The sequence below is a fragment of the Homalodisca vitripennis genome, chromosome 5 (assembly GCF_021130785.1).
Source record: "Homalodisca vitripennis isolate AUS2020 chromosome 5, UT_GWSS_2.1, whole genome shotgun sequence".
In the NCBI taxonomy this organism is placed as follows: Eukaryota; Metazoa; Arthropoda; class Insecta; order Hemiptera; family Cicadellidae; genus Homalodisca; species Homalodisca vitripennis.
The window spans coordinates 181,585,374-181,657,462 of record NC_060211.1 but is presented as its reverse complement, the minus strand read 5'-3'; the positions used below and the strand labels follow the sequence as shown (position 1 = coordinate 181,657,462).

At 33.9% G+C, this 72,089-nt stretch overlaps 4 protein-coding genes across 6 annotated transcripts; all 4 read right to left on the bottom strand.

Annotated features, from left to right (window-relative positions):
- Positions 1 to 47: 47 nt before the first annotated feature.
- On the bottom strand, positions 48 to 13,438 carry LOC124363277 (E3 ubiquitin-protein ligase Siah2-like). The gene is made up of 2 exons (XM_046818487.1): positions 13,248 to 13,438; positions 48 to 1,146 (listed from the first exon to the last, which is right to left on the bottom strand). Exons 1-2 carry the CDS (start codon positions 13,248 to 13,250, stop codon positions 754 to 756), a joined length of 396 nt encoding a protein of 131 aa, XP_046674443.1. The 5' UTR covers positions 13,251 to 13,438; the 3' UTR covers positions 48 to 753.
- Positions 13,439 to 22,429: 8,991 nt separating this feature from the next.
- LOC124363268 (E3 ubiquitin-protein ligase Siah2-like) lies at positions 22,430 to 43,579 on the bottom strand. Of its 3 annotated transcripts, none has more exons than XM_046818478.1 (2): positions 43,257 to 43,575; positions 22,430 to 23,603 (listed from the first exon to the last, which is right to left on the bottom strand). In XM_046818478.1, the coding sequence occupies exons 1-2, from the start codon at positions 43,257 to 43,259 to the stop codon at positions 23,115 to 23,117; spliced, it is 492 nt and encodes a 163-aa protein (XP_046674434.1). In that variant the 5' UTR covers positions 43,260 to 43,575; the 3' UTR covers positions 22,430 to 23,114. The 3 variants fall into 3 exon arrangements, with proteins under 3 accessions (XP_046674434.1, XP_046674433.1, XP_046674432.1); XM_046818477.1 differs by lacking the exon at positions 43,257 to 43,575 and adding an exon at positions 34,786 to 34,867; XM_046818476.1 differs by lacking the exon at positions 22,430 to 23,603 and adding an exon at positions 39,085 to 40,022 and having other exon boundaries at positions 43,257 to 43,579.
- Positions 43,580 to 47,471: 3,892 nt separating this feature from the next.
- LOC124363267 (E3 ubiquitin-protein ligase Siah2-like) lies at positions 47,472 to 52,308 on the bottom strand. The gene is made up of 2 exons (XM_046818475.1): positions 52,287 to 52,308; positions 47,472 to 48,661 (listed from the first exon to the last, which is right to left on the bottom strand). The coding sequence occupies exon 2, from the start codon at positions 48,641 to 48,643 to the stop codon at positions 47,936 to 47,938; it is 708 nt and encodes a 235-aa protein (XP_046674431.1). The 5' UTR covers positions 48,644 to 48,661; positions 52,287 to 52,308; the 3' UTR covers positions 47,472 to 47,935.
- Positions 52,309 to 55,682: 3,374 nt separating this feature from the next.
- LOC124363266 (E3 ubiquitin-protein ligase Siah2-like) lies at positions 55,683 to 70,644 on the bottom strand. Its single transcript, XM_046818474.1, has 2 exons — positions 70,545 to 70,644; positions 55,683 to 56,808 (listed from the first exon to the last, which is right to left on the bottom strand). The coding sequence occupies exons 1-2, from the start codon at positions 70,545 to 70,547 to the stop codon at positions 56,362 to 56,364; spliced, it is 450 nt and encodes a 149-aa protein (XP_046674430.1). The 5' UTR covers positions 70,548 to 70,644; the 3' UTR covers positions 55,683 to 56,361.
- Between the last annotated feature and the right edge of the window lie 1,445 nt (positions 70,645 to 72,089).

Below are 72,089 nucleotides of genomic sequence, written 5' to 3'. Positions count from 1 at the left end.
CATGAAATCCATAAAAAGTATAATGGTTTTAAAATTATGTTTTCTGATTATACAATAATGATTATTGATACAGAAGATAGAAGTATAATTCGCATAAAAAACACTGTAATAAATGTAAAACGTTGGACTACGAGCGAAAATATTTGCACAGTGTACGTTTACAGCAAAACAATATTTGAAATAATTTCTACATAATAATTCTGTCAGTAGATTATTTTATTTCGCTAGGTCATAAACAAGCACTTTACATCAGAAACAGCTATCAATAAATATTTACTAAACCAGCACAGCACTGAAAGTACAGGAAAATTGCTCATGTTAAACAAGACAGAGATTATCTATTGCAGCATTGTAACATTATTCTAGTCCCTACACCGACTTAACAAACGTTAAATTACATTTTAACCTTTACTTTATTCTTTTGAGATTGTCATCTCGAATATATACTCATTTTTTGTGTCATTAAAAAAAGCTGGAAATGATATATCAAAAAAAGTGCCTACTTTAAAAGTATATTTGAATTCGGATTTAAAAAATTGCTTTTCGTAGTAGTGCGATACTTCAAAAAAATACTCCTCAGAGGGTTTGCCATTAGGTACCAAAATGAGCCTTAAACGGACCGTCGACGAAATTTTATTCACGTCAATCACATTGAACAGTGCCCAAAAAGAACTGACCAAAAGCTGATATAGGAAATATATCAAGTGATTGACCTTTTATTTTCACAACCTGATTTGCGTTCACTATGAACTGTCACTGAAAGGGTGGTCTTGTTGGACGTGTGAGAGAATGTCTCGCCTTGGACCAGTCCAGGGACAGATAGGGGCAATACACGTGGTCCGATTGAAAGCCACACCATTTCTCGTGTTCATCGTCGCCTGACACGTACACACCGCAGTTGGTATGTTTACAGAGTTTTGGAAGTGCATCCAAAACCTGGCTCATGAATCGGGCAGGTTTGGCACGGGAGAAAGGCCGCTTACAAGTGGGACATTCGTTGAGATGCTCGGAACAAGCTCCACACAAGATATGCTCCCCTTCACACTGTACTATCGCCGGCCTCGCGGTCTCCAGACAGACGGCGCAACGGGCGATGTCCAGGATTTTCTGGAAACTTCTGTTCACCATATCCTGTGGCACGTTGTCCTGCAACAATAATTTATTTTTGATTACAAGATAAGGCAAGATATTTTATTGAGTAAATGTATCATCTTTGTTGCCCCCTCTTTTTTTTTTTTTTTCCCAGACTGGAATGCAATATTCAGCAGATGTTAGAGCGATACTTGAAATATCAAGTTTAAGTACCACTTTATTACGTTCAAATTTGATAGATCGATATAAAACATTTCCATGTTAGGAACTAAAAAACTAAAAAGTCTTATGAATTATCACTAGAAAGTTTGGTAATATGTATTTAAAAAAGGGTCAAAAACGTCCAGATCGTCTAGAGAAGTGCTCGATAAATATATTGACCAATCAATTTTTATTGAGATTTTTCAGCAATCACAAAACCATTCTCAGTAGCTAAATCTTTTATTAAAAAACATTGATTGATGATTTGTACAGTCACTCTGGGTTTCTAAAACACTTTCCAGAATTCAAAAGAAAATATTATTTGATTTTGAGTGGAAGACGCGCCTTAAAAGATATTTTAAAGAATGTATTCACTCAAATTCAGATGAACATACATACATATATATATATAAAATAGGGACAAATATGGTTTAAAATGTGAATATTAGAGAGTATTAATTAAATGGTGAATAAAATCTAAAAATATTTTTAATTTGAATGATTTTATTTCGAGTTATTTTTATAACATAATTCTTCGCGAGGAAAGTAATCAATCTAATGCAGGATCTGGGTGACTGGGTGGTTTAATCAAACTAGTTCAATATTGAATAAACACAATTTATTCAATGATGATATATTTATTGTTGTTATTGTATAGTCAGCGGCCGAGCAGTACATATCGGAGAGCGCGTTATCTTATCTAGACGTAGCTGTAGAGCTTTACTTTAGCGTGAATTGTGCTGTTTGCTGTCATAAGTGTTTTTCTGTGGAGTGTTATTTTTGGTTTTGCCTAGTAAGGTATTGTAGATTTTAGCCGATTGTTGTCAATAGTTTTTTATTTATATAAAATGTCGTCGTGCGGTGTGTGCTCGAAGAAACTTGGTGCCAATCAAATAAAAATTAAGTGTGAAGATTGCTCACGTGTCTTTCACGGCCAGTGTGTAAAGATGAGCAAAGTGGACATAGACACTTTATTATCTGAGAACGTTACGTGGAGGTGTGAGCCGAGTCAGTCAACAAGACGGAAGAGTATGAGACTGGAGTCACAACAAGCGGCCGCGGGTGAGCTAAACATCGACGATGTAATAAAAGGTTCTGCGTGAGATGAAGAGAAGAACAAGCCAAGATCGTAGCTGATTTTAATAAATCGCCGCCGTGAATGCACAAACCTTGAGAATGGAGGAAGTACTGAAAAAATACGAAGAACTAGCAACTGAAAACAGAATGCTTAAAAAGAAGGTTTCTGGACTCGAAGTGAGGCTCGAAGAGGCGGAACAGTACTCCTGAAGAAACAGTATTGAAATTCAAGGCGTCCCCTGAGGAATTGAGGCGAGAAACACAAGAGCATACAATCGAGCTAATTAGAAAGGTTGGAGCAGGACTGGGCTACGCAATCGATAGTTCTATGATCGATGCCTGTCACAGACTTAAATATAAAACCGATTCCACTAAACCAGCTGGCATTGTGGTGAGGTTTTGTAGTTTCGTATAGACGAAGAAAGCCTTGATGCAGAAGAAGCGTGAAAAACCACGCTTCATATGAGGATGGCGATGGACAGGCCGGTCTTCATAAATGAATCCCTGACACCGCACCAGAAGAAATCCTTTTTGCCAAGGCAAGAGAACTTAAGAAGAACAAAGGATTCAAGTTTTTGTGGCAGCAAGGAGGGAAAACATTTTCTTGCGTTAGTGTGAAGAGGGACGACGCCATCGCAATCATCTGCCAAGCGGATCTTGACAAACTTCAGTGAGTACCAACAGCGCCCTTTTCTGTTTTGATTTCTTTTTTGTGTGTGTGTTTCATCTGTTTATTGAGAAAGGAGAATTAAATTTTATTAGATTTATACTCTGGTGAATTAATTATGTTATTCTGTTTAATATTAAGTTTTAAATTTACGATTTGGTATTTTACTGTTAGGCCTATTAGGAACAGCAGTAACGTATTATAAGTCAAAATAATTTTCTAAACAATTTTAATGTATATGAATATGTTTAATTCTTGCATTTTTTATGTTACGTTTATATTACTGATATTATAATTGAAAAACACCGCACCAAACAACGTTTGAAATGAAAAAGGTAACAATCTAATAATTGTCCATCAGAATATAAGAACGCATGAGGAAAACTTTCGACTTATTCATATTAGAAATATTTTTCATGCAAAACTTTACCAGACAAATTAACTTTAATTTTATCTGAAATTTGGATTTATGAAACATGAAAAAATATTTATACAGTTTACCTAATTTTACTATGATTGGCAATTTATAACGAACATTACAGGGCTGGTGGATTAATGATTTATATTAGAGTTGAAACTATTGAAGGTGTAAGTGTTTCTTACGGAAAAAATATTGTCTGCGGACATTCTAAAGTTTTCCTTTTTTGGCTTATAAACAACATTTTTTCTGTATTGGCAGTGTATAGATTACATGAATGGAGTGTAGTAAATTTTCTTCAATGAATTTTAACAATACCTTGACCGTTATTGTAATAAAAGAATAAATTCAAATTTTTTTATAATTGGAGACATTAATAGGATAATATTTTAAAGGATGATTTGAATACAGATAATTGATTATAAAATTTTATTGTCAAGTTATGGGTTTGAATCTGTTATAAATGAACCCACAAGTACAGTCCGTAGTGCGGATGACTTGCACGTCGTTTCAAGCACATGCTTAGATCACGTCTATACACGAATATTGGATAAGAGCAGATTGTGTGTCTTGGGGAGCATGGTGGAAGCGGGTATAATCGACCACAGCCTGTGTGGTGGTGCGCGTGCAGTGGCAGGCCGGACTTGTCGAGACCGCGTCCACTGCCATCGAAGCGGCCACGGCCGTGGCCCGTCGCATTTTCAAGCTGTTGCAAGGCCGCCTTGAAAATGCGGATTGGACAGCTGTTTACAACTGCATTGATGAGTCTCTTGTTTATGACACATTTGTAAACGTTTTTAAAAATGTATGTCGACCAATGTTATATTAAAACAACGAACATAAATTAATAAGGGAATTAAAAAGATTAAACCGTGGGTGACAGACAAACTAATTAAAAGGATCAAACTTAAAAAATATTTATTTAAAATAGCTAAACGGAATCCAAGCAATGAAAAATTAAGAAAAAATTCCACACGGTAACAGAAATATTCTGCAGTTTGATATAAATCAAACAAAACAAAGTTATTACAGAGAATTGTTCCAAAATTGCAAAGGTGACAGTAAAGCGACGTGGAAAGCTGTAAATGAAGTTACCGGGCAAGGGGCTAAAGGGAGAGAAACATATGCGCTGGAAATAAATAATGTTATTGAACGAGATCCTTTCGTTATAGCCAATGATTTTTAATTCATATTTTTGGGGGTTGTTAGAGATTTGATTTCTTTAGATGAAAACTATATTGATACCTTTCCTCAAAATATCTAAAAAATAGAGTTCTTTGAATCTGTTTTCAATGTATGAGCTGGAAGAGATTGTAAATTCATTGAAAAATAATAAATCTCCTGTAATTGATGATTTAAGTATTAACCTAATTAAACACGTATTTTCAAAAAATTTCAAACGTTCTTTTATTTTTAATAAATTTCAGTTTAACAAGTGGCATTTTTCCAAATCAATTGAAGGAAACAGTTGTGGTGCCTTTACATAAAAAAAGGCCCTAGTACCAAGTGCAGCAACCATAGGCCTGTGTCCCTTCTCTCGACCTTCTCCAAAATATTTCAAAAGGTAGTTAAGCAGAGACTGGTTAAATATCTTTCAAAAACTGAGTTTTTAAGTAAAAATCAATTTGGGTTCAGAAATAGATGTAGTACGGAATCTGCTTTGTTAGTTACATTTTATGAGCAAGGTAGAGCATGGGATGAATGACAATATAAAATTAAGTGGGATATTTTTGGATGAAAAGAAAGTATTCGATACGGTAAATCATGAAATATTATTAAATAAAATGTATAATTGTGGAATTAGAGGTGTCGTGTATGACTGGTTTTGCAGCTATTTAAAATCGAGAAAACAGAGGGTTAGAATAAATGGACTTTTGAGTGATTTGGGGGAAATTGAGCACGGAGTCTCACAGGGATCGGTTTTGGGCCCGATTTTGTTTTTTATTTACATAAATGAGCTTTGCAATGCTAAGTTCAAAGGATATGTTACATCATTTGCTGACGACACTGCCTTGTGTTATATTGAAAATAGTCGTGTTGATGTAGAGCAGCATATCAATTTCGATCTGATATTGTTGAGGTGGTGGTTCCAAGGTAATAAGATGGTGCTCAGTCCAGAGAAAACAAATTATAGTCTATACATTTTAGCCTAAGGGGAGAAAAAAAACAACTCAAAATCCTTTAGTGTACAGATGTTTAAAACTGCCTAGAGGTTCCAACGTTTTGTGATGATTTTTGTTTCAAAATTAGGGGGGTGGATACTATTAAGTATCTGGGAATCGTATTAGATAGGGAACTAAATTGGAAACCACATATAGCAATTTTGAAGGGAAAATTGATGAATCAACTTCGTATTTATAATTTTCTTAGACAATTATGCCCATCAGACGTACTTCGCACGGTTTACTTTAATTCACAAGTAGGCTTGATTACGCTCTTTCCTGCTGGGGCGAAACTTATATCACAAATTTAGGAACATTAATAACAATACAATAGATTTTTATAAGACTAATGGCCAAAGCTAATTTTAGGGAACATTCTTATCCCTTATTTGTAAGCATGAACATATTACCCCTTCGTTATATGTACATTTACAAAGTATTAACCTTGTTTTATATGAGAAGTGGTAATGCTCTGAAAAATTTAAATAAAGCAGAAATGAGATTAAGAAAATTCAATTAATTTTTGTGTACCAAAGCCTCAAAAAACACATTTTACAACAGTTTTTTTTTTCTTTTATAGCTCCGAGGACATATAATTTATTGCCAGAATTAGTCAAAAATAGTAAGAAAATAAATATATTTTCTAAAAAAATTAGAGTACGGTTGATCGGTCAAAATGATATTGAGTATATGTTTAAGATAATAAATGAATGTATGGTTAGTCTTGTCTGCTAAGTTATAATAATATTTAAATAGACACGGTAGAGCATTATAAAATAATTATTTATAGTATAATACTTAATGTTACATGTGTAAAACCTAACATTTTAATTATAAGTCATGCATAAATCTTTTTTATTTAATACAGCACAATAGTTATACTAAATTTAAACTTTGAAACATAATAAAATGAAATGAAAAATGTCTTTATTGGTGGCGAAGTTAGGACTATAAAGTCCTCTCTACCACTTAACCTCGTTAAAAATTAAACTAACATACATATACATGTACAACTAAACATAAATCTATTAATTAACCTTATACGTTACAAGAATCTTAGCTTTAAAATTTAAAAAATCTATAAATAATGTAACTTTATAAATATTTACAATACTATAATAAGACATACACGCATTCATTCAACTTGCATTCAGTTGCCCTAAGTACCACATTCCAAAGCCGCCAACCGCTATATACCCGAGCCCCCAGCATCAAGGCCCTGACCTCCGCCCCAAACCGAGCGCGCTTATCAATGGGTCTGATGTTTATAGGTAATGCATTCCACAATCGACAGGCAGAAACTGTAAACGACTTACTAAAGGTAGTTGTTCGATGAACTGGGATAGATAATAAGGATGTACCCATCTTTGTACTTCGTTCACTTATTTCAGACATAAAATTGAAAGTTGTCTGAAAGATAACTGGGGCAACTTGTATTTAAAAGAGCGTGCAACAGAATTAGTGAGTGATAGTCACGAAGATCTTGTAATTTTAAGATAGATAATTGTTTGAAGAAGGGCGTTACGTGGTCATAACGTCTGAGATTGAAAATGAACCTAATGCAAAAGTTCTGAGCACGCTGGTGTCTATTTGAAAGCTCCACAGTCATGTCATTAATGACTGTCACAGTAGTTGAAGTGAGGCAGTACAAGAGTCTTTATCAGCATTATTTTAACTTGGTGTGGTAGATATGAAGCCAGCCGCTTGAGGCTGTGAACACCGGCAAAGACCCGCTTGAGGCTGTGAACACCGGCAAAGACCCTATTACATATCAAAGAAGTCTGTTCAGTCCATCTTAAGTGTTTGTCAATAATAAGTCCTAGATTTTTTTACTTTCTCAGATTATTCTAGCCCTTGGTCATTTAGTTTTAATTTGGGACCTGTACTAAAGTCAATTTTACAAACAAGCTTTGAATGACCTATCATAATACACTGAGTTATGTCTACGTTTAATTTTAGTCTATGTTTCCAAGTCCAGTGAGTAACAGCGTCAATATCGGAATTCATGAGAGACATACAAGTTTGCATTTCTGTTAAGGAAAAGTGTATGTTTTGTAAGTCATCTGCATATAAGTGGAAATTGGAATGAGTAATTTGAGTAGTAATGTCATCGATGTACAGTGAAAATAAAAGTGGCCCCAGGACTGAACCCTGTGGAACTCCACGAGTGACTGGTCTCCATCTCGACTGCTTCTCACCCGACCTGACATACTGGCGTCGTCCCGAAAGATAAGACTCAACCCACTTGACACTACCATCAGAGAAACCATCCTTCCTAAGTTTGATGAGGAGAAGGAAATAATAAACACAGTCAAAAGCCTTTGAAAAGTCGAAAAGAGTTAAAATGGTTACCTGACTCTTATCAATTCCAAGGCCTATATCATCAACTATTTTTAGAAGTGCAGTAGTAGTGCTGTGGTTGGAGCGAAAACCAGATTGAAAATTTGATAAAATGTTATTACTTTCAAGATATATTGAAAATTGCTGATGAACGATCCGCTCCAAACACTTTGATAAAGCAGGGAGTATACTTATTGGCCTGAATTGTGAAGGATTTTGTGGAGAGGAACATTTCTGATGTGGGCGAACTAAAGCAGACTTCCATGTCAGTGGGAACATTGAAGTAGCCAGAGATTTATTGAAAATAGCAGTGATAGTTGGAAGAGTGACTGGAAGAGTATCTTTTATTAACCTTATACGAATGCCATCGGCCCCGACTGCGTTACTGGACATCCTTATAATAGCCTTTAACACATCTGTCTCTATTAACGGAGTGAAAGAGAAACTGAAACTCAGGTTTATCAAAAGTAGCATCTTCGAGCTCGGAGACATACTCCTGAGCCCCAGACTGATCAACAGGAATCTCAACAAAGAAGTTGTTGATATCATCGAGATTAAGGGAAACCGGGGAGTAAGTTTTAGGCTTGCGACTCCAATATCTTTTAGTTTTGACCATAAAATTTTGCTAGATTGTTTTTTATACAGGGAAGAGTAGTAAAACCTGATCTTGGCATTTCTAGTTTGTTGTTGCATATTGTTCCTTAATTTTTTATGTGCATCCCAGTCATCACGTAACTTGGATCGCTTAGCCTTAAGGAAAGCTCTCTTTGCTTCTGGAGGTGTCGAATAAATTCTGAGATCCATGGAGCAGGCTGTTTGGTTACTCTTTTTTGAAACAAATGGAGCGTGTTTATCAAGAAGACCATTCATTAATGAATTAAATTTTGATACCATAGTGTCCACATTATCAGCCGATGTGACCTCATGCCATGGAGTTATAGAAGCATCGATAAGCAGGGAATAAAGATTGATATTTTTTTAGTTTCTGTAAAACATAACTTTTGGTTCGATCTTGGGAGTTCTTAGTTTATAAGCAAGAAATATAAGGTCATGTTTGGAAAGGCCAGGAGCAGGAAGTTGTCCGTGGTGCGCAACCAGGGTTTGGTCACAGACAGCAATGACACAAGCCAGGTGTCGGCAGTCCTCAGTGTGGTGAGTGGCTAGTAGAGGAAGTATGGTCATGTTACACGAGTAAAACATATTAGTTAAAAAAGTTTGGTCATAAGTAATTGGTCCAAGTATTAAAAGTATTAAAATCTCCCATCACAATAACATGACTGTAGTGAGCCAAAAACCCAGAAGATCGTGTTCGAACTCAGCCATGTAGCCCAGGTGAGGAGCTCTGTAACAAACAGCAATTAAAACGTGTGCTCCATTAACACAGACGTCCAGAAACATGTATTCTGGCCGTCCATCTCTGGATGCATCGGATGATAGGAGGACAGAGATAAGGAAGTGTGACCTGACGTACACAGCTACCCCGCCACCACCTTTGTGCAGGCGATCATTTCTGTACAGGTTAAAACCTGGAAGCTCGACACTTCTGTCACTTAAGTGAGGTTTCAGCCAGGTTTCTGAAATTAGAATAATGACATCAGGAGATGGTTGAAAACTGGAATGAAATTCATCAATGTGGCCATAAAGAGATTGTGCATTGACATGAGCTGCCTTTAAGAAGTTTGAGAAAGGAGTAAGAGATTGGCAGAGAAGATCTGGGAGGGCTGACGGAAGCACGCGCTGGCTCGGGGCACCGCCCGTCAGATGCCAGCACCACAACACGCCGCGAGGCCCCGCGGGCAGCGACCGACAGACCGTGGCTGCGTCCACTGCAGGCAACCCTTTCATGCAACACACACACACACACACACATATCCAACTTCACCGTGTAGTTTTAATGTACAAAACTTAAAACTAACATTATTCGAAAAAAGGGCTAGGCTATACAGGGTGATTCATAAAAGGTGTTTCAAAATTTCAGGACTTGATACAGGTCATCAAAACAAGGGAAAAACTCCATTGCACATGGGTCTGGAAACGTACCGTTTACTGCATGTCTGTCTGTTTGTGTTTTTTGGGAAAAAAATTACTACTCAAAAACCACTTAAGATACAGAATTCAAACTTAACAGTTATGTTAACCTAGTGTTGGTCCTTTTCAGTGAAAAAAAATAAAACAAATATCTCATTGCATTTCAAAATGGCGGCCGTTCAAAATTTTCAAATTGTTTTTGTAAAAAAAAGTAAAGTTCTGAATGTTTTAAAGAATCACATTGTGTACCGAAATAAAAGTCATATTTATGAAATAAATGTATTATATAAGTACAATATTTTATTATTCTAGTAAAACAGAAAATAGTAAATAGTGGAAATCTATTGCAAAAAAATATTATTTTACTGTAAACTTGTATAGAATAATACAAATAACAATTTGTTATACGATTTTATGAAGTACGTGTTTATAAAAACGGAATATTTAAACTATTTCATTAGAATAAGTACTATTGATTAACAAAATAAAAATTGATATTAATAAAATAATATTGAACTAAACATACAATATAGGCTGATTAATTATTAATTGAAATGATAGTACATTATTTACTACATAAGCTACAATAACTCATTTATATAATTTCATTCTTGCTCGTTTCCGCTATTTTTATTTTTTACTCTTTTTGTATATAGTATCCCCAACACAGGCACAGCCTCATGGGGTACTTAAATTTCCCTTATTGTGTAAATTTATTGGCCTAATTATTAGTTTAAAAAAAGGAAGAAAAACCTAAAAGGATGTAACCTGCTTTTTATATTTTAGTACTCTAAGTACGGTACATAAATTAGAAATAAAATAAGTAAAAATATTTTTCTTGTATTTGTTATTTGCTGCTATTGTAAATACGTTATGCCATAGTATTATTTATTACTAAGCACTGGCAATAATATTTGTTTCTAATATCCAGTTTGTTATTTTGGGTAAATAAATGATTTATTATTATTAATTACCACGAGAAATACAACATAGGAAAGCATGCGTAAACTTAAAAAAAATGGGAATGATACATTCTCTGTTATTTACGTAATTGGTGTGCCGTAGAATGACCAAACGTTCATCCAGAAATAACAAAGTAGTGTCAAATATATTTAAGAGATGAGAATTTGAGTGTCTATCATCACTAAAAGATGTAAAAGCATTTGAAAAAAGAAGTTTGTGATTATTACTGCAGATGTCCGAAAATGTTTATGAATATATATAGTTGTGATGAAAAATTGAATAGGCTATCATTCCTATGCAAATATCAAACATTTATGAAGTAAAGTTAAATATTGATTTATTGTATGTTAAGCAAGAAGTAAAAATCTCATTATTTTTTATAACTGACTGAAAAAAACTAGTTCTTCTCAGCTATCAAAATTCAAAACCAAAATGTTGCTGGAGATGTAATATATCATTTAGAATGTTGATCTAATTGAAAAAAACTGGAAAATATATAAATTATTGAATAAATTCTGGTTATTGATATGAGTTTGAAGATAACATGCCTATAAAATGTATGATATTCTGTTTTGTTCATGTATTCAGAGTCATGGCACTTTTTATTACCAACTAGCCAAAAATAAAAAAAAAACGCAATTTTTAAACACACTAATAATTTTAGACAAAGTGTTAATAAATATATTGAAAAATATATTAAAAAGGCAACCTAATGATGTCAAACAGATTTTTAAAATGTTAAAAGATATATTTCTCTATGAATTATATGATAATATTGACAAACTTGATCATATTGAAGAACTAAAAATGCAAGATTTTTATTTGTTAACAGATGAAAGCATAACCGAGACATATTCTCAGCATTATTTGAGCGGTTGGTATAAGTTAATAGAGAAGATTTTAGGGAATTACTCAGATCTGTTTAACATACAATATGTTGTCTTAGTTGATCAATTTGGTTAAATTGTTATAAATTAGATCCAGTATTTTTTCTAATAGCTCCAGGTTTATCGTGGGATGGAATGTTAAAGTAAAATAAAATTGACTTACAATTGATACGCGAATACTATACGTATTTTTATGATTGAAAAGGTATTCATGGAGAAGTTTCTAAATGTATTAGACAATATATTAAAGCAAATAACAAATATTTGAAAGATATTGATAAATCAAAGTCGGAAAATTATCTGCGTTATGTCGATGCAAACATAGTTTAATATGTATACCGTCAACGTTATATTTCTGTGCTTGTAGAACTTACTAATCATAATCAAAAATAAAATGTTTCTTAATTACTATTACTATTAAATTGCTCTGACGATTTAAGTAACAACTGAAGTATTTTACGCCAGTGTGGAGGAATCCTTAAAACGAAGACAAAGTAATTAATGATATACGAGTAATGCATAGTAATGTTTGATATAGTGCATAATGATATACGGCATTCTGTGCAGTTTAGGAATGGAATTAAGCTTATCTTAGATATATATTATGTTGGTGTTTATGTTACTCTTATGCTTACTCTATGCTTCCAAGACTATAAATAGCAATATTTTTCAAATGGTACTAAAATTAATTAAACATATGATTATGTTGTAGTTACCGTAGGATATTTTTCTTTTTTCCTAGTAGTAGTACGGGCTTCGGTGGCGCCTTTGCCATAGGCATTTCGGTTTAATCTTTCTTACGTGAACTGAGCTGGAATGTACCTAGTTATACCACCCCCCTCAACCCTGAAACCACGATTTCTCCCCGTCCTCAATTGTTGGACTTTTCGAGATGTAACCTAAAATTTCTAACCTAACATTTTAAACATATTATTATAGATAGCCAAGGGTATTTCTATTGTGATTGTTTTCATTATTTAGGGGTTTTTCAAACCCCTTTTATATCGTACTAGTACATATACATATACATATAGTACCTATGCGTTTATTTTCAGTCGGAATTTTTGTGTGACGTGGCTGAAGAAAATAAAAAGTAAAAAGTAAAATAAAGGTTTCTTATTTTAACAAGCGAGGTTAGGGCTAAGGAGACCTCTCTAACACTTGACCTGGGGACCAACGCCTTAAAGGTGACTTCCGAACCACCACCAATGCCCGGGCATGCGGGCTGTTTGCAAGGACAGGATCGCTCATCGGTCACCCATCCAAGTAGCAGCCACGTTCGAAGTTACTTGATCCGGTTATCTTGCGATAACCGTTGTACCCGATACACTGCGCCATTGATCGCAATTAAATAATTACCGTAATTATGAATAAATACCAAGTAATAGATAATACAGTGAGAGTTGACTTACCATTGTACAAAGGCTGCACTGCACTAAGCAACTCGCAGCTTGCCACAATCTCGAGTATCCAACTGATTAGTAATCACCGTCCGCCATTTTGACGCTGACTCAAGTTCCTGATAATATGTTGCGCATTAGTACACGAGATAACGGAGCGAGACCTTGTAAACCTTGACTACGCGAGTACCCCTAACCTCTGAACTAACTAGTTTATTGTTCAAGGTTTTAACGAACACTATTAAAGTTTAAAGGTAATTTTAAACAATATGTGTCCCCAGTAAAAAATTGTTTAAATTTTGTTCCGACTCAAGTATCTACGGCCGCGATGTGAAAACTGTCCAAAACAACTTACAAATTGTTTTAAAGGATTAATAAATTAAATTAACTGAGCCCAGCTTGAAAACATGTTTCTAATTAAACATTTGAAGTGGTGGTTGAATATAAAAATAATTTCTACTTTGTACCTTTATGTTTTACTATAATTACTTATATCTATCTGTATAACACCTGCATGTTGTGCAGCTTAAAACCCCATTTATACCTTATATATAAACCACATACATTTCATAAATAAAATCTTATATTAATCAGAATATTTTTTCTACGTTATAAGATATTTGTAAATCAATCATAAAAAACGAAATAGAATATATGCTAAACAAAAGTACACATAATAATTTAATACGTGATTTAAAAATCAAACCGGGACAAAAAAATTACAAAACATACATTTTTTTAAAGCCATGTAAAAAGTTGAGCACCCTGTAACAAAGGGTGTCTCCATCCGTTTGGACCTCTTACCTTAATGTGTCTGCAAGATATAATATTATTGTACTGTAATTAAAAATAATTATTTTATTGATAATGACCTTGGAAAATAACCGCTCGTGTCCCACAAAGTTCTGTAGCCTATAAATAATGTATCTGCATTAAACATTAACAGAAATACATACTAAATTAATATCACATACATTAATCTATATATATAAATGCGAATGTTTGTTTGTATGTTCCTTTATAACTCTGGAACCAATGCACGAAACATCGTGAAATTTTGTACAGTGATTCTACACGTTCCTGGAAGTAACATAGGGATACTTTTAGCAAGGCATACTTCGTTTGGTCAAGAGTCGGAAACCCAAAGAATCTGCATATATATGCCCCAAATAATACAACTAATAATGTTGTTTACCAGAACGCATTAAAATGAATGAGAAGAAACTATAAACTGTTACAATTGATTTCAAGATATGCTAAGATGTAATAATAGAGCAATAAATTAATTAGAAAAAAAGTTTTAATAAACATAGTATTTATTTTCTAAACTTATTTGCTGGAAGTAACATACGCATATTTTTAGGGAGGTGGCTGCTTCACTGTTGCTACCAGCTCCATTTCCTCCACACACGCACGCACGCACGCACACGCGCGCGCGCGCGCACACACACACACACACACACACACACACACACACACACACACACACACACACACACACAAACACACTCAATCATCACACAATCAGAAAACATCGGCACAGTGCAATGGTTCATCAAGAATAGAATCAATAATTAAATATATAATTTTAAAAAGACAATAATAGACGAGAAATTAAAAAACGTACATTACAAATTCTAAGTAAAGCAACCAGTAACAAGGATGGATTCATCAGTATGGACCCCATACTATAATGTCTTAAAATATGTTTTGTACTATAAATAAATAATCTATATCATCGATAAAAATCTTAAGAAATAGTCGCCAATCAGTGTCTACAAAATTCGGTAGGGACAAAAATGCACCAGCTCGAACTTCACCGTGAACAAACTTTGTCTCTGTCACAACTCGGTTTCTCCCAAAAATGGTCGTGGACCAAAATTGGGAAGTGGCAATTAGATAAGTTGTTGCAATCAAATTGGAAGAAGTGCATCACCCGGGTTCGATAAAAGTTTAAACATATTATACATAGCCAGGGGTATGGTCCCTCTCTACCAACCTTGTGCAAGAACCACCCCTAGATGAGTGTTCTCGGTCATAAAACGCTGCAACCTCATATCCTCCAAAAGTATCTAGATAATTTGTACAAGATTTAATAAACCAATGTTCAGTAAAACAGACAATAGTTGGATTGAATTTTAAAAACTTGAAAAGTGTCACTTAGTTCATCAATTTTATGCAAACATCCCTGTATATTTAAATGAAAAACAGAACTTTTATCATTAGTTCTGAACAAATCCGTATCTTTAAAGCAATCTAATGTCGGTACATTGTGACAGTTCATAGAATTCCTGCCAGAAACTGTCATCTCACAAGATTTGGGCACGACTGAAAGTTTAAAAAGTCATTTTCTAAATTGAATGTTTAGCACGAGCATCCCAGTTAGTGTAATCGTCAGCTCCTGTACACAGTAAGCACGCGCATCCCAGTCAGTGTAATCGTTAGCTCCTATACACAGTAAGGACGCGCATCCCAGTAAGTGTAATCGTCAGCTCCTGTACACAGTAAGGACGCGCATCCCAGTCAGTGTAATCGTCAGCTCCTGTACACAGTAAGGACTTGAATATCAGTCAGTGTAATCGCCAGATCCTGTTTACAATTAGGATGTTTCCTTGAGGGCAAAAACTTCCACCTGTCAATCACTTGTTTGTCAATGAAACCTAATGTGTTATTGTTTACAATGACTTCATGACGTCAGTGAAGGTCCCCCTCCCCACTCTTCTACGTGACCGGACGAGCCCTCCGCCTTGGCGCCACGCCCCCCTCCTACCCCGCGTGGCCTCATCGTTACACGAACTGAAAACAAACATTTTTTCTCCTGTAAATACTTTAATAGGTAGTAAACAACCCATTTGGAAATTTCGTTCTCTTCTTCCTGACAGTGCTGATTATTGTGATGCAGGTTTAAAAGTGTTGTACTCAGTAATACCATTGTAATACCTTGATTATCTTATATATTTAATGTTCTTTATTTCTCTCATGCGCTGTGATAACAGACGTTTAACCTGTCTGTTTAGAAAGATGTTTACAAATACTACAAGATAGACTTCGAGAATGGAGAATGTTCCTCCATGGGATTATTTGTATGTAGACAAGATAGACTTCGATAATGGAGAATGTTCCTCCATGGGATTATTTGTATGTAGACAAGATAGACTTCGATAATGGAGAATGTTCCTCCATGGGATTATATGTATGTAGACAAGATAGACTTCTATAATGGAGAATGTTCCTCCATGGGATTATTTGCATGTAGACAAGATAGACTTCGATAATGGAGAATGTTCCTCCATGGGATTATTTGTATGTAGACAAGATAGACTTCGATAATTTTCCTCCACGGGATTATTTGTATGTAGACAAGATAGACTTCTATAATGGAGAATGTTCCTCCACGGGATTATTTGTATGTAGACAAGATAGCCTTCGATAATGGAGAATGTTCCTCCATGGGATTAATTGTATGTAGACAAGATAGACTTCGATAATGGAGAATGTCCCTCCACGGGATTAATTGTATGTAGACAAGATAGACTTCGATAATGGAGAATGTCTCTCCATGAAGCTGTTATGTGACACGTGGTGTGTCACCACACCGCCTTGCTTGTGAGAATATTAATTATCTCGTTTGATAATTTTATTGAAAGCGTACCTCGATGATTAATGTCTGTTACGACACAAGCATATTTCACGCAACATCGCCAACGCGGTTATCTCGTACTGTATTAATGTCACACGTGGGAAAATAACATATTTACAATGTTGAGCTTATGTCAACTTATACACAACACTTATCTGAGCCAATTGTACCGGATCTGGGCGGTATAGGAGATATACGGTCACATGTTCTATTCCTGGTCAGTAAGTAGCTAGGTGTCAGACTACAGTGAGTATAGAGATGTACGCTCGGTACAACCACAGTAAATAATCCGGTTTTTTTCGTTTTAAGGGCTTATGGGATCGGAGAAAAGATTTAGAAAACCGGAGACTGGGTTCCGGGCAATCATCTGGTGGTAATATTGAGCCTCAAGTTTGGTCGCGAGCAAGTTCTATGGTGGGAGTACACTTTGAGAAAATTCAAAAAAGGAAAGAATAGTTGAATTCCAAGATCAGCTTCCCAACGTACCTTCAAAGGATGTTGTAATAAAGTCAATACATACTTCTCATCACCAATAATACTGACTGACTGCGTGAAAACGTGGTCGTGCTATAATAAGATGTCTAGATCGTCTTACCCTTGAAGTAGCCGTAGTCGAAGTTTACCTCCACTGGCTGGGAGGACGTCGAAGAGAACGTCACTTCATCATGTTCATCTGAGTTTGATAAAACTATGATACCGCCTCAATGGATTTATACTACTTAGAGGGATGCCAATCCTGTTGGGTTTGTTATCAGAGAATGACGCTCCCACAGAAAATCTAAGTTTTTACAAAATAATTTTAAGTTTTAATTTCTTAAGATAATCTACGAGGACCTAAAGGGCTTTTGTTATGGCTCCCTGTTGATTCTTCTTCATGGGGAAAGCCTTACGCCTTCAGCAAAATTATTACACAGCGCGGCCTGCTGTGTTTGTGGATGATGTCCTTTTAAAGAAACTGATTCTACAATGTTTTTATAGGTAGAGGAGTAACCTGGACTGATCATGTGGACAATGTATATACCAAAGTGGCTGCAGGTATATGTGCCTTGCAGCATTAAGCAAAGTTCTGAGACAAAATGGGTAGAGTTTTTCAAGCTCAAAAAAGCAATTAGAATTATTCCAAAGCTGAATTATAGAGAGTCGTCCAGGGGATCTTTAAGGGAGTTGGGATTGCTGACTTTGCCCTGCCTCTACATTCTTGAGGTGATCACATACTGCAAATCAAAGTTTGATTTGGTTCGTGGCGGTGACGTTCACCAACATGAGACAAGAGACAGGGACAACTTTCGAACTCGGCAATATAAACTGATATTGTCACAACACATCCCGCATCAAGTTGGTGTCAGACTAATAAACAAGCTCCCTGAGAGTATAAAAATGCCTCGTCTCAAATGCCTTTTTGTAGCAAGGCGCTTTTATTCCATCGATGAATTCGTCATAAGCCGCTGGGATGTCTAAATTTGCACAAAGTCAGTTTGAACGTGTGAGGGATGTTAAAATGTCTTTGCTGTAAGATTGTATACCGTTCTACCCGTCGGTAATAAAATGAACTGTATGCTTGAAAGTTTGAATTGTAACTAAGCAAAGCCAGTCACGCGGCTCGTGGTCTGTAATGCCAATTCTAGAACGGCGAGTGCGGTAGACCTCAGCCTGCAAAAGCTCGAGTTTAAAACAGCCATGTGATTGAATACGGAAGATTGCAGTGTATGTTAATTGGCAGAGTGTTAGCGAAAACTATTACTCGTGGACTGGAACGATTTTACATAAATTTTTTATCATTTATTTATTTATCTGTCTGTCTGTCCGCACGTATCTCGAAAACGAGCGATGAACGTCTGCATATATTTTCTGCAGCACATATCAAGAATTACATTTCGCAATCATCCTCAGCACATCTGTCACGTGACTCGTACTCTAACCTTGTAATTATTCAAACTAGAGAATATGAGTCTAGGAATAAGAAACAATCCAGTCCTAAAATATAAATACTACAAAAGAGAGATAGTGCTCAGAAAGATAATAACTCGGGTTAAAACCCAACCGTGAAAACCATGTAACCGGGAATAAGTCGTGAATTTCGTGTACAAACGATTGAAAACCTCTACAACTCGCAATCAAATGAAATCACATTAAAGAATTACTTATGATTTATTAAGTCACAAATTTGGATTTTATTACATTGGCTGGGTGATATCGGTTTAAAAAAAGAATCCAATGAACTAGACTGTGAGTGAATTAAGGACTGTAACTATAGCAAGATACACAGTAGCAGGTTACTACCAAGATTGTGTTGTAATCTAGCTGTAACTGAGCACAAGCTTTTATAAGTTTAGCACGTGAGCAGCTAAGCACTGAACCTGAATGAAAGGAAGATATAATTATAATACTGGAAGATTATATATTAATATAAGTGTAACTAATTACAATCTTTTGTAAATTGAGGAGGTGAGTTAAGCACTGAATCGCTTAACCGGACTGAGAGGAAGTTGTAAGTATAGTACTGCTATATTATATTGTAATCTAAGTGTAACTAATTACAATCTTTTGTAAGTTGAGCACGTGAGCTAAGCACTGAATCGCTTAACCAGACTGAGAGGAAGTCGTAAGTATAGTACTGCTAGATTATATTGTAATCTAAGTGTAACTAATTACAATCTTTTGTAAGTTGAGCACGTGAGCTAAGCACTGAATCGCTTAACCGGACTGAGAGGAAGTCGTAAGTATAGTACTGCTAGATTATATTGTAATCTAAGTGTAACTAATTACAATCTTTTGTAAGTTGAGCACGTGAGCTAAGCACTGAATCGCTTAACCGAACTGAGAGGAAGTCGTAAGTATAGTACTGCTAGATTATATTGTAATCTAAGTGTAACTAATTACAATCTTTTGTAAGTTGAGCACGTGAGCTAAGCACTGAATCGCTTAAACCAGACTGAGAGGAAGTCGTAAGTATAGTACTGCTAGATTATATTGTAATCTAAGTGTAACTAATTACAATCTTTTGTAAGTTGAGCACGTGAGCTAAGCACTGAATCGCTTAACCAGACTGAGAGGAAGTCGTAAGTATAGTACTGCTAGATTATATTGTAATCTAAGTGTAACTAATTACAATCTTTTGTAAGTTGAGCACGTGAGCTAAGCACTGAATCGCTTAACCAGACTGAGAGGAAGTCGTAAGTATAGTACTGCTAGATTATATTGTAATCTTAGTGTAACTAATTACAATCTTTTGTAAGTTGAGCACGTGAGCTAAGCACTGAATCGCTTAACCAGACTGAGAGGAAGTCGTAAGTATAGTACTGCTAGATTATATTGTAATCTAAGTGTAACTAATTACAATCTTTTGTAAGTTGAGCACGTGAGCTAAGCACTGAATCGCTTAACCAGACTGAGAGGAAGTCGTAAGTATAGTACTGCTAGATTATATTGTAATCTAAGTGTAACTAATTACAATCTTTTGTAAGTTGAGCACGTAAGCTAAGCACTGAACCGCTAAACCGGACTGAGAGGAAGACAAAGTATAGTACTGCTAGATTATATTGTAATCTAAGTGTAACTAACTACAATGTTTTTGTAAGTTGAGCACGTGAGCGAAGCACTAAATCGCTGAACCGGACTGAGAGGAAGACATAAGTATAGTACTGCTAGATTATATTGTAATCAAAGTGTAACTAATTACAATGTTTTTTAAGTTGAGCACGTGAGCGAAGCACTAAATCGCTGAACCGGACTGAGAGGAAGACATAAGTATAGTACTGCTAGATTATATTGTAATCAAAGTGTAACTAATTACAATGTTTTTTAAGTTGAGCACGTGAGCCAAGCACTGAACCGCTTAACCTGGACTGAGAGGAAGACATAAGTATAGCACTGCTGGATTATATTGTAATCAAAGTGTAACTAATTACAATGTTTTTTAAGTTGAGCACGTGAGCTAAGCACTGAACCGCTTAACCTGGACTGAGAGGAAGACATAAGTATAGTACTGCTGGATTATATTGTAATCTAAGTGTAACTAATTACAATTTTGTGTAAGTTGAGCACGTGAGCTAAGCACTGAACCGCTGCACAGACACAATAACTCCACGTTGTAGTTTGGATGAGTTAGTTAAATACACTTAACCCATAAAATCGCATTTGTGCAAAAAATAACTTTACAAATTTCCAATATAGAACCAGAACGATACATTAAAAAATTCTTCGTAATTATAAACAACTTTATTCTTCCACTTTCTCGATATTTCTTAATGTTTGGAAATAGCGACCGTTCCGAGCTTCAAAAGAGAAGGAGTAGATCACTCATCATACATCATAGAGCAAAAGAAGAAGGTGTTGTAGAATTATCTGGTCATTTACAGCAATGTTCCATGTTACGTATTGTATGCATACAGGATGAACCAACCCACCAGGGTAACTGATTGTTGCGGGATAACGATAGAACAGATAGAATCCCTGTCTAAACTGAATCCCCACCCCCTATTTTGTGGCCATAGAATTCAATAATTTCGCTCCGTATTTTCTATTGGGGAAATGTTTTTAATGTAAAGGTAGGGCGTGAGACACCTCTCATTTAAAAGGATTTAAAAGGTCTCTTGATTCAGATCCCTTAAAAAATTGGAATGTATCTACTTGTAAATAAACGCACAGGCTGTAAAAATCTTAAAAGAAAACGGCTTTAAAAGGTTTTTACTTACATTTGTTACTTTCTTGAACAACTTACAAAACGTTATCCAAAATAGTTGAGAACGTGTGCTTCAAAAATATAACTAAGATAGTTCAGTTCCTAAAACTTTTAACATTTAAAACTTATAGATTATGAACATTAAACATGTTTGTAACTAAAATTGTTCAATTCAACCATGTAATTTAAAAACATTTTATTCTCTCTTTGGATTTATCTTAACCAGTTTCGTTTGTTTAGGCAAAAATAACACGTTCCAGATTTTCATAAGTTTTTCATTAAGGTAGGAATAAAAAATTTTAGAACTTTTTTATAGATTTTTTAACACCTGTGCATTTACAGCATGATACATTGAAATATTTTTTTACTTGTCAGTGTCAAGAGACCTTTCAAATGAGGTACCACACGCTCTGTCTTTACATTTAATAATTTCTCAAAAATACCCATTTTTTTATTTTTAGGAGGTTCAAAATAATCTATCAAATACTTTTGCCACAAAAAAGGGGAGTTCATTTGAAACGTTGGTTCTATTTTTACTTGTTATACTGAAGGAGTCGGTGGCCCAGGTAGTCTGTTTCTCATAAGACTGCCTCTTAGTGGCAATAAAAACTTATGAGTATGGGCTCAACTACAGAATGGCAGGTGACTGGTCCAGGTGGAGGCGAGTTTTTGTTTAATCCCTAATTTACTAGTAATCTCGGTTTTAATATGAGGTTACTAGTTCTCTCTAACACTTTACCTGGGAACCAACGGCTTAAAGGTCCAACAAAGGCCGCTTGCAAGGACAGGATCGCTTAGCATAGTCATCCAAGCAGCAGCAGCAATCTGGTTACCTTGCTATAATCGTTGTATAGGGGAAATAATATTACTGTATATTTTTCCAAAAGACGATTGAATTTAAATATGATAGTTACATACATGAAATCCATAAAAAGTATAATGGTTTAAAATTATGTTTCTGATTATACAATAATGATTATTGATACAGAAGATACAAGTATAATTAGAATAGAAACACTGTAATAAATATAAAAAGTTGGACTACGAGCGAAAATATTTGCACCGTGTATGTTTACAGCGAATCAATATTTGAAATAATTTCTACATAATGATTATGTCAGTAGATTATTTTAATTCGCTAGGTCATAAACAAGAACTGTACATCAGAAACAGCTATCAACAAATATTTACTAACCAACACAGCACTGAAAGTACATGAAAATTGCTCATGTTAAACAAGACAGAGATTATCTATTGCAGCATTGTAACATTATTCTAGTCCCTACACCGACTTAACAAACGTTAAATTACATTTTAACCTTTACTTTATTCTTTTGAGATTGTCATCTCGAATACATACTCATTTTTTGTGTCATTAAAAAAGCTGGAAATGATATATCAAAAACAAAGCCTGCTTGAAAAGTATATTTGAATTTGGATTTAAAAAATTGCTTTTCATCGTAGTGCGATACTTCAAAAAAATACTCCTCAGAGGGTTTGTCATTAGGTTCCAAGATGAGCGATAAACGGACCGTAAACGGAAATTTATTCACATCAATCATATTGAACATTGCCCAAAAAACATACCAAAAGCTGATATAGGAAATATAACAAGTGATTGACCTTTTATTTTCAAAACTGATTTGCGTTCACTATGAACTGTCACTGAAGGGTGGCCTCGTTGTACGTGTGAGAGAATGTCTCGCCTTGCACCTGGCCAGCCACAGAGAGCACACAAGGTCGATTGAAAGCCACACCATTTCTCGTGCTCGTCGTCGCCTGATACGTACACACCGCAGTTGGTATGTTTACAGAGTTTTGGAAGTGCATCCAAAACCTGACTCATGATTCGGGCAAGTTTGGCACGGGAGAAAGGCCGCTTACAAGTGGGACATTCCTTGAGATGCTTGGAACAAACTCCACACAAGATATGCTCCCCTTCACACTGTACTATCTTCGGCCTCGCGGTTTCCAGACAGACGGCGCAACGGGCGATGTCCAGGATTTTCTGGAAACTTCTGTTCACCATATCCTGTGGCACGTTGTCCTGCAACAATAATTTATTTTTGATTACAAGACAAGGCAAGATATGTATTGAGTAAATGTATCATCTTTGTTGCCTCGTTTTTTCCCAGACTGGAATGCAATATTCAGCAGATGTTAGAGCGATACTTGAAATATCAACTTTAAGTACCACTTTATTATGTTCAAATTTGATAGATCGATATAAAACATTTCCATGTTAGGAACTGAAACTGAAAGTCTTATGAATTATCACTAGAAAGTTTGGTAATATGTATTTAAAAAGGTTCAAAAACGTCCAGATCGTCTAGAGAAGTGCTCGATAAATATATTGACCAATCAATTTTTATTGAGATTTTCAGCAATCACAAAACCATTCTCAGTAGCTAAATCTTTTATTAAAAAACATTGATTGATGATTTGTACAGTCACTCTGGGTTTCTAAAACACTTTCCAGATTCAAAAGAAAATATTATTGATTTTGAGTGGAAGACGCGCCTTAAAAGATATTTTAAAGAATGTATTCACTCAAATTCAGATGAACATACATACATATATATATATATAATAGGGACAAATATGTTTAAAATGTGAATATTAGAGAGTATTATTAAATGGTGAATAAAATCTAAAAATATTTTTAATTTGAATGATTTTATTTCGAGTTATTTTTATAACATAATTCTTCGCGAGGAAAGTAATCAATCTAATGCAGGATCTGGGTGGACTGGGTGTTTAATCAAACTAGTTCAATATTGAATAAAACACAATTTATTCAATGATGATATATTTATTGTTGTGATGAGTTAGCGGCCGAGCAGTACGCATCGGAGAGCGCGTTATCTTATCTAGACGTAGCTGTAGAGCTTTACTTTAGAGTGAATTGTGCTGTTTGCTGTCATAAGTGTTTTTCTGTGGAGCGTTATTTTGGTTTTTGCCTAGTAAGGAATTGTGGATTTAGCCGATTGTTGTCAATAGTTTTTTTATTTATATAAAATGTCGTCGTGCGGTGTGTGCTCGAAGATACTTGGTGCCAATCAAATAAAAATTAAATGTGAAGACTGCTCACGTGTCTTTCACGGCCAGTGTGTAAAGATGAGTAAAGTGGACATAGACACTTTATTATCTGAGAACGTTACGTGGAGGTGTGAGCCGTGTCAGTCAACAAGACGGAAGAGTATGAGACTGGAGTCACAAGCGGCCGCGGGTGAGCTAAACATCGACGATGTAATAAAGGTTCTGCGTGAGATGAGAGAAGAACAAGCCAAGATCGTAGCTGATTTTAATAAATCGCCGCCGTGAATGCACAAACCTTGAGAATGGAGGAAGTACTGAAGTAATACGAAGAACTAGCAACTGAAAACAGAATGCTTAAAAAGAAGGTTTCTGCACTCGAAGTGAGGCTCGAAGAGGCGGAACAGTACTCCTGAAGAAACACTATTGAAATTCAAGGCGTCCCTGAGGAATTGAGGCGAGAAACACAAGAGCATACAATCGAGCTAATTAGAAAGGTTGGAGCAGGACTGGGCTACGCAATCGATAGTTCTATGATCGATGCCTGTCACAGACTTAAATATAAAACCGATTCTACTAAACCAGCTGGCATTGTGGTGAGGTTTGTAGTTCGTATAGACGAAGAAGCCTTGATGCAGAAGAAGCGTGAAAAACCACGCTTCATATGAGGATGGCGATGGACAGGCCGGTCTTCATAAATGAATCCCTGACCCGCACCAGAAGAATCCTTTTTGCCAAGGCAAGAGAACTTAAGAAGAACAAAGGATTCAAGTTTTTGTGGCAGCAAGGAGGAAACATTTTCTTGCGTTAGTGTGAGGAGGACGACGCCATCGCAATCACCTGCCAAGCGGATCTTGACAAACTTCAGTGAGTACAACAGCGCCCTTTTCTGTTTTGATTTCTTTTTTGAGTGTGTGTTTCATCTGTTTATTGAGAAAGGAGAATTAATTTTATTAGATTTATACTCTGGTGAATTAATTATGTTATTCTGTTAATATTAAGTTTTAATTTTACGATTTGGTATTTTACTGTTAGGCTATTAGGAACAGCAGTAACGTATTATAAGTCAAAATAATTTTCTAAACAATTTTATGTATATTGCATTTTTATGTTACGTTTATATTACTGATATTATAATTGAAAAACACCGCACCAAACAACGTTTGAAATGAAAAAGGTAACAATCTAATAATTGTCCATCAGAATATAAGAAGCATTTGGAAAACTTTCGACTTATTCATATTAGAAATATTTTCATGCAAAACTTTACCAGACAAATTAACTTTATTTTATCTGAAATTTGGATTTATGAACATGAAAAATATTTATACAGTTTACCTAATTTTACTATGATTGGCAATTATAACGAACATTACAGGGCTGGTGGAGTAATGATTTATATTAGAGTTGAAACTATTGAAGGTGTAAGTGTTTCTTCGGAAAAAATATTGTCTGCGGACATTCTAAAGTTATCCTTTTTTGGCTTATAAACAACATTTTTCTGTATTGGCAGTTTATAGATTACATGAATCGAGTGTAGTAAATTTTCTCAATTAATTTTAACAATACCTTGACCGTTATTGTAATAAAAGAATAAATTCAGATTTTTTATAATTGGAGACATTAATAGGATAATATTTTAATGGATGATTTGAATACAGATAATTGATTATAAAATTTTATTGTCAAGTTATGGGTTTGAATCTGTTATAAATGAACCCACAAGAACAGTCCGTAGTGCGGATGACTTGCACGTCGTTTCAAGCACATGCTTAGATCACGTCTATACACGAATATTGGATAAGAGCAGATTGTGTGTCTTGGGGAGCATGGTGGAAGCGGGTATAATCGACCACAGCCTGTGTGTGGTGCGCGTGCAGTGGCAGGCCGGACTTGTCGAGACCGCGTCCACTGCCATCGAAGCGGCCACGGCCGTGGCCCGTCGCATTTTCAAGCTGTTGCAAGGCCGGCTTGAAAATGCGGATTGGACAGCTGTTTACAACTGCATTGATGAGTCTCTTGTTTATGACACATTTGTAAACGTTTTTAAAATGTATGTCGACCAATGTTATATTAAAACAACGAACATAAATTAATAAGGGAATTAAAATATCGAAAAAATAGAGTTCTTTGAATCTGTTTTCAATGTATGAGCTGGAAGAGATTGTAAATTCATTGAAAAATAATAAATCTCCTGTAATTGATGGTTTAAGTATTAACCTAATTAAACACGTATTTTCAAAAATTTCAAACGTTCTTTTATTTTTAATAAATTTCAGTTTAACAAGTGGCATTTTTCCAAATCAATTGAAGGAAGCAGTTGTGGTGCCTTTACATAAAAAAGGCCCTAGTACCAAGTGCAGCAACCATAGGCCTGTGTCCCTTCTCTCGACCTTCTCCAAAATATTTCAAAAGGTAGTTAAACAGAGACTGGTTAAATATCTTTCAAAAACTGAGTTTTTAAGTAAAAATCAATTTGGGTTCAGAAATAGATGTAGTACGGAATCTGCTTTGTTAGTTACATTTTATGAGCAAGGTAGAGCATGGGATGAATGACAATATAAAATTAAGTGGGATATTTTTGGATAAAAAGAAAGTATTCGATACAGTAAATCATGAAATATTATTAAATAAAATGTATAATTGTGGAATTAGAGGTGTCGTGTATGACTGGTTTTGCAGCTATTTAAAATCGAGAAAACAGAGGGTTAGAATAAATGGACTTTTGAGTGATTTGGGGGAAATTGAGCACGGAGTCCTCACAGGGATCGGTTTTGGGCCCGATTTTGTTTTTTATTTACATAAATGAGCTTTGCAATGCTAAGTTCAAAGGATATGTTACATCATTTGCTGACGACACTGCCTTGTGTTATATTGAAAATAGTCGTGTTGATGTAGAGCAGCATATCAATTTCGATCTGATATTGTTGAGGTGGTGGTTCCAAGGTAATAAGATGGTGCTCAGTCCAGAGAAAACAAATTATAGTCTATACATTTTAGCCTAAGGGGAGAAAAAAACAACTCATAATCCTTTAGTGTACAGATGTTTAAACTGCCTAGAGGTTCCAACGTTTTGTGATGATTTTTGTTTCAAAATTAGGGGGGTGGATACTATTAAGTATCTGGGAATCGTATTAGATAGGGAACTAAATTGGAAACCACATATAGCAATTTTGAAGGGAAAATTGATGAATCAACTTCGTATTTATAATTTTCTTAGACAATTATGCCCATCAGACGTACTTCGCACGGTTTACTTTAATTCACAGTAGGCTTGATTACGCTCTTTCTTGCTGGGGCGAAACTTATATCACAAATTTAGGAACATTAATAACAATACAATAGATTTTTATAAGACTAATGACCAAAGCTAATTTTAGGGAACATTCTTATCCCTTATTTGTAAGCATGAACATATTACCCCTTCGTTATATGTACATTTACAAAGTATTAACCTTGTTTTATATGAGAAGTGGTAATGCTCTGAAAAATTTAAATAAAGCAGAAATGAGATTAAGAAATTCAATTAATTTGTGTGTACCAAAGCCTCAAAAAACACATTTTTACAACAGTTTTTTCTTTTATAGCTCCGAGGACATATAATTTATTGCCAGAATTAGTCAAAAATAGTAAGAACATAAATATATTTTCTAAAAAAATTAGAGTACGGTTGATCGGTCAAAATGACATTGAGTATATGTTTAAGATAATAAATGAATGTATGGTTAGTCTTGTCTGCTAAGTTATAATAATATTTAAATAGACACGGTAGAGCATTATAAAATAATTATTTATAATATAATACTTAATGTTACATGTGTAAAGCCTAACATTTTAATTATAAGTCATGCATAAATCTTTTTTATTTAATACATCACAATAGTTATACTAAATTTAAACTTTGAAACATAATAAAATGAAATGAAAAATGTCTTTATTGGTGGCGAAGTTAGGACTATAAAGTCCTCTCTACCACTTAACCTCGTTAAAAATTAAACTAACATACATATACATGTACAACTAAACATAAATCTATTAATTAACCTTATACGTTACAAGAATCTTAGCTTTAAAATTTAAAAAATCTATAAATAGGCCCTAATGTAACTTTATAAATATTTACAATACTATAATAAGACATACACGCATTCATTCAACTTGCATTCAGTTGCCCTAAGTACCACATTCCAAAGCCGCCAACCGCTATATCCCCGAGCCCCCAGCATCAAGGCCCTGACCTCCGCCCCAAACCGAGCGCGCTTATCAATGGGTCTGATGTTTATAGGTAATGCATTCCACAATCGACAGGCAGAAACTGTAAACGACTTACTAAAGGTAGTTGTTCGATGAACTGGGATAGATAATAAGGATGTACCCATCTTTGTACTTCGTTCACTTATTTCAGACATAAATTGAAAGTTGTCTGAAAGATAACTGGGGCAACTTGTATTTAAAAGAGCGTGCAACAGAATTAGTGAGTGATAGTCACGAAGATCTTGTAATTTTAAGATAGATAATTGTTTGAAGAAGGGCGTTACGTGGTCATAACGTCTGAGATTGAAAATGAACCTAATGCAAAAGTTCTGAGCACGCTGGTGTCTATTTGAAAGCTCCACAGTCATGTCATTAATGACTGTCACAGTAGTTGAAGTGAGGCAGTACAAGAGTCTTTATCAGCATTATTTTAACTTGGTGTGGTAGATATGAAGCCAGCCGCTTGAGGCTGTGAACACCGGCAAAGACCCGCTTGAGGCTGTGAACACCGGCAAAGACCCTATTACATATCAAAGAAGTCTGTTCAGTCCATCTTAAGTGTTTGTCAATAATAAGTCCTAGATGTTTTACTTTCTCAGATTATTCTAGCCCTTGGTCATTTAGTTTTAATTTGGGACCTGTACTAAAGTCAATTTTACAAACAAGCTTTGAATGACCTATCATAATACACTGAGTTATGTCTACGTTTAATTTTAGTCTATGTTTCCAAGTCCAGTGAGTAACAGCGTCAATATCGGAATTCATGAGAGTCATACAAGTTTGCATTTCTGTTAAGGAAAAGTGTATGTTTGTAAGTCATCTGCATATAAGTGGAAATTGGAATGAGTAATTTGAGTAGTAATGTCATCGATGTACAGTGAAAATAAAAGTGGCCCCAGGACTGAACCCTGTGGAACTCCACGAGTGACTGGTCTCCATCTCGACTGCTTCTCACCCGACCTGACATACTGGCGTCGTCCCGAAAGATAAGACTCAACCCACTTGACACTACCATCAGAGAAACCATCCTTCCTAAGTTTGATGAGGAGAAGGAAATAATAAACACAGTCAAAAGCCTTTGAAAAGTCGAAAAGAGTTAAAATGGTTATCTGACTCTTATCAATTCCAAGGCCTATATCATCAACTATTTTTAGAAGTGCAGTAGTAGTGCTGTGGTTGGAGCGACAACCAGATTGAAAATTTGATAAAATGTTATTACTTTCAAGATATATTGAAAATTGCTGATGAACGATCCGCTCCAAACACTTTGATAAAGCAGGGAGTATACTTATTGGCCTGAATTGTGAAGGATTTTGTGGAGAGGAACATTTCTGATGTGGGCGAACTAAAGCAGACTTCCATGTCAGTGGGAACATTGAAGTAGCCAGAGATTTATTGAAAATAGCAGTGATAGTTGGAAGAGTGACTGGAAGAGTATCTTTTATTAACCTTATACGAATGCCATCGGCCCCGACTGCGTTACTGGACATCCTTATAATAGCCTTTAACACATCTGTCTCTATTAACGGAGTGAAAGAGAACTGAAACTCAGGTTTATCAAAAGTAGCATCTTCGAGCTCGGAGACATACTCCTGAGTCCCAGACTGATCAACAGGAATCTCAACAAAGAAGTTGTTGATATCATCGAGATTAAGGGAAACCGGGGAGTAAGTTTTAGGCTTGCGACTCCAATATCTTTTAGTTTTGACCATAAAATTTTGCTAGATTGTTTTTTATACAGGGAAGAGTAGTAAAACCTGATCTTGGCATTTCTAGTTTGTTGTTGCATATTGTTCCTTAATTTTTTATATGCATCCCAGTCATCACGTAACTTGGATCGCTTAGCCTTAAGGAAAGCTCTCTTTGCTTCTGGAGGTGTCGAATAAATTCTGAGATCCATGGAGCAGGCTGTTTGGTTACTCTTTTTGAAACAAATGGAGCGTGTTTATCAAGAAGACCATTCATTAATGAATTAAATTTTGATACCATAGTGTCCACATTATCAGCCGATGTGACCTTATGCCATGGAGTTATAGAAGCATCGATAAGCAGGGAATAAAGATTGATATTTTTTTTAGTTTCTGTAAAACATAACTTTTGGTTCGATCTTGGGAGTTCTTAGTTTATAAGCAAGAAATATAAGGTCATGTTTGGAAAGGCCAGGAGCAGGAAGTTGTCCGTGGTGCGCAACCAGGGTTTGGTCACAGACAGCAATGACACAAGCCAGGTGTCGGCAGTCTCAGTGTGGTGAGTGGCTAGTAGAGGAAGTATGGTCATGTTACACGAGTAAAACATATTACATAGTTAAAAAAGTTTGGTCATAAGTAATTGGTCCAAGTATTAAAAGTATTAAAATCTCCCATCACAATAACATGACTGTAGTGAGCCAAAAACCCAGAAGATCGTGTTCGAACTCAGCCATGTAGCCCAGGTGAGGAGCTCTGTAACAAACAGCAATTAAAATGTGCGCTCCATTAACACAGACGTCCAGAAACATGTATTCTGGCCGTCCATCTCTGGATGCATCGGATGATAGGAGGACAGAGACAAGGAAGTGTGACCTGACGTACACAGCTACCCCGCCACCACCTTTGTGCAGGCGATCATTTCTGTACAGGTTAAAACCTGGAAGCTCGACACTTCTGTCACTTAAGTGAGGTTTCAGCCAGGTTTCTGAAATTAGAATAATGTCATCAGGAGATGGTTGAAAAATGGAATGAAATTCATCAGTGTGGCCATAAAGAGATTGTGCATTGACATGAGCTGCCTTTAAGAAGTTTGAGAAAGGAGTAAGAGATTGGCAGAGAAGATCTGGGAGGGCTGACGGAAGCACGCGCTGGCTCGGGGCACCGACAGACCGTGGCTGCGTCACTGCAGGCAACTCTTTCATGCAACACACACACACACACACACACACATATCCAACTTCACCGTGTAGTTTTAATGTACAAAACTTAAAACTAACATTATTCGAAAAAAGGGCTAGGCTATACAGGGTGATTCATAAAAGGTGTCCAAAATTTCAGGACTTGATACAGGTCATCAAAACAAGGGAAAAACTCCATTGCACATGGGTCTGGAAACGTACAGTTTACTGCATGTCTGTCTGTTTGTGTTTTTTGGGAAAACAATTACTACTCAAAAACCACTTAAGATACAGAATTCAAACTTAACAGTTATGTTAACCTAGTGTTGGTCCTTTTCAGTGAAAAAAAATAAAACAAATATCTCATTGCATTTCAAAATGGCGGCCGTTCAAAATTTTCAAATTGCTTTTTAAAAAAAAGTAAAGTTCTGAATGTTTTAAAGAATAACATTGTGTACCGAAATAAAAGTCATATTTATGAAATAAATGTATTATATAAGTACAATATTTTATTATTCTAGTAAAACAGAAAATAGTAAATAGTGGAAATCTATTGCAAAAAAATATTATTTTACTGTAAAATTGTATAGAATAATACAAATAACAATTTGTTATACGATTTTATGAAGTACGTGTTTATAAAAAACGGAATATTTAGACTATTTCATTAAAATAAGTACTATTGATTAACAAAATAAAAATTGATATTAATAAAATAATATTGAACTAAACATACAATATAGGCTGATTAATTATTAATTGAAATGATAGTACATTATTTACTACATAAGCTACAATAACTCATTTATATAATTTAATTCTTGCTCGTTTCCGCTATTTTTATTTTTTACTCTTTTTGTATATAGTATCCCCAAAACAGGCACAGCCTCATGGGGTACTTAAATTTCCCTTATTGTGTAAATTTATTGGCCTAATTATTAGTTTAAAAAAAAGGAAGAAAAACCTAAAAGGATGTAACCTGCTTTTTATATTTTAGTACTCTAAGTACGGTACATAAATTAGAAATAAAATAAGTAAAAATATTTTTCTTGTATTTGTTATTTGCTGCTATTGTAAATACGTTATGCCATAGTATTATTTATTACTAAGCACTGGCAATAATATTTGTTTCTAATATCCAGTTTGTTATTTTGGGTAAATAAATGATTTATTATTATTAATTACCACGAGAAATACAACATAGGAAAGCATGCGTAAACTTAAAAAAATGGGAATGATACATTCTTTGTTATTTACATAATTGTTGTGCCGTAGAGAGACCAAACGGTCATCCAGAAATAACAAAGCAGTATCAAATCTATTTAAAAGATGAGATATTGAGTGTCTATCATCACTAAAAGATGTAAAAGCATTTGAAAAAAGAAACTGTGATTATTACTGCAGATGTCCGAAAATGTTTATAAATATATATATATATAGTTGTGATAAAAAATAAATTGGCTATCAATCCTATGCAGATATCAGACATTTATGAAGTAGAGTTAAATATTGATTTATTGTATGTTAAGCAAAAAGAAAATTAAATCTTATTATTTTTCTAACTGACTAAAATAAACTAGTTCTTCTCAGCTATCAAAATTCAATGCTGAAATATTATCAGCATTATTTGAGCGGTCGGGATAAGTTAATAGAGAAGATTTTAGGGAATTACTCAGATCTGTATAACATACAATATGTTGTCTTAATTGATCAATTTGTTTAAGTTGTTATAAATTAGAACCAGTATTTTTTTCTAATAGCTCCAGTTTTATCGTGGAACGGAATGTTAAAGTTAAATAAAATTGACTTACAATTGATACACGAATACTATACGTATTTTTATGATTGAAAAGGTATTCATGGAGAAGTGTCTGAATGTATTAGACAATATATTAAAGCAAATAACAAATATTTGAAAGATATTGATAAATCAAAGTCGGAAAATTATCTGCGTTATGTCGATGCAAACATAGTTTAATATGTATACCGTCAACGTTATATTTCTGTGTTTGTAGAACATATTAATCATAATAAAAAATAAAATGTTTCTTAATTACTATTACTATTAAATTGCTCTGACGATTTAAGTAACAACTGAAGTATTTTACGCCAGTGTGGAGGAATCCTTAAAACGAAGACAATAATAATTAATGATATGTATACGAGTAATGCATAGTAATGTTGATATAGTGCATAATGATATACGGCATTCTGTGCAATTTAGGAATGGAATTAAGCTTATCTTAGTTATATATTATGTTGGTGTCTATGTTACTTCTATGCTTACTTTATGCTTCCAAGACTATAAATAGCAATATTTTTCAAATGGTACTAAAATTAATTAAACATATGATTATGTTGTAGTTACCGTAGGATATTTTTCTTTACCTAGTAGTACGGGCTTCGGTGGCGCCTTTGCCATAGGCATTTCGGTTTAATCTTTCTTACGTGATCTGAGCTCGAATGTACCTAGTTATACCCCCCCCCAAACCCTTCACAACCCACCCCCCTCAACCCTGAAACCACGATTTCTCCCCGTCCTCAATTGTTGGACTTTTCGAGATGTAACCTAAAATTTCTAACCTAACATTTTAAACATATTATTATAGATAGCCAGGGGTATTTCTATTGTGATTATTTTCATTATTTAGGGGTTTCACCCTTTTATATCTATTGTACTAGTACGTATACATATAGTACCTATGCGTTTATTTTCAGTCGGAATTGTTGTGTGACGTGGCTGAAGAAAATAAAAAGTAAAAAGTAAAATAAAGGTTTCTTATTTTACCAAGCGAAGTTAGGGCTAAGGAGACCTCTCTGACACTTAACCTGGGGACCAACGGCATAAAGGTGACTTCCGAACCACCACCAATGCCCGGGCAGGTGGGCTGTTTGCAAGGACAGGATCGCTCATCGGTCACCCATCCAAGTAGCAGCCACGTTCGACGTTACTTGATCCGGTTATCTTGCGATAACCGTTGCACCCGATACACTGCGCCATTGATCGCAATTAAATAATTACCGTAATTATGAATAAATACCAAATAATAGATAATACAGTGAGTTGACTTACCATTGTACAAAGGCTGCACTGCACTAAGCAACTCGCAACTTGCCACAATCTCGAGTATCCAACTGATCAGTAATCACCGTCCGCCATTTTGATGCTGATTTAAGTTCCTGATAATATGTTGGGCATTAGTCCACGAGATAACGGAGCGAGACCTTGTAAACCTTGACTACGCGAGTACCCCTAACCTCTGAACTAACTAGTTTATTGTTCAAGATTTTACCGAACATTGTTAAAGTTTAAAGGTAATTTTAAACAATATGTGTCCTCAGTAAAAAATTGTTTAAATTTTGTTTCGACTCAAGTATCTACGCTGCGATGTGAAAACTGTCCAAAACAACTTACAAATTGTTTTAAAGGATTAATAAATTAAATTAACTAAGCCCAGCTTGAAAACATGTTTCTAATTAAACATTTGAAGTGGTGGTTGAATATAAAAATAATTTCTGCTTTGTACCTTTATATTTTACTATAATTACTTATATCTATCTGTATAACACCTGCATGTTGGGCAGCTTAAAACACCATTTATACCTTATATATATAAACGACATACATTTCATAAACAAAATCTTATATTAATGAGAATATTTTTCTACGTTATAAGATATTTGTAAATCAATCATAAAAAACGAAATAGAATATATGCTAAACAAAAGTACACATAATAATTTAATACATGAATAAAAATCAAACCGGGACAAAGAAATTACAAAACATACAATTTTAAAGCCACGTAAAAAGTTGAGCACCATGTAACAAAGGATGTCCCTATCCGTTTAGACCTCTTACCTTAATGTGTCTGCAACATATAATATTATTTGTATTGCAATTAAAAATAATTATTTTAATGATAATGACCATGGAAAATAACCGCTCGTGTCCCACAAAGTTCTGTAACCTATAAATAATGTATCTGCATTAAAAATTAACAGAAATGCATACTACATTAATTATTTATATTATTGGCAATATTTTCTACTTTTTCATACTTTTCATTTCATATTCATACGTCAATCACAAACATCGGCACAGTGCAATGCTTCATCAAGAATAGAGTCAATAATTAAATATATAATTTTAAAAAGACAATAATAGACGATAAATTAAAAAAACGTACATTACAAATTCTGAGAGGACTGACAGGAAGACATAAGTATAGTACTTATATATTAATCTAAGTGTAACTAATTACAATGTTTTGTAAGATGAGAACGTGAGCTAAATACTAAACCGCATAACCGGACTGAGAGGAAGACATAAGTATAGTACTTATATATTAATCTAAGTGTAACTAATTACAATGTTTTGTAAGATGAGAACGTGAGCTAAGTACTAAACCGCATAACTGGACTGAGAGGAAGACATAAGTATAGTACTTATATATTAATCTAAGTGTAACTAATTACAATGTTTTGTAAGATGAGAACGTGAGCTAAGTACTAAACCGCATAACCGGACTGAGAGGAAGACATAAGTATAGTACTTATATATTAATCTAAGTGTAACTAATTACAATGTTTTGTAAGATGAGAACGTGAGCTAAGTACTAAACCGCATAACCGGACTGAGAGGAAGACATAAGTATAGTACTTATATATTAATCTAAGTGTAACTAATTACAATGTTTTGTAAGATGAGAACGTGAGCTAAGTACTAAACCGCATAACCGGACTGAGACGAAGTCATAAGTATACAGTAGTACTGCTAGATTATATATATTAATCTAAGTGTAACTAATTACAATGTTTTGTAAGTTGAGCACGTGAGCTAAGTACTAAACCGCATAACCGGACTGAGAGGAAGTCATAAGTATAGTACTGCTAGATTATATATATTAATCTAAGTGTAACTAATTACAATGTTTTGTAAGTTGAGCACGTGAGCTAAGTACTAAACCGCATAACCGGACTGAGAGGAAGACATAAGTATAGTACTTATATATTAATCTAAGTGTAACTAATTACAATGTTTTGTAAGATGAGAACGTGAGCTAAGTACTAAACCGCATAACCGGACTGAGAGGAAGTCATAAGTATAGTACTGCTTGATTATATTGTAATCTAAGTGTAACTAATTACAATCTTTTGTAAGTTGAGCACGTGAGCTAAGCACTAAACCGTTGAACCGAACTGAGAGGATGACATAAGTATAGTACTGCTTGATTATATTGTAATCTAAGTGTAACTAATTACAATCTTTTGTAAGTTGAGAACGTGAGCTAAGCACTAAACCGCTTAACCGGACTGAGAGGATGACATAAGTATAGTACTGCTTGATTATATTGTAATCTAAGTGTAACTAATTACAATCTTTTGTAAGTTGAGAACGTGAGCTAAGCACTAAACCGCTTAACCGGACTGAGAGGATGACATAAGTATAGTACTGCTTGATTATATATTAATCTAAGTGTAACTAATTACAATCTTTTGTAAGTTGAGCACGTGAGCTAAGCAATGAACCGCTTAACCGGACTGAGAGGAAGACATAAGTATAGTACTGCTAGATTATATATTAATGTAAGTGTAACTAATTACAATCTTTTGTAAGTTGAGCACGTGAGCTTACACTGAACCGCTGCACAGACACAGTAACTCAACGTTGTAGTTTGGATGAGTTAGTTAAATACACTTAACCCATAAAATCGCATTTGTGCAAAAAATAACTTTACAAATTACCAATATAGAACCAGAACGAAACATTAAAAAATTCTTCGTAATTATAAACAACTTTATTCTTCCACTTTCTCGATATTTCTTAATGTTTGGAAATAGCGACCGTTACGAGCTTTATAAGAGAAGGAGTAGATCACTCATCATACATCATAGAGCAAAAGAAGAAGGTGTTGTAGAATTATCTGGTCATTTACAGTAATGTTCCATCTTACGTATTGTATGCATACAGGATGAACCAACCCACCAGGTAATTGATTGTTGCGGGATAACGTGAAGATAGAATCCCCGTCTAACCTGAATCCTCACCCCCTGTTTTGTGGCCATAGAATTCAATAATTTCGCTCCGTATTTTCTGTTGGGGAAATTTTTTTAATGTAAAGATAGGGCGTGTGACACCTCTCATTTAAAAGGATTTAAAAGGTCTCTTGACACAGATCCCTTAAAAAATTGGAATGTATCTACTTGTAAATAAATGCACTGGCTGTAAAAATCTTTAAAAAAATGGCTTTAAAAGGGTTTTTACTTACATTTGTTACTTTCTTGAACAACTTACAAAACGTTATCCAAAATAGTTGAGAAAGTGTGCTTCAAAAATATAACTAAGATAGTTCAGTACCTAAAACTTTTAACATTTAAAACTTATAGATTATGAACATTAAAAATGTTTATAACTAAATTTGTTCAATTCAACCATGTAATTTAAAAACATTTTATTCTCTCTTTGGATTTATCTTAACCGGTTTCGTTTGTTTAGGCAAAAAAAAACACATTCCAGATTTTCATAAGTTTTTCATTAAGGTAGGAATAAAAAATTTTAGAACTTTTTTATAGATTTTTTAACATCTGTGCATTTACAGCATGATACATTGAAATATTTTTTACTTGTCAGTGTCAAGAGACCTTTCAAATGGGGTACCACACGCTCTGCCTTTACATTTAATAATTTCCCAAAAATACCAATTGTTTATTTTTAGGAGGTTCAAATAATCTATCAAATACTTTTGCCACAAAAAAGGGGAGTTCATTTGAAACGTTGGTTCTATTTTTACTTGTTATACTGAAGGAGTCGGTGGCCCAGGTAGTCTGTTTCTCATAAGACTGCCTCTTAGTGGCAATAAAAACTTATGAGTATGGGCTCAACTACAGAATGGCAGGTGACTGGTCCAGGTGGAGGCGAGTTATTGTTTAATCCCTAATTTACTAGTAATCTCGGTTTTAATATGAGGTTACTAGTTCTCTCTAACACTTTACCTGGGAACCAACGGCTTAAAGGTCCAACAAAGGCCGCTTGCAAGGACAGGATCGCTTAGCATAGTCATCCAAGCAGCAGCAGCAATCTGGTTACCTTGCTATAATCGTTGTATAGGGGAAATAATATTACTGTATATTTTTCCAAAAGACGATTGAATTTAAATATGATAGTTACATACATGAAATCCATAAAAAGTATAATGGTTTAAAATTATGTTTCTGATTATACAATAATGATTATTGATACAGAAGATACAAGTATAATTAGAATAGAAACACTGTAATAAATATAAAAAGTTGGACTACGAGCGAAAATATTTGCACCGTGTATGTTTACAGCGAATCAATATTTGAAATAATTTCTACATAATGATTATGTCAGTAGATTATTTTAATTCGCTAGGTCATAAACAAGAACTGTACATCAGAAACAGCTATCAACAAATATTTACTAACCAACACAGCACTGAAAGTACAGGAAAATTGCTCATGTTAAACAAGACAGAGATTATCTATTGCAGCATTGTAACATTATTCTAGTCCCTACACCGACTTAACAAACGTTAAATTACATTTTTAACCTTTACTTTATTCTTTTGAGATTGTCATCTCGAATACATACTCATTTTTTGTGTCATTAAAAAAAGCTGGAAATGATATATCAAAAACAAAGCCTGCTTGAAAAGTATATTTGAATTTGGATTTAAAAAATTGCTTTTCATCGTAGTGCGATACTTCAAAAAAATACTCCTCAGAGGGTTTGTCATTAGGTTCCAAGATGAGCGATAAACGGACCGTAAACGAAATTTTATTCACATCAATCATATTGAACATTGCCCAAAAAAACTGACCAAAAGCTGATATAGGAAATATAACACGTGATTGACCTTTTATTGTCACAGCTGATTTGCGTTCACTATGAACTGTCACTGAAGGGTGGTCTTGTTGTACGTGTGAGAGAATGTCTCGGTTTGGACCAATCCAGCAGCCACAGAGAACACACGTGGTCGATTGAAAGCCACACCAATCCTCGTGTTCATCGTCGTCTGATACGTACACACCGCAGTTGGTATGTTTACAGAGTTTTGGAAGCGCATGCAAAACCTGAAAAACGAATCGGGCAAGTTTGGCATCGGAGAAAGGCCGCTTACAAGTGGGACATTCCTTGAGATGCTCGGAACAAGCTCCACACAAGATATGCTCCCCTTCACACTGTACTATCACCGGCCTCGCGGTCTCCAGACAGACGGCGCAACGGGCGATGTCCAGGATTTTCTGGAAACTTCTCTTCACCACATGCTGTGGCATGTTGTCCTGCAACAATAATTTATTTATGATTACAAGACAAGGCAAGATATGTATTGAGTAAATGTATCATCTTTGTTGCCTCGTTTTTTTCCCAGACTGGAATGCAATATTCAGCAGATGTTAGAGCGATACTTGAAATATCAAGTTTAAGTACCACTTTATTACGTTCAAATTTGATAGATCGATATAAAACATTTCCATGTTAGGAACTGAAACTGAAAGTCTTATGAATTATCACTAGAAAGTTTGGTAATATGTATTTAAAAAGGTTCAAAAACGTCCAGATCGTCTAGAGAAGTGCTCGATAAATATATTGACCAATCAATTTTTATTGAGATTTTCAGCAATCACAAAACCATTCTCAGTAGCTAAATCTTTTATTAAAAAACATTGATTGATGATTTGTACAGTCACTCTGGGTTTCTAAAACACTTTCCAGATTCAAAAGAAAATATTATTGATTTTGAGTGGAAGACGCGCTTAAGGCAAAAATATTTTAAAGTATTTATTTACTCAAATTCAGATGAATATATAGATATTTATATGTAATATATATATATATATATATATATATATATATATATATATATAATTTATATAATATATATATATATATATATATTATATATATGTATATATAATATATATGTATAAAATAGGGACAAATATGTTAAGAATGTGAATATTAGAGACTATTATCAAATGGTGAATAAAATCTAAAAATATTCTTAATTTGAATGATTTTTATTTCGAGTTATTTTGATAAAATAATTCTTCGCGAGCAAAGTAATCAACCTAATGCAGGATCTGGGTAGACTTTAAAGATGTTTAATCAAACTAGTTCAATATTGAATAAACACAATTTATTCAATGATGATATATTGAATTACCACGAGAAAAACAACATAGGAAAGCATGCGTAAACTTAAAAAAATGGGAATGATACATTCTTTGTTATTTACATAATTGGTGTGCCGTAGAGAGACCAAACGGTCATCCAGAAATAACAAAGCAGTATCAAATCTATTTAAGAGATGAGATATTGAGTGTCTATCATCACTAAAAGATGTAAAAGCATTTGAAAAAAGAAGTTGTGATTATTACTGCAGATGTCCGAAAATGTTTATAAATATATATATATATATATATATATATATATATATATATATATATAGTTGTGATAAAAAATAAATTGGCTATCAATCCTATGCAGATATCAGACATTTATGAAGTAGAGTTAAATATTGATTTATTGTATGTTAAGCAAAAAGAAAATTAAATCTTATTATTTTTCTAACTGACTAAAATAAACTAGTTCTTCTCAGCTATCAAAATTCAAAACCAAAATGTTGCTGTAGATGTAATATATCATTTAGAATGTTGATCTAATTGAAAAAAAACTGAGAAATATATAAATAATTGTATAAATTCTGGTTATTGATATGAGTTTGAAGATAACATGCCTATAAAATGTATGATATTCTGTTTTGTTCATGTATTCAGAGTCATGGCACTTTCTATTACCAACTAGCCAAAATAAAAAAAACGCAATTTTAAAGACACTAATAATTTTAGACAAAGTGTTAATAAATATATTGAAAAATATATTAAAAAGGCAACCTAATGATGTCAAACAGATTTTTAAAATGTTAAAAGGTATATTTCTCTATGAATTATATGATAATATTGAAAAACTTGATCATATCGAAGAACTAAAAATGCAAGATTTTTATTTCTTTACCAGATGAAAGCCTAACCGAGAAATATTATCAGCATTATTTGAGCGGTCGGTATAAGTTAATAGAGAAGATTTTAGGGAATTACACAGATCTGTATAACATACAATATGTTGTCTTAATTGATCAATTTGGTTAAATTGTTATAAATTAGATCCAGTATTTTTCTAATAGCTCCAGGTTTATCGTGGGATAAAATGTTAAAGTTAAATAAAATTGACTTACAATTGATACACGAATACTATACGTATTTTTATGATTGAAAAGGTATTCATGGAGAAGTTTCTAAATGTATTAGACAATATATTAAAGCAAATAACAAATATTTGAAAGATATTGATAAGTCAAAGTCGGAAAATTATCTGCGTTATGTCGATGCAAACATAGTTTAATATGTATACCGTCAACGTTATATTTCTGTGCTTGTAGAACATACTAATCATAATCTAAAATAAAATGTTTCTTAATTACTATTACTATTATATTGGTTTGACGATTTAAGTAACAACTGAAGTATTTTACGCCAGTGTGGAGGAATCCTTAAAACGAAGACAATAATAATTAATGATATGTATACGAGTAATGCATAGTAATGTTGATATAGTGCATAATGATATACGGCATTCTGTGCAATTTAGGAATGGAATTAAGCTTATCTTAGTTATATATTATGTTGGTGTCTATGTTACTTCTATGCTTACTTTATGCTTCCAAGACTATAAATAGCAATATTTTTCAAATGGTACTAAAATTAACTAAACATATGATTATGTTGTACAGTAGTTACCGTAGGATATTTTTCTTTACCTAGTAGTACGGGCTTCGGTGGCGCCTTTGCCATAGGCATTTCGGTTTAATCTTTCTTACGTGATCTGAGCTCGAATGTAGCTAGTTATACCCCCCCCCCCCAAACCCTTCACAACCCACCCCCCTCAACCCTGAAACCACGATTTCTCCCCGTCCTCAATTGTTGGACTTTTCGAGATGTAACCTCAAATTTCTAACCTAACATTTTAAACATATTATTATAGATAGCCAGGGGTATTTCTATTGTGATTATTTTCATTATTTAGGGGTTTCACCCTTTTATATCTATTGTACTAGTACGTATACATATACATATAGTACCTATGCGTTTATTTTCAGTCGGAATTTTTGTGTGACGTGGCTGAAGTAAATAAAAAGTAAAAAGTAAAGTAAAGGTTTCTTATTTTACCAAGCGAAGTTAGGGCTAAGAAGTCCTCTCTGACACTTAACCTGGGGACCAACGCCTTAAAGGTGACTTCCGAACCACCACCAATGCCCGGGCAGGCGAGCTGTTTGCAAGGACAGGATCGCTCAGCGGTCATCCATCCAAGCAGCAGCCACGTTCGACGTTACTTGATCCGGTTATCTTGCGATAACCGTTTGCACCCGATACACTGCGCCATTGATCGCAATTAAATAATTACCGTAATTATGAATAAATACCAAATAATAGATAATACAGTGAGAGTTGACTTACCATTGTACAAAGGCTGCACTGCACTAAGCAACTCGCAACTTGCCACAATCTCCAGTATCCAACTGATCAGTAATCACCGTCCGCCATTTTGATGCTGATTTAAGTTCCTGATAATATGTTGGGCATTAGTCCACGAGATAACGGAGCGAGACCTTGTAAACCTTGACTACGCGAGTACCCCTAACCTCTGAACTAACTAGTTTATTGTTCAAGATTTTACCGAACATTGTTAAAGTTTAAAGGTAATTTTAAACAATATGTGTCCTCAGTAAAAAATTGTTTAAATTTTGTTTCGACTCAAGTATCTACGCTGCGATGTGAAAACTGTCCAAAACAACTTACAAATTGTTTTAAAGGATTAATAAATTAAATTAACTAAGCCCAGCTTGAAAACATGTTTCTAATTAAACATTTGAAGTGGTGGTTGAATATAAAAATAATTTCTGCTTTGTACCTTTATATTTTACTATAATTACTTATATCTATCTGTATAACACCTGCATGTTGTGCAGCTTAAAACACCATTTTTACCTTATATATATATAAACGACATACATTTCATAAACAAAATCTTATATTAATGAGAATATTTTTCTACGTTATAAGATATTTGTAAATCAATCATAAAAAACGAAATAGAATATATGCTAAACAAAAGTACACATAATAATTTAATACATGAATAAAAATCAAACCGGGACAAAGAAATTACAAAACATACAATTTTAAAGCCACGTAAAAAGTTGAGCACCATGTAACAAAGGATGTCTCTATCCGTTTAGACCTCTTACCTTAATGTGTCTGCAACATATAATATTATTTGTATTGCAATTAAAAAATAATTATTTTAATGATAATGACCATGGAAAATAACCGCTCGTGTCCCACAAAGTTCTGTAGCCTATAAATAATGTATCTGCATTAAAAATTAACAGAAATGCATACTACATTAATATCACATAGGCTACATTAATTATTTATATTATTGGCAATATTTTCTACTTTTTCATACTTTTCATTTCATATTCATACGTCAATCACAAAACATCGGCACAGTGCAATGCTTCATCAAGAATAGAGTCAATAATTAAATATATAATTTTAAAAAGACAATAATAGACGATAAATTAAAAAACGTACATTACAAATTCTGAGAGGACTGAGAGGAAGACATAAGTATAGTACTTATATATTAATCTAAGTGTAACTAATTACAATGTTTTGTAAGATGAGAACGTGAGCTAAATACTAAACCGCATAACCGGACTGAGAGGAAGACATAAGTATAGTACTTATATATTAATCTAAGTGTAACTAATTACAATGTTTTGTAAGATGAGAACGTGAGCTAAGTACTAAACCGCATAACCGGACTGAGAGGAAGACATAAGTATAGTACTTATATATTAATCTAAGTGTAACTAATTACAATGTTTTGTAAGATGAGAACGTGAGCTAAGTACTAAACCGCATAACCGGACTGAGAGGAAGACATAAGTATAGTACTTATATATTAATCTAAGTGTAACTAATTACAATGTTTTGTAAGATGAGAACGTGAGCTAAGTACTAAACCGCATAACCGGACTGAGAGGAAGACATAAGTATAGTACTTATATATTAATCTAAGTGTAACTAATTACAATGTTTTGTAAGATGAGAACGTGAGCTAAGTACTAAACCGCATAACCGGACTGAGAGGAAGACATAAGTATAGTACTTATATATTAATCTAAGTGTAACTAATTACAATGTTTTGTAAGATGAGAACGTGAGCTAAGTACTAAACCGCATAACCGGACTGAGAGGAAGACATAAGTATAGTACTTATATATTAATCTAAGTGTAACTAATTACAATGTTTTGTAAGATGAGAACGTGAGCTAAGTACTAAACCGCATAACCGGACTGAGAGGAAGTCATAAGTATAGTACTGCTAGATTATATATATTAATCTAAGTGTAACTAATTACAATGTTTTGTAAGCTGAGCACGTGAGCTAAGTACTAAACCGCATAACCGGACTGAGAGGAAGACATAAGTATAGTACTTATATATTAATCTAAGTGTAACTAATTACAATGTTTTGTAAGATGAGAACGTGAGCTAAGTACTAAACCGCATAACCGGACTGAGAGGAAGTCATAAGTATAGTACTGCTTGATTATATTGTAATCTAAGTGTAACTAATTACAATCTTTTGTAAGTTGAGCACGTGAGCTAAGCACTAAACCGTTGAACCGAACTGAGAGGATGACATAAGTATAGTACTGCTTGATTATATTGTAATCTAAGTGTAACTAATTACAATCTTTTGTAAGTTGAGAACGTGAGCTAAGTACTAAACCGCATAACCGGACTGAGAGGAAGTCATAAGTATAGTACTGCTTGATTATATTGTAATCTAAGTGTAACTAATTACAATCTTTTGTAAGTTGAGCACTTGAGCTTACACTGAACCACTTAACCGGGCTGAGAGGAAGTCATAAGTATAGTACTGCAAGATTATATATTAATCTAAGTGTAACTAATTACAATCTTTTGTAAGTTGAGCACGTGAGCTAAGCAATGAACCGCTTAACCGGACTGAGAGGAAGACATAAGTATAGTACTGCTAGATTATATATTAATCTAAGTGTAACTAATTACAATCTTTTGTAAGTTGAGCACGTGAGCTTACACTGAACCGCTGCACAGACACAGTAACTCAACGTTGTAGTTTGGATGAGTTAGTTAAATACACTTAACCCATAAAATCGCATTTGTGCAAAAAATAACTTTACAAATTACCAATATAGAACCAGAACGAAACATTAAAAAATTCTTCGTAATTATAAACAACTTTATTCTTCCACTTTCTCGATATTTCTTAATGTTTGGAAATAGCGACCGTTACGAGCTTTATAAGAGAAGGAGTAGATCACTCATCATACATCATAGAGCAAAAGAAGAAGGTGTTGTAGAATTATCTGGTCATTTACAGCAATGTTCCATCTTACGTATTGTATGCATACAGGATGAACCAACCCACCAGGTAATTGATTGTTGCGGGATAACGTGAAGATAGAATCCCCGTCTAACCTGAATCCTCACCCCCTGTTTTGTGGCCATAGAATTCAATAATTTCGCTCCGTATTTTCTGTTGGGGAAATTTTTTTAATGTAAAGATAGGGCGTGTGACACCTCTCATTTAAAAGGATTTAAAAGGTCTCTTGACACAGATCCCTTAAAAAATTGGAATGTATCTACTTGTAAATAAATGCACAGGCTGTAAAAATCTTTAAAAAAAGGCTTTAAAAGGGTTTTTACTTACATTTGTTACTTTCTTGAACAACTTACAAAACGTTATCCAAAATAGTTGAGAACGTGTGCTTCAAAAATATAACTAAGATAGTTCAGTTCCTAAAACTTTTAACATTTAAAACTTATAGATTATGAACATTAAAAATGTTTATAACTAAATTTGTTCAATTCAACCATGTAATTTAAAAACATTTTATTCTCTCTTTGGATTTATCTTAACCGGTTTCGTTTGTTTAGGCAAAAAAAACACATTCCAGATTTTCATAAGTTTTTCATTAAGGTAGGAATAAAAAATTTTAGAACTTTTTTATAGATTTTTTAACATCTGTGCATTTACAGCATGATACATTGAAATATTTTTTTACTTGTCAGTGTCAAGAGACCTTTCAAATGAGGTACCACACGCTCTGCCTTTACATTTAATAATTTCCCAAAAATACCAATTTTTTATTTTTAGGAGGTTCAAAATAATCTATCAAATACTTTTGCCACAAAAAAGGGGAGTTCATTTGAAACGTTGGTTCTATTTTTACTTGTTATACTGAAGGAGTCGGTGGCCCAGGTAGTCTGTTTCTCATAAGACTGCCTCTTAGTGGCAATAAAAACTTATGAGTATGGGCTCAACTACAGAATGGCAGGTGACTGGTCCAGGTGGAGGCGAGTTTTTGTTTAATCCCTAATTTACTAGTAATCTCGGTTTTAATATTAGGTAAAGACTTTTAAGTTCGGGCTAAGTAATTCTCTCTAACACTTTACCTGGGGACCAACGGCTTAAAGGTACCTTCCGAACCACCGAACCACCAACAATGGCCGGTTGCAAGGACAGGATCGCTTAGTATAGTCATCCAAGCAGCAGCACGCAATCTGGTTACCTTGCTATAATCGTTGTATAGGGGAAATAATATTACTGTATATTTTTCCTAAAGACGATTTAATTTAAATATGATAGTTACATACATGAAATCCATAAAAAGTATAATGGTTTAAAATTATGTTTCTGATTATACAATAATGATTATTGATACAGAAGATAGAAGTATAATTCGCATAAAAACACTGTAATAAATATAAAAAGTTGGACTACGAGCGAAAATATTTGCACCGTGTATGTTTACATACCAAAAATAGCAGAACAATATTTGAAATAATTTCTACATAATAATTCTGTCAGTAGATTATTTTATTTCGCTAGGTCATAAACAAGCACTTTACATCAGAAACAGCTATCAACAAATATTTACTAACCAACACAGCACTGAAAGTACATGAAAATTGCTCATGTTAAACAAGACAGAGATTATCTATTGCAGCATTGTAACATTATTCTAGTCCCTACACCGACTTAACAAACGTTAAATTACATTTTAACCTTTACTTTATTCTTTTGAGATTGTCATCTCGAATACATACTCATTTTTTGTGTCCTTAAAAAGAGGTCCAAATTTTTTTTTAAAAGAAGGGCCTTCTTCAAAATCACATTTGAATTTGGATTTAAAAAATTGCTTTTCGTAGTAGTGCGATACTTCAAAAAAATACTCCTCAGAGGGTTTGCCATTAGGTACCAAAATGAGCCTTAAACGGACCGTCGACGAAATTTTATTCTCGTCAATCACATTGAACCGTGCCCAAAAGAACTGACCAAAAGCTGATATAGGAAATATATCAACTGATTGACCTTTTATTTTCACAACTGATTTGTGTTCACTATGAACTGTCACTGAAGGGTGGTCTTGTACGTGTGAGAGAATGTCTCGGTTTGGACCAGTCCAGGGACAGGTACGGACAATACACTTGGTCGATTGAAAGCCACACCATTTCTCGTGTTCATCGTCGTCTGATACGTACACACCACAGTTGGTATGTTTACAGAGTTTTGGAAGTGCATCCAAAACCTGGCTCATGAATCGGGCAGGTTTGGCAAGGGAGAAAGGCCGCTTACAAGTGGGACATTCGTTGAGATGCTTGGAACAATCTCCACACAAGATATGCTCCCCTTCACACTGTACTATCTCCGGCCTCGCGGTCTCCAGACAGACGGCGCAACGGGCGATGTCCAGGATTTTCTGGAAACTTCTGTTCACCATATCCTGTGGCACGTTGTCCTGCAACAATAATTTATTTATGATTACAAGACAAGGAAAGATTTGTATTGAGTAAATGTATCATCTTTGTTGCCTCGTTTTTTCCCAGACTGGAATGCAATATTCAGCAGATGTTAGAGCGATACTTGAAATATCAACTTTAAGTACCACTTTATTACGTTCAAATTTGATAGATCGATATAAGACATTTCCATGTTAGGAACTGAAACTGAAAGTGTTATGAATTATCACTAGAAAGTTTGGTAATATGTATTTAAAAAGGTTCAAAAACGTCCAGATCGTCTAGAGAAGTGCTCGATAAATATATTGACCAATCAATTTTTATTGAGATTTTCAGCAATCACAAAACCATTCTCAGTAGCTAAATCTTTTATTAAACAAACAATTGATTGATGATTTGTACAGTCACTCTGGGTTTCTAAAACACTTTCCAGATTCAAAAGAAAATATTATTAATTTTGAGAGGAAGACGCGCCTTAAAAAATATTTTAAAGAATTTATTTTTTTTTTTTTTTAATTTAATTTTTTTTAATTGATTTAAAATAGGGACAAATATGTTTAGAATGTGAATATTAGAGACTATTATCAAATGGTGAATAAAATCTAAAAATATTCTTAATTTGAATGATTTTTATTTCGAGTTATTTTGACAAAATAATTCTTCGCAAACAAAGTAATCAACCTAATGCAGGATCTGGGTGGACTTTAAAGATGTTTAATCATACTAGTTCAATATTGAATAAACACAATTTATTCAATGATGATATATTGAATTACCACGAGAAAAACAACAAAGGAAAGCATGCGTAAACTTAAAAAAATGGGAATGATACATTCTTTGTTATTTACATAATTGTTGTGCCGTAGAGAGACCAAACGGTCATCCAGAAATAACAAAGCAGTATCAAATCTATTTAAGAGATGAGATATTGAGTGTCTATCATCACTAAAAGATTGTAAAAGCATTTGAAAAAAGAAACTATGATTATTACTGCAGATGTCCGAAAATGTTTATAAATATATATATATAGTTGTGATAAAAAATTAATTGGCTATCAATCCTAAGCAGATATCAGACATTTATGAAGTAGAGTTAAATATTGATTTATTGTATGTTAAGCAAAAAGAAAATTAAATCTTATTATTTTTCTAACTGACTAAAATAAACTAGTTCTTCTCAGCTATCAAAATTCAATGCTGAAATATTATCCGCATTATTTGAGCGGTCGGGATAAGTTAATAGAGAAGATTTTAGGGAATTACTCAGATCTGTTTAACATACAATATGTTGTCTTAATTGATCAATTTGTTTAAGTTGTTATAAATTAGAACCAGTATTTTTTCTAATAGCTCCAGTTTTATCGTGGAACGGAATGTTAAAATTAAATAAAATTGACTTACAATTGATACACGAATACTATACGTATTTTTTATGATTGAAAAGGTATTCATGGAGGAGTTTCTAAATGTATTAGACAATATATTAAAGCAAATAACAAATATTTGAAAGATATTGATAAATCAAAGTCGGAAAATTATCTGCGTCATGTCGATGCAAACATAGTTTAATATGTATACCGTCAACGTTATATTTCTGTGTTTGTAGAACATATTAATCATAATAGATTTTAGGGAATTACTCAGATCTGTTTAACATACAATATGTTGTCTTAATTGATCAATTTGGTAACATTTTTATAAATTAGATGCAGTATTTTTTCTAATAGCTCCAGGTTTATCGTGGGATGGAATGTTAAAGTAAAATAAAATTGACTTACAATTGATACGCGAATACTATACGTATTTTTATGATTGAAAAGGTATTCATGGAGAAGTTTCTAAATGTATTAGACAATATATTAAAGCAAATAACAAATATTTGAAAGCTATTGATCAGTCAAAGTCGGAAAATTATCTGCGTTGTGTCGATGCAAACATAGTTTAATATGTATACCGTCAACGTTATATTTCTGTGTTTGTAGAACATATTAATCATAATCAAAAATAAAATGTTTCTTACTTACTATTACTATTAAATTGCTCTGACGATTTAAGTAACAATTGAAGTATTTTACGCCAGTGTGGAGGAATCCTTAAAATGAAGACAATAGTAATTAATGATATACGAGTAATGAATAGTAATGTTGATATAGTGCATAATGATATACGGCATTCTGTGCAGTTTAGGAATGAAATTAAGCTTCTCTTAGATATATATTATGTTGGTGTTTATGTTACTCTTATGCTTACTCTATGCCTCCAAGACTATAAATAGCAATATTTTTCAAATGGTACTAAAATTAATTAAACATATGATTATGTTGTACAGTAGTTACCGTAGGATATTTTTGACGTGACAACGTCTTAAATTAGGTTGCGGCTCGGAGTCACTCATGAAAAAGTGTAACGCCCGGTAACGTTACGATGCCCGTCCAGTGGGTCCGCCGCACGGGATCCGCACGGGATAAAGCAGATAACTGTGGGTCCGCCGCACGGGATAAAGCAGATAACTATGTTTATTCGTGAAAATGTGGAGTGCTTAGATTCGTCATTTACAACAACTACAACAATAAAGGTAAATAATTGTACACTGATATTTCATTATCGTAAACTATGATTGATTGATTAATTGTTAGATTGACACAAAAGTTGAGAAACTGAGTTTATAGGTTATGTCATACTATTGACAAATGTTGATAGTGTTAAGTAAATTATTAGTTTAAATCACTCTGCAATCAATCGTAATTCAGTCGATTGAGAAGAAACAGCGCGTATTGCTAGTCAAACATTTAAAATAACAAATTATAACCTCTAACCTGTCATAACAGTACGACCAAACAAACGAACTAAACCGACCAATCACCACGCGCGGAGTTAGAATTTAACTGTGTTTAGCAAGAATTTCAAATTCCAATTTTAGTAAATGTTTTATTCAACTTTACCATTTACAATAAAAAATTTTAATTAATTTCAAATTATGTACAATGTTTTAGTAAACAAAATATATTTCTATAGTTAAAAATTTGTGCAATTCTTATTTTCATTCAATTCCTTGTTCCTATTGTGCAATTTAATAATATTCATATCAATAAATATTCTACCGAGAAAAGACGTTGTCACGTAAAATCTTCGCCCGTAAAACCGACTTTACAGGCAACCATAATTTTTTTCTTTTTTCCTAGCAGTGCGAGCTTCGGTGGCGCCTTTGCCATAGGCATTTCGGTTTAATCTTTCTTACGTGATCTGAGCTCGAATGTACCTAGTTATACCCCCCCCCAAACCCTTCACAACCCCCCCCCCCAAACCCTGAAACCACGATTTCTCCCCGTCCTCAATTGTTGGACTTTTCGAGATGTAACCTAAAATTTCTAACCTAACATTTTAAACATATTATTATAGATAGCCAGGGGCATTTCTATTGTGATTATTTTCATTATTTAGGGGTTTCACCCTTTTATATCTATTGTACTAGTACGTATACATATACATATAGTACCTATGCGTTTATTTTCAGTCGGAATTTTTGTGTGACATGGCTGAAGAAAATAAAAAGTAAAAAGTAAAATAAAGGTTTCTTATTTTACCAAGCGAAGTTAGGGCTAAGGAGACCTCTCTGACACTTAACCTGGGGACCTTCCGAACCACCACCAATGGCTGGGCAGGCGGGCTGTTTGCAAGGACAGGATCGCTCAGCGGTCACCCATCCAAGTAACAGCCACGTTCGACGTTACTTGATCCGGTTATCTTGCGATAACCGTTGTACCCGATACACTGCGCCATTGATCGCAATTGAATAATTACCCTAATTATGAATAAATACCAAATAACAGATAATACAGTGAGAGTTGACTTACCATTGTACAAAGGCTGCACTGCACTAAGCAACTCGCAGCTTGCCACAATCTCGAGTATCCAACTGATTAGTAATCACCGTCCGCCATTTTGATGCTGATTCAAGTTCTTTATAATATGTTAGGCAATAGTCCACGAGATAACGGAGCGAGACCTTGTAAACCTTGACTACGCGAGTACTCCTAACCTCTGAACTAACTAATTTATTGTTCAAGATTTTACCGAACACTATTAAAGTTTAAAGGTAATTTTAAACAATATGTGTCCTCAGTAAAAAATTGTTTAAATTTTGTTCCGACTCAAGTACCTACGCTGCGATGTGAAAACTGTCCAAAACAACTTACAAATTGTTTTAAAGGATTAATAAATTAAATTAACTAAGCCCAGCTTGAAAACACGTTTCTAATTAAACATTTGAAGTGGTGGTTGAATATAAAAATAATTTCTACTTTGTACCTTTATATTTTACTATAATTACTTATATCTATCTGTATAACACCTGCATGTTGTGCAGCTTAAAACACCATTTATACCTTATATATATAAACGACATACATTTCATAAACAAAATCTTATATTAATGAGAATATTTTTCTACGTTATAAGATATTTGTAAATCAATCATAAAAAACGAAATAGAATATATGCTAAACAAAAGTACACATAATAATTTAATACATGAATAAAAATCAAACCGGGACAAAGAAATTACAAAACATACAATTTTAAAGCCACGTAAAAAGTTGAGCACCATGTAACAAAGGATGTCTCTATCCGTTTACACCTCTTACCTTAATGTGTCTGCAACATATAATATTATTTGTATTGCAATTAAAAAATAATTATTTTAATGATAATGACCATAGAAAATAACCGCTCGTGTCCCACAAAGTTCTGTAGACTATAAATAATGTATCTGCATTAAAAATTAACAGAAATGCATACTACATTAATATCACATAGGCTACATTAATTATTTATATTATTGGCAATATTTTCTACTTTTTCATACTTTTCATTTCATATTCATACGTCAATCACAAAACATCGGCACAGTGCAATGCTTCATCAAGAATAGATTCAATAATTAAATATATAATTTTAAAAAGACAATAATAGACGATAAATTAAAAAACGTACATTACAAATTCTGAGAGGACTGAGAGGAAGACATAAGTATAGTACTTATATATTAATCTAAGTGTAACTAATTACAATGTTTTGTAAGATGAGAACGTGAGCTAAATACTAAACCGCATAACCGGACTGAGAGGAAGACATAAGTATAGTACTTATATATTAATCTAAGTGTAACTAATTACAATGTTTTGTAAGATGAGAACGTGAGCTAAATACTAAACCGCATAACTGGACTGAGAGGAAGACATAAGTATAGTATTTATATATTAATCTAAGTGTAACTAATTACAATGTTTTGTAAGATGAGAACGTGAGCTAAATACTAAACCACATAACCGGACTGAGAGGAAGACATAAGTATAGTACTGCTAGATTATATTATAATCTAAGTGTAACTAATTACAATCTTTTGTAAGTTGAGCACGTGAGCTTACACTGAACCGCTGCACAGACACAGTAACTCAACGTTGTAGTTTGGATGAGTTAGTTAAATACACTTAACCCATAAAATCGCATTTGTGCAAAAAATAACTTTACAAATTACCAATATAGAACCAGAACGAAACATTAAAAAATTCTTCGTAATTATAAACAACTTTATTCTTCCACTTTCTCGATATTTCTTAATGTTTGGAAATAGCGACCGTTACGAGCTTTATAAGAGAAGGAGTAGATCACTCATCATACATCATAGAGCAAAAGAAGAAGGTGTTGTAGAATTATCTGGTCATTTACAGCAATGTTCCATCTTACGTATTGTATGCATACAGGATGAACCAACCCACCAGGTAATTGATTGTTGCGGGATAACGTGAAGATAGAATCCCCGTCTAACCTGAATCCTCACCCCCTGTTTTGTGGCCATAGAATTCAATAATTTCGCTCCGTATTTTCTGTTGGGGAAATTTTTTTAATGTAAAGGTAGGGCGTGAGACACCTCTCATTTAAAAGGATTTAAAAGGTCTCTTGACACAGATCCCTTAAAAAATTGGAATGTATCTACTTGTAAATAAATGCACAGGCTGTAAAAATCTTTAAAAAAAGGCTTTAAAAGGGTTTTTACTTACATTTGTTACTTTCTTGAACAACTTACAAAACGTTATCCAAAATAGTTTAGAACGTGTGCTTCAAAAATATAACTAAGATAGTTCAGTTCCTAAAACTTTTAACATTTAAAACTTATAGATTATGAACATTAAAAATGTTTATAACTAAATTTGTTCAATTCAACCATGTAATTTAAAAACATTTTATTCTCTCTTTGGATTTATCTTAACCGGTTTCGTTTGTTTAGGCAAAAATAACACATTCCAGATTTTCATAAGTTTTTCATTAAGGTAGGAATAAAACAATTTTAGAACTTTTTTATAGATTTTTTAACACCTGTGCATTTACAGCATGATACATTGAAATATTTTTTTACTTGTCAGTGTCAAGAGACCTTTCAAATGAGGTACCACACGCTCTGTCTTTACATTTAATAATTTCCCAAAAATACCCATTTTTTATTTTTAGGAGGTTCAAAATAATCTATCAAATACTTTTGCCACAAAAAAGGGGAGTTCAGTTGAAACGTTGGTTCTATTTTTACTTGTTATACTGAAGGAGTCGGTGGCCCAGGTAGTCTGTTTCGCATAAGACTGCCTCTTAGTGGCAATAAAAACTTAAGAGTATATGGCTCAACTACAGAATGGCAGGTGACTGGTCCAGGTGGAGGCGAGTTATTGTTTAATCCCTAATTTACTAGTAATCTCGGTTTTAATATTAGGTTTGTCAGTATAGTAAAGACTTTTAAGTTCGGGCTAAGAAATTCTCTCTAACACTTTACCTGGGGACCAACGGCTTAAAGGTACCTTCCGAACCACCGAACCACCAACAATGGCCGCTTGCAAGGACAGGATCGCTTAGTATAGTCATCCAAGCAGCAGCAGCAATCTGGTTACCTTGCTATAATCGTTGTATAGGGGAAATAATATTACTGTATATTTTTCCAAAAGACGATTTAATTTAAATATGATAGTTACATACATGAAATCCATAAAAAGTATAATGGTTTAAAATTATGTTTCTGATTATACAATAATGATTATTGATACAGAAGATAGAAGTATAATTCGCATAAAAACACTGTAATAAATATAAAAAGTTGGACTACGAGCGAAAATATTTGCACCGTGTATGTTTACAGCGAATCAATATTTGAAATAATTTCTACATAATGATTATGTCAGTAGATTATTTTAATTCGCTAGGTCATAAACAAGAACTGTACATCAGAAACAGCTATCAACAAATATTTACTAACCAACACAGCACTGAAAGTACATGAAAATTGCTCATGTTAAACAAGACAGAGATTATCTATTGCAGCATTGTAACATTATTCTAGTCCCTACACCGACTTAACAAACGTTAAATTACATTTTAACCTTTACTTTATTCTTTTGAGATTGTCATCTCGAATACATACTCATTTTTTGTGTCCTTAAAAAGAGGTCCAAATGATTTTTGAAAAGAAGGGCCTTCTTCAAAATCACATTTGAATTTGGATTTAAAAAATTGCTTTTCGTAGTAGTGCGATACTTCAAAAAAATACTCCTCAGAGGGTTTGCCATTAGGTACCAAAATGAGCCTTAAACGGACCGTCGACGAAATTTTATTCTCGTCAATCACATTGAACCGTGCCCAAAAGAACTGACCAAAAGCTGTTATAGGAACACAAGTGATTGACCTTTTATTGTCACAACTGATTTGCGTTCACTAAAAACTGTCACTGAAGGGTGGTCTTGTTGTACGTGTGACAGAATGTCTCGGCTTGGACCTGTCCAGGCACAGATACGACATTTGGTCGATTGAAAGCCACACCATTTCTCGTGCTCGTCGTCGCCTGATACGTACACACCGCAGTTGGTATGTTTACAGAGTTTTGGAAGTGCATCCAAAACCTGACTCATGATTCGGGCAAGTTTGGCACGGGAGAAAGGCCGCTTACAAGTGGGACATTCCTTGAGATGCTTGGAACAAACTCCACACAAGATATGCTCCCCTTCACACTGTACTATCTTCGGCCTCGCGGTTTCCAGACAGACGGCGCAACGGGCGATGTCCAGGATTTTCTGGAAACTTCTGTTCACCATATCGTGTGGCACGTTGTCCTGCAACAATAATTTATTTTTGATTACAAGACAAGGCAAGATATTTATTGAGTAAATGTATCATCTTTGTTGCCTCGTTTTTTTCCCAGACTGGAATGCAATATTCAGCAGATGTTAGAGCGATACTTGAAATATCAACTTTAAGTACCACTTTATTATGTTCAAATTTGATAGATCGATATGAAACATTTCCATGTTAGGAACTGAAACTGAAAGTTTTATGAATTATCACTAGAAAGTTTGGTAATATGTATTTAAAAAGGTTCAAAAACGTCCAGATCGTCTAGAGAAGTGCTCGATAAATATATTGACCAATCAATTTTTATTGAGATTTTCAGCAATCACAAAACCATTCTCAGTAGCTAAATCTTTTATTAAAAAACAATTGATTGATGATTTGTACAGTCACTCTGGGTTTCTAAAACACTTTCCAGATTCAAAAGAAAATATTATTGATTTTGAGTGGAAGACGCGCCTTAAAAGATATTTTAAAGAATGTATTCACTCAAATTCAGATGAACATACATACATATCTTATATATATAAAAATCTTGAGTCACGATGTATGTTGCCAATAAACTCCAAAACGACTGAACCAATTTCAATCAAATTTCACATATATCCGTAATTTAGTCTAACTTAGTAGATAGGATAGTTATTATCTGAATTATTCGCTTATGTCGTGAATATAAACGAATAAAATGAAGAAAAGTTTTCAAAGCGCCTGCACATTATAACCTGCAATTACGAGATAGATACGTATATTAAACAGTGAAACACTATTTGAAGGCGCTAAGTTATGATGTATAATTGTCTAAACTAAATTTTTGGTTGAACTTAAAGGTTGAGTGGTAGACCACTTTGTAATAAAATGCATTATGCATGTACAATACATTTTTGACATATTTTCTTGATCGTGACATCAAGGTAAAATATATATATATATATATAAATGCGAATGTTTGTTTGTATGTTCCGTTATAACTCTGGAACCAATGCACGAAACATCGTGAAATTTTGTACAGTGATTCTACACGTTCCTGGAAGTAACATAGTCATACTTTTAGAGAGGTGGCTGTTTAAATAGTTTATTTAATTAATTTTTAATTAGAAATCGTTGTTGATGTTAGAGTGTTTTATATTGGATCCGACAGACTGCGCTACGACACATAATACAAAGCGAACTGATACTTAACAGCTGTTAATACTTTCAGCTGAAGTTCATCAAAGAGGCAGAAACATTTGTTTACATTTAATATTGAGAAAATTTTTATTGTAAAGTGCTTGATCAGTAGTGTAATGCAGGTTGCATAGAAGACGTCATTGCCTAATTTTAAATTCAGATTGCACCAATGATCAATAAACTATCTAATGCAATGAAAATACTATTAAACGCTATTATGAAAACAACTTCATTGTAAAAATCCGTGAATGTTTGCACATAAGGTAATCGAATTTGGTTACATGGGAGGTAAATGAAAAGAGCCGAAAGAAGACACTTTATGATCGAAATTGGGTTTCTTTGATACATTTTCTTGAAGGCACACTCCTAAATAATACTGGAAATATCTTAGACAGAAAATTAATTTTAACAGACCGAATTTGATTCTTTATAACCTAATTAGTTTACCGAGATTCATCCATATAAATTAATTGTTCTGAACAACTTATCAACACCTAGCAAAAACCACGAAAGATAGAGGCAGGAATATGGTACATACCTTCATAATGCGCCCAAGAGGCTCACGATGGAACGACTATCAATTATCTCAGCAATGTTTAGAATGTGATAGAAAAAGAATAAGTGAATATAGTGTACTGTTGTCAACAGGAAATTGCGTGCGAAGCCGCGGGCAACTGCTAGTATATATATATATATATATATATATATATATATATATATATATAAAATAGGGACAAATATGTTTAAAATGTGAATATTAGAGAGTATTATTAAATGGTGAATAAAATCTAAAAATATTTTTAATTTGAATGATTTTATTTCGAGTTATTTTTATAACATAATTCTTCGCGAGGAAAGTAATCAATCTAATGCAGGATCTGGGTGGACTGGGTGTTTAATCAAACTAGTTCAATATTGAATAAACACAATTTATTCAATGATGATATATTTATTGTTGTGATGAGTTAGCGGCCGAGCAGTACGCATCGGAGAGCGCGTTATCTTATCTGGACGTAGCTGTAGAGCTTTACTTTAGCGTGAATTGTGCTGTTTGCTGTCATAAGTGTTTTTCTGTGGAGCGTTATTTTGGTTTTTGCCTAGTAAGGAATTGTGGATTTAGCCGATTGTTGTCAATAGTTTTTTATTTATATAAAATGTCGTCGTGCGGTGTGTGCTCGAAGATACTTGGTGCCAATCAAATAAAAATTAAATGTGAAGACTGCTCACGTGTCTTTCACGGCCAGTGTGTAAAGATGAGTAAAGTGGACATAGACACTTTATTATCTGAGAACGTTACGTGGAGGTGTGAGCCGTGTCAGTCAACAAGACGGAAGAGTATGAGACTGGAGTCACAAGCGGCCGCGGGTGAGCTAAACATCGACGATGTAATAAAGGTTCTGCGTGAGATGAGAGAAGAACAAGCCAAGATCGTAGCTGATTTTAATAAATCGCCGCCGTGAATGCACAAAACTTGAGAATGGAGGAAGTACTGAAGAAATACGAATAACTAGCAACTGAAAACAGAATGCTTAAAAAGAAGGTTTCTGCACTCGAAGTGAGGCTCGAAGAGGCGGAACAGTACTCCTGAAGAAACAGTATTGAAATTCAAGGCGTCCCTGAGGAATTGAGGCGAGAAACACAAGAGCATACAATCGAGCTAATTAGAAAGGTTGGAGCAGGACTTGGCTACGCAATCGATAGTTCTATGATCGATGCCTGTCACAGACTTAAATATAAAACCGATTCCACTAAACCAGCTGGCATTGTGGTGAGGTTTGTAGTTCGTATAGACGAAGAAGCCTTGATGCAGAAGAAGCGTGAAAAACCACGCTTCATATGAGGATGGCGATGGACAGGCCGGTCTTCATAAATGAATCCCTGACCCGCACCAGAAGAATCCTTTTTGCCAAGGCAAGAGAACTTAAGAAGAACAAAGGATTCAAGTTTTTGTGGCAGCATGGAGGAAACATTTTCTTGCGTTAGTGTGAGGAGGACGACGCCATCGCAATCACCTGCCAAGCGGATCTTGACAAACTTCAGTGAGTACAACAGCGCCCTTTTCTGTTTTGATTTCTTTTTTGTGTGTGTGTTTCATCTGTTTATTGAGAAAGGAGAATTAATTTTATTAGATTTATACTCTGGTGAATTAATTATGTTATTCTGTTAATATTAAGTTTTAATTTTACGATTTGGTATTTTACTGTTAGGCTATTAGGAACAGCAGTAACGTATTATAAGTCAAAATAATTTTCTAAACAATTTTATGTATATGAATATGTTTAATTCTTGCATTTTTATGTTACGTTTATATTACTGATATTATAATTGAAAAACACCGCACCAAACAACGTTTGAAATGAAAAAGGTAACAATCTAATAATTGTCCATCAGAATATAAGAAGCATTTGGAAAACTTTCGACTTATTCATATTAGAAATATTTTCATGCAAAACTTTACCAGACAAATTAACTTTATTTTATCTGAAATTTGGATTTATGAACATGAAAAATATTTATACAGTTTACCTAATTTTACTATGATTGGCAATTATAACGAACATTACAGGGCTGGTGGAGTAATGATTTATATTAGAGTTGAAACTATTGAAGGTGTAAGTGTTTCTTCGGAAAAAATATTGTCTGCGGACATTCTAAAGTCATCCTTTTTTGGCTTATAAACAACATTTTTCTGTATTGGCAGTTTATAGATTACATGAATCGAGTGTAGTAAATTTTCTCAATTAATTTTAACAATACCTTGACCGTTATTGTAATAAAAGAATAAATTCAGATTTTTTATAATTGGAGACATTAATAGGATAATATTTTAATGGATGATTTGAATACAGATAATTGATTATAAAATTTTATTGTCAAGTTATGGGTTTGAATCTGTTATAAATGAACCCACAAGAACAGTCCGTAGTGCGGATGACTTGCACGTCGTTTCAAGCACATGCTTAGATCACGTCTATACACGAATATTGGATAAGAGCAGATTGTGTGTCTTGGGGAGCATGGTGGAAGCGGGTATAATCGACCACAGCCTGTGTGTGGTGCGCGTGCAGTGGCAGGCCGGACTTGTCGAGACCGCGTCCACTGCCATCGAAGCGGCCACGGCCGTGGCCCGTCGCATTTTCAAGCTGTTGCAAGGCCGGCTTGAAAATGCGGATTGGACAGCTGTTTACAACTGCATTGATGAGTCTCTTGTTTATGACACATTTGTAAACGTTTTTAAAATGTATGTCGACCAATGTTATATTAAAACAACGAACATAAATTAATAAGGGAATTAAAAAGATTAAACCGTGGGTGACAGACAAACTAATTAAAAGGATCAAACTTAAAAAATATTTATTTAAAATAGCTAAACGGAATCCAAGCAATGAAAAATTAAGAAAAATTTCCACACGGTACAGAAATATTCTGCAGTTTGATATAAATCAAACAAAACAAAGTTATTACAGAGAATTGTTCCAAAATTGCAAAGGTGACAGTAAAGCGACGTGGAAAGCTGTAAATGAAGTTACCGGGCAAGAGGCTAAAGGGGGAGAAACATATGCGCTGGAAATAAATAATGTTATTGAACGAGATCCTTTCGTTATAGCCAATGATTTTAATTCATATTTTTGGGGGTTGTTAGAGATTTGATTTCTTTAGATGAAAACTATATTGATACCTTTCCTCAAAATATCGAAAAAATAGAGTTCTTTGAATCTGTTTCAATGTATGAGCTGGAAGAGATTGTAAATTCATTGAAAAATAATAAATCTCCTGTAATTGATGGTTTAAGTATTAACCTAATTAAACACGTATTTTCAAAAATTTCAAACGTTCTTTTATTTTTAATAAATTTCAGTTTAACAAGTGGCATTTTTCCAAATCAATTGAAGGAAGCAGTTGTGGTGCCTTTACATAAAAAAGGCCCTAGTACCAAGTGCAGCAACCATAGGCCTGTGTCCCTTCTCTCGACCTTCTCCAAAATATTTCAAAAGGTAGTTAAACAGAGACTGGTTAAATATCTTTCAAAAACTGAGTTTTTAAGTAAAAATCAATTTGGGTTCAGAAATAGATGTAGTACGGAATCTGCTTTGTTAGTTACATTTTATGAGCAAGGTAGAGCATGGGATGAATGACAATATAAAATTAAGTGGGATATTTTTGGATAAAAAGAAAGTATTCGATACGGTAAATCATGAAATATTATTAAATAAAATGTATAATTGTGGAATTAGAGGTGTCGTGTATGACTGGTTTTGCAGCTATTTAAAATCGAGAAAACAGAGGGTTAGAATAAATGGACTTTTGAGTGATTTGGGGGAAATTGAGCACGGAGTCTCACAGGGATCGGTTTTGGGCCCGATTTTGTTTTTTATTTACATAAATGAGCTTTGCAATGCTAAGTTCAAAGGATATGTTACATCATTTGCTGACGACACTGCCTTGTGTTATATTGAAAATAGTCGTGTTGATGTAGAGCAGCATATCAATTTCGATCTGATATTGTTGAGGTGGTGGTTCCAAGGTAATAAGATGGTGCTCAGTCCAGAGAAAACAAATTATAGTCTATACATTTTAGCCTAAGGGGAGAAAAAACAACTCATAATCCTTTAGTGTACAGATGTTTAAACTGCCTAGAGGTTCCAACGTTTTGTGATGATTTTTGTTTCAAAATTAGGGGGGTGGATACTATTAAGTATCTGGGAATCGTATTAGATAGGGAACTAAATTGGAAACCACATATAGCAATTTTGAAGGGAAAATTGATGAATCAACTTCGTATTTATAATTTTCTTAGACAATTATGCCCATCAGACGTACTTCGCACGGTTTACTTTAATTCACAGTAGGCTTGATTACGCTCTTTCTTGCTGGGGCGAAACTTATATCACAAATGTAGGAACATTAATAACAATACAATAGATTTTTATAAGACTAATGACCAAAGCTAATTTTAGGGAACATTCTTATCCCTTATTTGTAAGCATGAACATATTACCCCTTCGTTATATGTACATTTACAAAGTATTAACCTTGTTTTATATGAGAAGTGGTAATGCTCTGAAAAATTTAAATAAAGCAGAAATGAGATTAAGAAATTCAATTAATTTGTGTGTACCAAAGCCTCAAAAAACACATTTTACAACAGTTTTTTCTTTTATAGCTCCGAGGACATATAATTTATTGCCAGAATTAGTCAAAAATAGTAAGAACATAAATATATTTTCTAAAAAAATTAGAGTACGGTTGATCGGTCAAAATGATATTGAGTATATGTTTAAGATAATAAATGAATGTATGGTTAGTCTTGTCTGCTAAGTTATAATAATATTTAAATAGACACGGTAGAGCATTATAAAATAATTATTTATAATATAATACTTAATGTTACATGTGTAAAGCCTAACATTTTAATTATAAGTCATGCATAAATCTTTTTTATTTAATACAGCACAATAGTTATACTAAATTTAAACTTTGAAACATAATAAAATGAAATGAAAAATGTCTTTATTGGTGGCGAAGTTAGGACTATAAAGTCCTCTCTACCACTTAACCTCGTTAAAAATTAAACTAACATACATATACATGTACAACTAAACATAAATCTATTAATTAACCTTATACGTTACAAGAATCTTAGCTTTAAAATTTAAAAAATCTATAAATAATGTAACTTTATAAATATTTACAATACTATAATAAGACATACGCGCATTCATTCAACTTGCATTCAGTTGCCCTAAGTACCACATTCCAAAGCCGCCAACCGCTATATCCCCGAGCCCCCAGCATCAAGGCCCTGACCTCCGCCCCAAACCGAGCGCGCTTATCAATGGGTCTGATGTTTATAGGTAATGCATTCCACAATCGACAGGCAGAAACTGTAAACGACTTACTAAAGGTAGTTGGTTCGATGAACTGGGATAGATAATAAGGATGTACCCATCTTTGTACTTCGTTCACTTATTTCAGACATAAATTGAAAGTTGTCTGAAAGATAACTGGGGCAACTTGTATTTAAAAGAGCGTGCAACAGAATTAGTGAGTGATAGTCACGAAGATCTTGTAATTTTAAGATAGATAATTGTTTGAAGAAGGGCGTTACGTGGTCATAACGTCTGAGATTGAAAATGAACCTAATGCAAAAGTTCTGAGCACGCTGGTGTCTATTTGAAAGCTCCACAGTCATGTCATTAATGACTGTCACAGTAGTTGAAGTGAGGCAGTACAAGAGTCTTTATCAGCATTATTTTAACTTGGTGTGGTAGATATGAAGCCAGCCGCTTGAGGCTGTGAACACCGGCAAAGACCCGCTTGAGGCTGTGAACACCGGCAAAGACCCTATTACATATCAAAGAAGTCTGTTCAGTCCATCTTAAGTGTTTGTCAATAATAAGTCCTAGATGTTTTACTTTCTCAGATTATTCTAGCCCTTGGTCATTTAGTTTTAATTTGGGACCTGTACTAAAGTCAATTTTACAAACAAGCTTTGAATGACCTATCATAATACACTGAGTTATGTCTACGTTTAATTTTAGTCTATGTTTCCAAGTCCAGTGAGTAACAGCGTCAATATCGGAATTCATGAGAGTCATACAAGTTTGCATTTCTGTTAAGGAAAAGTGTATGTTTGTAAGTCATCTGCATATAAGTGGAAATTGGAATGAGTAATTTGAGTAGTAATGTCATCGATGTACAGTGAAAATAAAAGTGGCCCCAGGACTGAACCCTGTGGAACTCCACGAGTGACTGGTCTCCATCTCGACTGCTTCTCACCCGACCTGACATACTGGCGTCGTCCCGAAAGATAAGACTCAACCCACTTGACACTACCATCAGAGAAACCATCCTTCCTAAGTTTGATGAGGAGAAGGAAATAATAAACACAGTCAAAAGCCTTTGAAAAGTCGAAAAGAGTTAAAATGGTTACCTGACTCTTATCAATTCCAAGGCCTATATCATCAACTATTTTTAGAAGTGCAGTAGTAGTGCTGTGGTTGGAGCGAAAACCAGATTGAAAATTTGATAAAATGTTATTACTTTCAAGATATATTGAAAATTGCTGATGAACGATCCGCTCCAAACACTTTGATAAAGCAGGGAGTATACTTATTGGCCTGAATTGTGAAGGATTTTGTGGAGAGGAACATTTCTGATGTGGGCGAACTAAAGCAGACTTCCATGTCAGTGGGAACATTGAAGTAGCCAGAGATTTATTGAAAATAGCAGTGATAGTTGGAAGAGTGACTGGAAGAGTATCTTTTATTAACCTTATACGAATGCCATCGGCCCCGACTGCGTTACTGGACATCCTTATAATAGCCTTTAACACATCTGTCTCTATTAACGGAGTGAAAGAGAACTGAAACTCAGGTTTATCAAAAGTAGCATCTTCGAGCTCGGAGACATACTCCTGAGTCCCAGACTGATCAACAGGAATCTCAACAAAGAAGTTGTTGATATCATCGAGATTAAGGGAAACCGGGGAGTAAGTTTTAGGCTTGCGACTCCAATATCTTTTAGTTTTGACCATAAAATTTTGCTAGATTGTTTTTTATACAGGGAAGAGTAGTAAAACCTGATCTTGGCATTTCTAGTTTGTTGTTGCATATTGTTCCTTAATTTTTTATATGCATCCCAGTCATCACGTAACTTGGATCGCTTAGCCTTAAGGAAAGCTCTCTTTGCTTCTGGAGGTGTCGAATAAATTCTGAGATCCATGGAGCAGGCTGTTTGGTTACTCTTTTTGAAACAAATGGAGCGTGTTTATCAAGAAGACCATTCATTAATGAATTAAATTTTGATACCATAGTGTCCACATTATCAGCCGATGTGACCTCATGCCATGGAGTTATAGAAGCATCGATAAGCAGGGAATAAAGATTGATATTTTTGTAGTTTCTGCAAAACATAACTTTTGGTTCGATCTTGGGAGTTCTTAGTTTATAAGCAAGAAATATAAGGTCATGTTTGGAAAGGCCAGGAGCAGGAAGTTGTCCGTGGTGCGCAACCAGGGTTTGGTCACAGACAATGTCACAAGCCAGGTGTCGGCAGTCTCAGTGTGGTGAGTGGCTAGTAGAGGAAGTATGGTCATGTTACACGAGTAAAACATATTACATAGTTAAAAAAGTTTGGTCATAAGTAATTGGTCCAAGTATTAAAAGTATTAAAATCTCCCATCACAATAACATGACTGTAGTGAGCCAAAAACCCAGAAGATCGTGTTCGAACTCAGCCATGTAGCCCAGGTGAGGAGCTCTGTAACAAACAGCAATTAAAATGTGTGCTCCATTAACACAGACGTCCAGAAACATGTATTCTGGCCGTCCATCTCTGGATGCATCGGATGATAGGAGGACAGAGACAAGGAAGTGTGACCTGACGTACACAGCTACCCCGCCACCACCTTTGTGCAGGCGATCATTTCTGTACAGGTTAAAACCTGGAAGCTCGACACTTCTGTCACTTAAGTGAGGTTTCAGCCAGGTTTCTGAAATTAGAATAATGTCATCAGGAGATGGTTGAAAAATGGAATGAAATTCATCAATGTGGCCATAAAGAGATTGTGCATTGACATGAGCTGCCTTTAAGAAGTTTGAGAAAGGAGTAAGAGATTGGCAGAGAAGATCTGGGAGGGCTGACGGAAGCACGCGCTGGCTCGGGGCACCGACAGACCGTGGCTGCGTCACTGCAGGCAACCCTTTCATGCAACACACACACACATATCCAACTTCACCGTGTAGTTTTAATGTACAAAACTTAAAACTAACATTATTCGAAAAAAGGGCTAGGCTATACAGGGTGATTCATAAAAGGTGTCCAAAATTTCAGGACTTGATACAGGTCATCAAAACAAGGGAAAACCTCCATTGCACATGGGTCTGGAAACGTACCGTTTACTGCATGTCTGTCTGTTTGTGTTTTTTGGGAAAACAATTACTACTCAAAAACCACTTAAGATACAGAATTCAAACTTAACAGTTATGTTAACCTAGTGTTGGTCCTTTTCAGTGAAAAAAAAATAAAACAAATATCTCATTGCATTTCAAAATGGCGGCCGTTCAAAATTTTCAAATTGTTTTGTAAAAAAAAGTAAAGTTCTGAATGTTTTAAAGAATAACATTGTGTACCGAAATAAAAGTCATATTTATGAAATAAATGTATTATATAAGTACAATATTTTATTATTCTAGTAAAACAGAAAATAGTAAATAGTGGAAATCTATTGCAAAAAAATATTATTTTACTGTAAAATTGTATAGAATAATACAAATAACAATTTGTTATACGATTTTATGAAGTACGTGTTTATAAAAACGGAATATTTAGACTATTTCATTAGAATAAGTACTATTGATTAACAAAATAAAAATTGATATTAATAAAATAATATTGAACTAAACATACAATATAGGCTGATTAATTATTAATTGAAATGATAGTACATTATTTACTACATAAGCTACAATAACTCATTTATATAATTTCATTCTTGCTCGTTTCCGCTATTTTTATTTTTTACTCTTTTTGTATATAGTATCCCCAACACAGGCACAGCCTCATGGGGTACTTAAATTTCCCTTATTGTGTAAATTTATTGGCCTAATTATTAGTTTAAAAAAAGGAAGAAAAACCTAAAAGGGTGTAACCTGCTTTTTATATTTTAGTACTCTAAGTACGGTACATAAATTGGAAATAAAATAAGTAAAAATATTTTTCTTGTATTTGTTATTTGCTGCTATTGTAAATACGTTATGCCATAGTATTATTTATTACTGAGCACTGGCAATAATATCTGTTTCTAATATCCAGTTTGTTATTTTGGGTAAATAAATGATTTATTATTATTAATTACCACGAGAAATACAACATAGTAAAGCATGCGTAAACTTAAAAAAATGGGAATGATACATTCTTTGTTATTTACATAATTGTTGTGCCGTAGAGAGACCAAACGGTCATCCAGAAATAACAAAGCAGTATCAAATCTACTTAAAAGATGAGATATTGAGTGTCTATCATCACTAAAAGATGTAAAAGCATTTGAAAAAAGAAACTGTGATTATTACTGCAGATGTCCGAAAATGTTTATAAAATATATATATATAGTTGTGATAAAAAATAAATTGGCTATCAATCCTATGCAGATATCAGACATTTATGAAGTAGAGTTAAATATTGATTTATTGTATGTTAAGCAAAAAGAAAATTAAATCTTATTATTTTTCTAACTGACTAAAATAAACTAGTTCTTCTCAGCTATCAAAATTCAATGCTGAAATATTATCAGCATTATTTGAGCGGTCGGGATAAGTTAATAGAGAAGATTTTAGGGAATTACTCAGATCTGTATAACATACAATAATTGATCAATTTGGTTAAATTCTTGTAAATTAGATCCAGTATTTTTTCTAATAGCTCCAGGTTTATCGTGGGACGGAATGTTAAAATTAAATAAAATTGACTTACAATTGATACACGAATACTATACGTATTTTTATGATTGAAAAGGTATTCATGGAGAAGTGTCTGAATGTATTAGACAATATATTAAAGCAAATAACAAATATTTGAAAGCTATTGATCAGTCAAAGTCGGAAAATTATCTGTGTTATGTCGATGCAAACATAGTTTAATATGTATACCGTCAACGTTATATTTCTGTGCTTGTAGAACATACTAATCATAATCAAAAATAAAATGTTTCTTAATTACTATTACTATTAAATTGCTCTGACGATTTAAGTAACAATTGAAGTATTTTAGACCAGTGTGGAGGAATCCTTAAAACGAAGACAATAGTAATTAATGATATACGAGTAATGCATAGTAATGTTGATATAGTGCATAATGATATACGGCATTCTGTGCAATTTAGGAATGGAATTAAGCTTATCTTAGATATATATTATGTTGGTGTTTATGTTACTTTTATGCTTACTCTATGCCTCCAAGACTATAAATAGCAATATTTTTCAAATGGTACTAAAATTAATTAAACATATGATTATGTTGTACAGTAGTTACCGTAGGATATTTTTGACGTGACAACGTCTTAAATTAGGTTGCGGCTCGGAGTCACTCATGAAAAAGTGTAACGCCCGGTAACGTTACGATGCCCGTCCAGTGGGTCCGCCGCACGGGATCCGCACGGGATAAAGCAGATAACTGTGGGTCCGCCGCACGGGATAAAGCAGATAACTATGTTTATTCGTGAAAATGTGGAGTGCTTAGATTCGTCATTTACAACAACTACAACAATAAAGGTAAATAATTGTACACTGATATTTCATTATCGTAAACTATGATTGATTGATTAATTGTTAGATTGACACAAAAGTTGAGAAACTGAGTTTATAGGTTATGTCATACTATTGACAAATGTTGATAGTGTTAAGTAAATTATTTGTTTAAATCACTCTGCAATCAATCGTAATTCAGTCGATTGAGAAGAAACAGCGCGTATTGCTAGTCAAACATTTAAAATAACAAATTATAACCTCTAACCTGTCATAACAGTACGACCAAACAAACGAACTAAACCGACCAATCACCACGCGCGGAGTTAGAATTTAACTGTGTTTAGCAAGAATTTCAAATTCCAATTTTAGTAAATGTTTTATTCAACTTTACCATTTACAATAAAAAATTTTAATTAATTTCAAATTATGTACAATGTTTTAGTAAACAAAATATATTTCTATAGTTAAAATTTGTGCAATTCTTACTTTCATTCAATTCCTTGTTCCTATTGTGCAATTTAATAATATTCATATCAATAAATATTCTACCGAGAAAAGACGTTGTCACGTAAAATCTTCGCCCGTAAAACCGACTTTACAGGCAACCATAATTTTTTCTTTTTTCCTAGCAGTGCGAGCTTCGGTGGCGCCTTTGCCAGGGGCATTTCGGTTTAATCTTTCTTACGTGATCTGAGCTGGAATGTACCTAGTTATACCCCCCTCCCAAACCCTCCACCCCCCCCCAAACCCTGAAACCACGATTTCTCCCCATCCTCAAGATTGTTGGACTATTCGAGATGTAACCTAAAATTTCTAACCTAACATTTTAAACATATTATAGATAGCCTGGAGTGTTTCTATTGTGATTGCTTTCATTATTTAGGGGTTTCACCCTTTTATATCGTACTAGTACATATACATATACATATAGTACCTATGCGTTTATTTTCAGTCGGAATTTTTGTGTGACGTGGCTGAAGAAAATAAAAAGTAAAAAGTAAAGTAAAGGTTTCTTATTTTACCAAGCGAAGTTAGGGCTAAGAAGTCCTCTCTGACACTTAACCTGGGGACCAACGCCATAAAGGTGACTTCCGAACCACCACCAATGCCCGGGCAGGTGGGCTGTTTGCAAGGACAGGATCGCTCAGCGGTCACCCATCGAAGCAGCAGCCACGTTCGACGTTACTTGATCCGGTTATCTTGCGATAACCGTTGCACCCGATACACTGCGCCATTGATCGCAATTAAATAATTACCGTAATTATGAATAAATACCAAATAATAGATAATACAGTGAGTTGACTTACCATTGTACAAAGGCTGCACTGCACTAAGCAACTCGCAACTTGCCACAATCTCGAGTATCCAACTGATCAGTAATCACCGTCCGCCATTTTGATGCTGATTTAAGTTCCTGATAATATGTTGGGCATTAGTCCACGAGATAACGGAGCGAGACCTTGTAAACCTTGACTACGCGAGTACCCCTAACCTCTGAACTAACTAATTTATTGTTCAAGATTTTACCGAACATTGTTAAAGTTTAAAGGTAATTTTAAACAATATGTGTCCTCAGTAAAAAATTGTTTAAATTTTGTTCAGACTCAAGTATCTAAGCCGCGATGTGAAAACTGTCCAAAACAACTTACAAATTGTTTTAAAGGATTAATAAATTAAATTAACTGAGCCCAGCTTGAAACCATGTTTCTAATTAAACATTTGAAGTGGTGGTTGAATATAAAAATAATTTCTACTTTGTACATTTATATTTTACTGTAATTTTGTATCTATCTGTATAACACCTGCATGTTGTACAGCTTAAAACCCCATTATACCTTTATATAAACCACATACATTTCATAGATAAAATCTTGTATTAATGAGAATATTTTTCTACGTTATAAGATATTTGTAAATCAATCATAAAAAACGAAATAGAATATATGCTAAACAAAAGTACACTTAATAATTTAATATATGATTTAAAAATCAAACCGGAACAAAGAAATTACAAAACATACATTTTTTAAAGCCACGTAAAAAGTTGAGCACCCTGTAACAAAGGATGTCTCCATCCGTTTGGACGTCTTACCTTAATGTGTCTGCAAGATATAATATTATTTGTACTGCAATTAAAAAATAATTATTTTATTGATAATGACTTTGGAAAATAACCGCTCTTGTCCCACAAAGTTCTGTAGCCTATAAATAATGTATCTGCATTAAACATTAACAGAAATACATACTAAATTAATATCACATACATTAATTATTTATATTATTGGCAATATTTTCTACTTTATTTCATATTCATACGTCAATCAGAAAACATCGGCACAGTGCAATACTTCATCATAGAGTCAATAATTAAATATATAATTTTAAAAAGCCAATAATAGACGATAAATTAAAAAAACGTACATTACAAATTCTAAGTAAAGCAACAAGTAAAATGGATGGAATCATCAGTATGGACCCCATACCATAATGTCTTAAAATATGTTTTGTACTATAAATAAATAATCTATATCATCGATAAAAATCTTAAGAAATAGTCGCCCATCAGGGTCTACAAAATTCGGTAGGGACAAAAATGCACCAGCTCCAACTTCACTGTGAACAAACTTTGTCTCTGTCACTACTCGGTTTCTCCCAAAAATTGTCGTGGACCAAAATTGGGAAGTTGCAATTAGAAAAGTTGTTGCAATCAAATTGGAAGAAGTGCATCACCGGGTTCGATCAAAGTTTAAAACATATTATACATAGCCAGGGGTGGTTCTGTATAATCTTTCTTACGTGATCTGAGTTTGAATGTACCAAGTTATACCACCCCCCCAACCCCCAACCCAGAA

What these genes read in the sequence shown, in the direction of transcription:
- LOC124363267 (XM_046818475.1), bottom strand. Translation starts at nt 48,643, where the DNA reads ATGGTGAACAGAAGTTTCCAGAAAATCCTGGACATCGCCCGTTGCGCC.